This window comes from Denticeps clupeoides, unplaced genomic scaffold, assembly GCF_900700375.1.
Source record: "Denticeps clupeoides unplaced genomic scaffold, fDenClu1.1, whole genome shotgun sequence".
Taxonomy (NCBI): Eukaryota; Metazoa; Chordata; class Actinopteri; order Clupeiformes; family Denticipitidae; genus Denticeps; species Denticeps clupeoides.
In genome coordinates this window covers 11,188-83,276 of record NW_021630125.1, presented here as the reverse complement: position 1 = coordinate 83,276, position 72,089 = coordinate 11,188, and the positions used below count along the sequence as shown (strand labels likewise).

At 42.3% G+C, this 72,089-nt stretch overlaps 3 protein-coding genes across 5 annotated transcripts; all 3 read left to right on the top strand.

Moving 5' to 3' along the window:
* Positions 1-150: 150 nt before the first annotated feature.
* Positions 151-9,293, top strand: LOC114784206 (putative protein MSS51 homolog, mitochondrial). The gene is given in 8 exon segments (XM_028969428.1): positions 151-343; positions 1,371-1,537; positions 1,688-1,837; positions 3,917-4,041; positions 4,177-4,559; positions 4,561-4,741; positions 7,681-7,774; positions 8,806-9,293. Coding segments are annotated over 7 exon segments (1,323 nt in total). The 5' UTR covers positions 151-343; positions 1,371-1,379; the 3' UTR covers positions 9,038-9,293.
* Positions 9,294-10,106: 813 nt separating this feature from the next.
* On the top strand, positions 10,107-13,920 carry LOC114784207 (putative protein MSS51 homolog, mitochondrial). Of its 3 annotated transcripts, XM_028969431.1 has the most exons (7): positions 10,126-10,247; positions 10,885-10,900; positions 12,220-12,366; positions 12,443-12,567; positions 12,710-13,273; positions 13,370-13,466; positions 13,647-13,920. In XM_028969431.1, the coding sequence occupies exons 3-7, from the start codon at positions 12,221-12,223 to the stop codon at positions 13,852-13,854; spliced, it is 1,140 nt and encodes a 379-aa protein (XP_028825264.1). In that variant the 5' UTR covers positions 10,126-10,247; positions 10,885-10,900; position 12,220; the 3' UTR covers positions 13,855-13,920. The 3 variants fall into 3 exon arrangements, with proteins under 3 accessions (XP_028825263.1, XP_028825262.1, XP_028825264.1); XM_028969430.1 differs by lacking the exon at positions 10,885-10,900 and having other exon boundaries at positions 10,107-10,247; positions 13,373-13,466; XM_028969429.1 differs by lacking the exon at positions 10,885-10,900 and having other exon boundaries at positions 10,107-10,247.
* Positions 13,921-30,942: 17,022 nt separating this feature from the next.
* LOC114784205 (ankyrin repeat and fibronectin type-III domain-containing protein 1-like) lies at positions 30,943-68,857 on the top strand. The gene is made up of 20 exons (XM_028969427.1): positions 30,943-31,009; positions 44,163-44,203; positions 56,439-56,631; positions 56,767-56,974; positions 58,148-58,327; positions 59,173-59,286; positions 59,493-59,590; positions 60,567-60,657; positions 62,359-62,466; positions 62,757-62,856; positions 62,948-63,077; positions 63,717-63,836; positions 63,985-64,200; positions 64,925-65,091; positions 65,254-65,404; positions 65,485-65,653; positions 65,791-65,957; positions 66,089-66,293; positions 67,242-67,378; positions 68,543-68,857. Exons 3-20 carry the CDS (start codon positions 56,455-56,457, stop codon positions 68,855-68,857), a joined length of 2,853 nt encoding a protein of 950 aa, XP_028825260.1. The 5' UTR covers positions 30,943-31,009; positions 44,163-44,203; positions 56,439-56,454.
* The last annotated feature ends 3,232 nt before the right edge of the window (positions 68,858-72,089 follow it).

Below are 72,089 nucleotides of genomic sequence, written 5' to 3'. Positions count from 1 at the left end.
TTTAACCTTTTATAATGTTCTCTCGCTCTCTTTGTGCCTTATTAACAAGACTCTAAAACAGTGTTGATTTGTGCACAATTCTGTCTACCTTCTTTCAGTCAACATGTTCACTTTCTCGTTCAGCTGCTTATATCTGTGGAGCTGCATCTTGTGACCCAATATGACTTCCAGACTTTACAACCAGCAGCCCTTACTGGGCAAACCATCAATCATCCTCCCAGAGAGAGAGAGACAGGGAGGGAGGGGGCAGATGGTGATGTTCAGGATCAGGAGGAGGGCACACAGCTGAATTTGGTGGTTCAGAATTCAATGTGCTTCTGTTCCTCCCGACCACGAATGAAAGGTACAGCATTTCTCTGTTTAAATGTTTTTAAGCATCTTCTTGCTAGATTTATCATGAGAAAGTGTGCGCTATCATGACTGTATTTCAGAACAAATGTTTCAGTCTGGAATGGAATATGTTAAAAGTTTTTAGTTTGCATAAATGTCTAAGAACACTCTTCTATTTTAAATTCAGGATGATTGACATCATCATTAGAACAAAAAAGGTTATTTGACATAATTCACTGCAGTTCAAATTGCGATCTTTCTGGATTGAACTTGTAGATTTCTAAAGGTCTGTGAGTGTGTGTGTGTGTGTGTGATGGTATTTAAATCTTAACGACACCAGATGTCCCACTAAAGGGGGCAGGAAAAGATGAAATGATCTGTAAAGTTGTAGATATTTTTTTTCTGGTCTTAGCCACTAAAACTCCTCCAGTCAGATTTAATTAAATTAATATATAAATAAAATTTCAGAAGTTGGAGTCAAGGTTAGAACCATCTTGTTACGTGGAGAGATTTACGTATTTATTGTAGACAATTGACCTATTTATTATACAAAACAAGTATAGAAAAGTAAGTGTTTTATGTGTGTATGTGAGTGTTTAGCTATTACATTCTCTTGTATCCTCTTCCTGCTCTCCGTGGGGTCTCTTTCAGCCAGTCCACATGTGTTCCAAGTAAACACTCAACACCAAGGGCCCGGTTTTCATGGCACTAAAACAGACATAGCACATGGGTAGTGTTCACTAATGCTCGTCTTCTGGATTTACACAAATTAACAGATACAGCCAAGAAAGCATCACATTTCTGTACTTTGGAGAGGGGGAACCAACACAGCTCTTTGGACTTCATCTGCAGCCACACCAAACATGCTGACAGACTGTCAACATTCGAATTCGAGAATCTGAACATTGCAAGCATTCACAATGTGCTACAAAAATATTCCAGCCACTTTTTATGGCATAGTATAAAATTACCCAGAGCAGAGACATGAAATGTTTAAGTAATAATTATAATAATGATAATTTCTTTTATTGTATGATCAGATTGTCAGCATGGCCAGTACTATTCAAGTTCTCCCACAGTCCGTGACTCCCACCATGGACAGTGTTTACTCTGACCAATTGGGCTTCTTTTCTTTGGACTCCAATGTTCCTGGCCTATCAAAGGTCATCTTGGACAAACTCAACATGAAAGACTATGGAGAATACAGGTGAACAGTTTAAATCAGCCATAAACCTAGTACAAGTGCCTTATATTCTAAAGTACTAAAGGTTTGATAATGGATACCGTAGATTTTTATCGTTCCTCAGAATAAGAATAAATTCTTCCTAAACCATTTAATTCTATCTTTCCAACACAGGGCAGCACTGGAAGGGAAGAAAAATGGAACGGGGTTCAGCTCTCTCAAGGAAATGTTCCAGAAGATGGAGGACACCTTTAAATTCTGTACTGCCTGCAAGAAGCTTCCTGCACATTTGTCTCCCCCAAAGAGTCTCAAACGCTGCATAAAGTGAGTAACACACACAAAAAAAAAAAAAAAAACACACACACACACACGGTTTGTGCCATAGCTTAACTGAGTGAGTTCTTGGGGCCAAAGGGGCTTAAACTGTATTAAAGTGTTGTGAATCTGTCGGGGATGAGAGCTGGATTGGTGGTCAGAGAGATTAAGATCAAACAAAATAGCTGTTCTTGATCACCTGACTAACAACTCTAACCACGGATTGGCTCTTTAATGTGAGAGCTCTCAGTGTTGGTGCCATATTTGGCTGTGGTGTAGTGGATGAGTCTGCCTCTCTGGTATCCGAGTGATCAGCTTTAAATTCCCACCAACGTTCCATGGTGCCACCATTCTATTCTTGCTCCAGATGTAATTAAAAACTGCCACCCAGTAGCCAACCAAAACCTCCCCATTAGACAGGCAAAGGTCACTGTTTACAATGTGCACACCAATAACATTTCACAATATTCCAATAAAACAATAAAGGGTACCATGCAGCCAAGGTCAGAGTATGATGCAGCCAGTCCAAAAGTTTTGATGATGTCACCCCTCTGGTTCATGCTACTGTTTCTAATAAAGTATGTCATGTGACATACTTTATTAGAAAGTCCACCTGTCTTATGAAAAGGAAAAACTTACACTTGTACACCAGTGTCATTACAAAGCATTATATGAATTATTTTATGTTTTTGGGGTGGGAAATTATACGATATTTCACCATCATACTTATATGCATTATATTATGGAGTTCTGAATGTCAGTGTTGTTCCACACGTGTTGCATGTGTGTGTGTGTTGGCCTTGAGAGTGTGTGACTACTGCAGAGACAAAATGGCAATAAACTGTATGTGCATAATGTCCTTGAAGACATTTAAATACTGGATCATACCAGGCATGGAACTGTCATAAGATGACACGGTCAGGTCATGTCAGTTATGCCACAGTCAGTGTTGGGAAGTAATGGAATACATGTTATCTTGTTACAAAATTAGAATACAAAACACGAGTGACTGAATTTGTTGGATCGGATGGTGGTGTGGCGGTTAGCAACATGGCCTCACACCGCCATGGTTGTGAGGTTGAATTTGCAGGGTGTATGTAGGAATGGGTTTCCTCCCACAAACCAAAGGCATGCACACTGTGTGAATTGGCAACTCAGAATTGTCTGTAGCTTTGAGCGTGCGAGTGAATAGTGTGTGGCTAACACCCGGCTCTAAGTGAGTCTCTGCCTTGCGCCCAGTGTCTGCAGCAACCGTGAGTGGGTCTAAGTGGTTGTGGAGAGTGAGTGTGGACATTTTGTTACGGTTAACATTGGTGACAATAAGAATACCTTAATTCTTAAGATCAATAGATTATTGAAAACATATTCAAGGATCTGCATTCATAAAGAACAAAGGCGACTGCAACACTGTGAGATCAGGCAGCCAATGGGGTAGCTTTTTTAGAGGTTAGACTCACTGCTTGATCAGGAACAAGAATTTCAATTTTTTTTTTATTCCAACTTTGTGGAATGGTTTAGGACAGGCCCTTTTCTGTTACAACATGAATGTTTCAAATACCTTTGGGATGAACTGGATCAGAGCCAGATTTTCTTGGCCTGGATCAGTACCAGACCTTACAAATGCTCACCAATTCCCACAGACACACTCCAGAATGAGAGTTCAAGTTCATGTAACTCCATATTTGTGCCCATGTATTTGGCAATACGTTTGTCCATACAGAGTAAGATCACTGGCCATTTTTACTTACTCATTGACCCACCCATTCACTTTCACTAACCACCTAATCCACAGTAACATTAAGCAGTGACAGATACTAGAAAAAATGCACTTTAAGGTTTTTTTTTTTAAACATAAACATCAAATGTTCATGTGCAATGTCAGTGCCATCTGGTTACGTCATTTCTGACCATAAACAATGTAAGGGAAAAAAAGAAATTTAAAGCATTAATGTAGGTTTCCTCTCAGCTAATCATAATGCCAGGGCAGAACCCACTGTAACACAACATCATCATCAAATACTGGACCTTTTTGCAAAATACTGTATCATATCACATCCCACCATATGCTGATTTCACCCTCTGTTTTAGATGCCTGAATGTGTATTACTGCAGTAAAGACTGTCAAAAGAGCGACTGGCCGATCCACAAGACCTTCTGTAAGAACCTTCGTCTTATAGCTATGGACAGACTGGTAGAGTGGCTGGTTTCCACAGGTCAGTCTGCAGTGTATAGTTTTGCTATTGGGTATAAATTACATATTGTAGATCAGTGTTCCATTGATAATATTTGCTATATTGCAGTGTTTATTATATTTATAAAATTTACAGATTCATGCTGCTGCTTTTTAGGTGACTTACCCTTCCAGACAGAGGAATGGACTCTCTGTGCATCAGAGGTCAGAAGCTGGGATGACTGGCTTTCCATGCAGGGTGATCTGAGCCCTCGACTGGATGCCATCTTATTAGGAAAAAATATGAGTGACCTGTGGACCAATGCCGGTCGACAGCGGCCAGAAAGCAGGGATCTGAGGGAATCATTGTGGCGCGTTTGCAGTGAGTTCTTCTCAAAGCCTTTAACCCTTGGTCTGGGCATCAAAATATTCAAGCTGGACCCCTACTCTCATCCCCTCACCATCCATCTGGTGGGAGCTGCCAACAGTGAGACTCTGGGGGCTCGAACCACTGACATGGATGAGCTCAGCCACATGTTCCCCGGTCACCAGGGGCTGGAGGGTGGTGATGGTTGGGCCAGAGGTGGTGGAGGGACCCATCCTGAGACCCCCTCTTAGAGCATTTGGGCCCAGAGGAAGGGTCTACATCAGCGGCTACAAGGGTCTCTACCACCAGTTCTGGGAGGAGGTTGTGGAGAAGGAGGCGGCAGCAAAACCAGACCTGGTGGTCGGCTTTCATCCAGGTAAAGACATGTGTGCACACACTCACATCCAGCCCTGGATTGACTTTAAATTCCAACAGGTTAAGGAAAATATTGTTTTGCAAGATTTTTTGCCTTCTATCTAGATTGAAATATAGGAGGTACACAGGCCTGTAGATCTGGTTCTAGCCTGCATCCAGGGGTGGAATGAATGAAAATGTAGTTTCACTTTTTATTGGCCCATGACGAGTGGCGATATATGTGTTTTGAGAACGATATTAGAGTTTTAGGTTTTCCAAAAAATTATCAGCTGTGGGTGTGTGTGTGTGTGTGTATGTGGGTGTGTGTGGGTGTGTGTGTGTGTGTGTGTGTGTGGGGGGGGGGGGGGGTAGTTTGACTTTTATTGCCAAAGGACCTGATTTATGAGGACAGGTGGGCCAAACTGATTTTAGAATTAAGAAGCTTCTCTTAAACAACACACACACACTGGCCAGATATATCCTCTCACTTACATACCAACTCAGAGATCTCTTTACTGAATCACAACAGCTCCAGATCACACATTTCACTACCTGCTACAGACTCCCCGGAACTCAGTCATCTGCACCCCAACCAATGCATTTTCCTCATTAATGTGTATGCTGATCACAGCACTCCCTCGCTCTTAACTCACTTAACTTCTCACTTCTCTTCCTTTCCCTTAGTTTACTTTTTCTTACTTCCACACTTTCTCTACAGGGGCTGGCAAGACTGAATGAGAACGTTCATGCTATTAAAAATATGCTTTGGTATTGTAACAATTACATGTAACTAGTATATGTAACTGTTACATAAAATGTAGTAGTTGCAATTTATTAATTAAATCACTTGAATAGATCTATGTTTCAGTGTTTATGATCAAAGAAGATTTAAGTCTTTAATGTGCATTTAATTATACAACTTTTTGCCAGGGCTGCTAGAATTGTGTTAGTTCGCTCAACGTGAAACCTCGTTTGAGCGAGATGGAGCATACGTACAACACAAATACGCTGTATCGTACACGCAGAAAACTGGTTTTAACATTCTGTGCTTATTTCATTGGCTCTAACCTAAAACCATCAGTCTGAATTTGCAGTACATGTATGCTACTCTGACAAAGTATGCCTGATCGTTGTATGCTGGCATCTGCTTTGCTGTTTTTCTGCGTTGTGCGAACTCTTCTCTAGTTGTCATTAGAAAGGGCCAGTTGTTTGTTTTGCATTTTAAACCAGTAGGTAAACGTACACATTTCCCAGCTAAAGGCGGTTTATTGGTCTTCCAGCTGAGAGCAGCTGTACCTCACCTTTTTTTTTTTCATTATTGTATATTTTAACTTTTTCATCTGTAAATCATCTAAATCAATGTAAGATCATGTTAGAAATGTGAATCAACTGACACTTTCTCTCGTTTCAAAATGCAATTGCGCTTCCTTCAAAAGCACTAAACTGAAAAGTACATAACTTCTTATTAAAAATGGTTACCACCCCAAACCCCATAAACCAATGCCTAAAGGGGGCATCCTCCACTAAATAGATGAAAGTGAAATTGAAGTGATTGTCATTGTGAAAGACTGCAGCACAGCACATGGTGACACAACGAAATGTGTCCTCTGCTTTTAACCATCACCCTTGGTGAGTAGTGGGCAGCCATGAAATGCGCGCGGGGAGCAGTGTGTGGGGATGGTACCTTTCTCAGTGGCACCTGGATTTGAACCCACAACTTTTCTATTACGGGTCTTACCCGCTAGGCCACCACATAAACCCTGATGCTTTTTCATAAATATACATGTATGTAATAATTAATAATAATTAAATAATGAACCATATATTATGTTTAGCATTATAATGTTACAACATCTAATACAAGTTATATCTCCCCAGTGGTGGCCTGGTGGATAAGGAAGCAGACCCGTAATCGGAAGGTTGCCAAGGTACCGCTGAGGTGCCACTGAGCAAAGCACTAGGGGTGGGAAAAGAACTCCATATTGCAATATATTGTTGTGCTCTCTGTCGCAATAAATAATCGAGACACTAATGGCCAATATCGATATTTTATTACAACACAAAATGATTAATTTACCCGTTATCAGTGTCGGTGTCACTACCCAATATCTACCATTCTGTTTGCGGGGGGGGGGGCAAAGTGGCGCAAACAGCCTAACTCAAGTGAACTAACAACAACAGAGAAGAAGCGCAGAGAAAGGAGGAAAATAATAAAAAACAAATCGAATGCCCACCCGCTAGTTTAATAAATGAGATTTCCTCATTATTTCCTTATTCCTTATTTTTCTTTTTCAGTCCCAAATACTGTGATATATATCGTTGATTAAATTTCTTCCAATATATTGAATATCGTAGATATCGCAAATTGTGATATTATCATTATCATGGCCCACATATCGCCACAGAATTGAATCGTGAGTTACCTGTATTGTCCCACCCCTACAAAGCACCGTCCCCACATACTGCTCCCCGGGTGCCTGTCATGGCTGCCCACTGGCCACCAAGGGTGATGGTTAAAAGCAGAGGACACATTTTGTTGTGTTTACATTTACAGCATTTATCAGACACCCTTATCCAGAGCGACTTACAATCAGTAGTTAAGGGGACAGTCTCCCTGGAGCAATTTTAGGGTTAAGTGTCTTGCTCAGGGACACAATGGTAGTAAGTGGGATTCGAACCCGGGTCTTCTGGTTCATAGGCGAGTGTCTTACCCACTAGGCTACTACCACGCTGGTGTTACGCACAAGGTGTTACCTTGTGCTGTGCTGTATCACTTCATTTTCAGTGTTTAGAGAAATGTTAGAGGAGTTCTACAAATTCTTTGATATTATCACATGATTTTTGACTGTGATCTGATGTATTGTTTGACCCCCTAATAAACAGATATTATCAGACAGAATGAGATAACTGAACAATAGCAGGGCAGGATTCACTATTTCTGTGTTCGCCTCTGATTCCCAGGATTCCACGCTACACAGAGTCTGGGAGAGGGCTGGCTGCCCACATTACTGCTGCTGCGAGACTTCAACATCCCTGCAATGTTTACCTTGTTTAAGTAAGTACAATTCTAAAGAGATCTTTGCAGAATGTGTGAGTAACATGCTTACGTTTTTTATGGCCAGTGCAGCTCCACGGGTTCCAGTTCAGCGCCTCAGTTTCCAATAAAACTCCAGTTTACTGGTCAGATACATTACAGTGCAGTTCCATGGTTTCTGTTACAGAGCTGTAGTTTCTAGTCCAGTCCTGCAGTTGGCAAATCGGCGCTTGAACGGTGATTGATGTTCATCAGTTGAGATGGGTCAAAGACAGTCGCCAACTCATTGCTGACTGTGGCCAAATATCTAGCACACGAAATATCTGGTTGTGTCGCCAACAAGCTACAGCCAATGGGAGCAGAGGGACCTCCAATGCTGTAACTGTGATGCAGTACAGCTGTAGTTCTCCATTTCCTGGCCCATAGTCATTTATTTATTTCTTTTTTGCATGTTCATAGAGCATGTTTATGTTGGTCATTTCCCAGGTCACTTCTTGGATTTCCACCAGGAATTTAATACAAAATCTTATCACAAGTCACAAAGCTGTGTTGTGTAAACTGTACAGTGATCCAACTTTGGAAATAATGCACTCTGAACTTCATGTCCATGTCAGGGGGGAACAATTTGAGCTAGGTCAGGATTTATATGACATGACCTGATGGCTTCATGCTTTTCCATTTGGGGCAGTGGCAGTGGTGGCCAAGTGGCCCTGTAATCAGAGGTTCGAATCCAGATCCGCCAATGTGACACTGAGGTGCCACTAAGCAAAGCACTGCCCCCCAACACTGCTCCCCGGGCGCCTGTCATGTCTGCCCACTGCTCACCAAGGGTGATGGTTAAAAGAAGAGGACACATTTCATTGTGTCACTGTGTGCTATGCTGCAGTGTTTCACAATCACTTCACTTTCATTTCTCTAAAAGTCTTTAAATCAAGGAAACAACCCAGTCAAAGCAAACTGATATGCACAAGATGGCCACCCCAGTACATACCCACATTTTATTATCCAATTGTGTAGAGTATAATGTTCTTGCTTCTGTTCCTCTGCCTCAGCGAGTCCGAGTTCGAACTATCCCTGCAGATCATGCTGGAGCTGGAGATGCACATCAGGACCAGTGGACCAAACCCATTCAGGTCTCTGAAGCCGGAGCAGGTGCAGTCCTGCCCCAACAAGCCTGCCGTCTACTGCAACGCCCACTACATCTGCTTCCAGGGGTTACTGGAGAGGGAAGAGGAAGAGGAGGAGCAGGAGAATACGGAGGAAGAGTTGGCTTCTGTGGGTTAGGGATGAGGTTTTAAAGTCTATAGTTATTAACACAAGTTTTTTTATTAATTCCAAACTAACCCTACCGTACTGATAAATCATCTTATTGCTGGTAGCAGGTTTTAGCTGGTATAACCACGATTAAAGTACAGATTACGCTGGTCAAGCATGCAGGTCAAAGCTGGTCTTAGCTGGTATGAGCAAAGGGAAAACGTAACTTAAGATGGTCAAAGTATCTGTTTTCTTTTGTTAAAAATAAACTCCATTGTGAACACAATGCAGTGTGCTTCATTGACCAGAAAGAATGAAAACTGTGTGAGATCATTGTCACACTGGCTACCAGAAAAAATTGGCATTCGAATAGGCAAAATTCCAAATTTTGAATTTTAATTTAGGTTAATTTTTACGGCCTATGAAGTCAAATAAATCCATTTTATGAAAATTTCACTTAGTGAGATTATTTAACATTAATTCTGTTCCCCTAGAATTGGTGACAGGTGTAAAGAGTGCTTTGGCTGTTTGTGAGCAGCATCTTAGATCTGGAGTGTGTCCCCTTACGTCATCATAAGGAGAAAGGTTACCTCCCCTTTCTCATGCTTTTTCTGCCCAGAAAATTTCCAGCCCCTCCCCTAAAAAAGTATCTCCACTGACCATCATGGCTGGAAAACGCGTGAAGCATTGCAGTTGCGGAACCAGTGGGTTAATACATTTTTTTCTGGAATGCCTCCTCACTTCTATTGGCCCCTCTCGTCCTGCCTCCCTCCTCATTTGCATTTAATGCTACAGACACCGAAACGGCAGGTCCAGGGAGAAATTTTGGAAAGAGCCTACAGATGTAGTATTAGGGGACCACTAAGACAAGTATAAAAGCAAAAAAAAATGTCATGGGGCATTTAATCTGGTTGTTCGCTTAAGTGATTTGGCAAGTTTTAGGCCTGTTACCCATCCTGTCGCAATCCTCTCCATCCTCTCCTGTGTCTGGGACCGGCACCAAGAAACGCATGGTCACATGCGTCTCAGTGGCTGGGTTTCAGATCAGCTACAATACAAACAGAAAATCAATATCCACGAACAAGCAAGTTCCAGTTTGCTGAGAGCACTGAAGCCCCCGTGACTGTGACAGGAGGCCGGACCACCGACAGCTGTCCACGGCTATAAATGCCACCCGGCACGAGTGTCGCTTTACACACGGATGTATTCTCCTGTCCCGCATGACGCAGCAGATAGGCAGGTAAGAAGTGTGTGCGTGCGTACGTGTGTGCACAGCCACGCTGCTGCAATAGAACAGAAGGAAAATCTGCTTTTAAAAACAAGAAAAAAACCAGACGGCAAGTCGAACCCTCCACTCCGACCGCCGCCCTACATGGCAGCCGCACAGCGACCTAAAGATAGAACAAAAAGCAGACACTACATATCAACAGCCAGACATAATCAAATATTTTATAAATGTAATTCAGGCATTACTTCAAACAATTCAATTATAAGATCCAATGTTGTATTGCAAATATAAAATAAAACACACACACACACACACACACACACACACACATATATATATATATATATATATATATGTTTTATGTGTTTTATGTGTTAATATATATTTACTGCCGTGGTTTATTATGCAATTTAATGTCGATTTTTTTACATTTAGTGTTGTTGTGTAATTGACTGTGGTTTTAGAGTTAGCGTAAAATACACTGCCTTTCATCGAGGTGGAGACATGTGCATAAACACACACACACACACACACACTATACAATGAAATAATTCCAGTTGTTATTACAAAATATGTGGTATAAGCAGACCACCCTGCAATTCATGACATGTAATACAATAAAAATGTAACTGTTCTTTTTTCCCATAAGTTATTTTTGGTGAGAGGTAAGTATGGTTAAAAATGATAATTTTTCATTTTTTTCATTTATTTCAATTAAGAATCACTCATACACATACATTACAACATACACTCATCGGCCACTTTATTAGGCACACCTATCCAAATGCAAATTACTGATCAGCCAATCACATGGCGGCAACTCAGTGCATTTTGACATGGTCAAGAGAAGCCGCTGAAATTTGAACCGAGCTTCAGAATGGGGAAGAAAGGTGATTCAAGTGACTTTGAACGTGGCATGGTTGTTGGTGCCAGACGGGCTGGTCTGAGTATTTCAGAAACTGCTGAGCTTCTGGGGTTGTCATGCACAACCATCTCTGAGGTTTACAGAAAATGGTCCAAAAAAGGGAAACATCCAGTGAGCAGCGGTTCTGTGGGCGAAAATGCCTTGTTGATGCCAGAGGTCAGAGGAGAATGGCCAGAGTGGTCCGAGCTGATAGAAAGGCAACAGTAACTCACATAACCACTTGTTACAACCATCGTATGCAGAAGACCACAGAAGAGAAGCAGTAGACCACACCGGGTGCCACTCCTGTCAGCTAAGAACAGGCTACAAGTCACGCAGGCTCACCGAAATTAGATTGGAAAAATGTTGCCTGGTCTGATGAGTCTTGATTTGTGCTGCAACATTCAGATGGTATGCTCAGAATTTGGCATCATCATCATGAAGCATGGATCCATCCTGCCTTGTACCAATGGTTCAGGCTGGTGAGGGTGGTGTAATGGTGTGGTGGACATTTTCTTGGCACAATTTGGGCCTTTTAGTACTACTTGATCATCGTTGCAATGACACAGTTTACCACAGTCTATTGTTGCTGACCATTTCCATCCCTTTATGACCACAGTGTACCCATCTTCTGATGGCTACTTCCAGCTGGATAATGAATAAAACTTGAATCATCTCAGGCTGGTTTCTTGAACATGACAATGAGTTCACTGTAAACTTCACTCAAATAGCCTCCACAGTCACCATATCTCAATCTAAGAGAGCACCATTGGGATGTGGTGGAATGGGAGGTTTGCATCATGGATGTGCAGCCAACAAATCTGCAGGAACTGCATGATGCTATCATGTCAATATGGACCAATATCTCTGAGGAATGTTTCCAGTACCTTGTTGAATCCATGCCACAAAGGATTAAGGCAGTTCCGAAAACAAAAGGGGGTCCCTGTACTAGCAAGGTATGCCTAATAAAGTGGCCAGAGAGTGTACATCAAAATCTTGAGAAATTGGAAATTAATAAAAACAAGACTATTAGAATAACTATCACTATCCAGTGCTTTTTTAAATATTTTTTTCCTGTAGGATGTCAGATGCAGGGTCTCAGTCCCTCAAGTTTCACTCACAAAAAGAAATGTTTGCAAAAATGGAGGAAACATTCAGGTTCTGTTGTTGCTGTGAGGAGCGTCCATCTCAGCTGGACCAAGCTCGGACTCTGAAGCGCTGCATGAAGTGAGGAGCTTGTACCTGTTCCTACTGGCAGATGAACTGGATGGCCAGTTTTACAGTGTATTTCTGTGTGTTGCAGGTGTCTGAATGTTTATTACTGCAGTAAGGAGTGCCAGAAGAAGGACTGGCCACAGCATAAAAAGCTGTGCACCATCCTTCACTGTGCAGCCATTGACAGACGCACAGAGTGGCTGATTTATAAGGGTAAGAGGAGTGGTGTGGTGTGGAAGATGACTATATTGTTTGAATGATAAATAGTCTTCATTTTAGTCACACAGTTTCAGGAGCATCAACAGGTCGACAAATTTTGATTAAGGATCAGTTGCTGTCTGTTTTACTCCGTCAGGTGACCTTCCATTCCAGACAGAGGAATGGACGCGTTGTGCATCAGAGGTCAGAAGCTGGGATGACTGGCTTTCCATGCAGGGTGATCTGAGCCCTCGACTGGATGCCATTTTATTAGGAAAAAATATGAGTGACCTGTGGACCAATGCCGGTCGACAGCGGCCAGAAAGCAGGGATCTGAGGGAATCATTGTGGCGCGTTTGCAGTGAGTTCTTCTCAAAGCCTTTAACCCTTGGTCTGGGCATCAAAATATTCAAGCTGGACCCCTACTCTCATCCCCTCACCATCCATCTGGTGGGAGCTGCCAACAGTGAGACTCTGGGGGCTCGAACCACTGACATGGATGAGCTCAGCCACATGTTCCCCGGTCACCAGGGGCTGGAGGTGGTGATGGTTGGGCCAGAGGTGGTGGAGGGACCCATCCTGAGACCCCCTCTTAGAGCATTTGGGCCCAGAGGAAGGGTCTACATCAGCGGCTACAAGGGTCTCTACCACCAGTTCTGGGAGGAGGTTGTGGAGAAGGAGGCGGCAGCAAAACCAGACCTGGTGGTCGGCTTTCATCCAGGTAAAGACATGTGTGCACACCCTCTCTCTCTCTCACACACACACACACACACACACACATACACACACTGCTCTGATTTTGATTCCTTCTTGTCAGCAGGGTTTGATGCTACAATGTCTGTGGATGGCGGTTGGCTGCCGACCCTCCTGCTGCTACGGGATTACAATATACCCACTCTCATTACTGCAGCTGAGTACGAGTCTTTCATTACTTAAGAGTTGAATATCCAGCTTTAACCTGCTCTGTTGAGCACTGTACTGTTGTGCAGCCACTGATGTCCCTACTCACATCATAGAAGTCCTACATCATTGTGTAATCTATAATCCTCTCCCTCTTTTCCTGTGTGTGTGTGTGCGTGTTTGTGTGTGCAAAGTGACTCAGAGTGTGAGCAGTCCATGCAAATCCTTCTGGAGCTGGAGATGCACATCAGGTCCAGTGGACCAAACCCGTTCAGGTCTCTGAAGCCGGAGCAGGTGCAGTCCTGTTCCAACAAGGCTCCAGTCTACTGCAACGCCCACTACATCTGCTTCCAAGGGCTACTGGAGAGGGAAGAGGATGAAGCAGAAGAAGATGAACACTGACATGAGTGGAAAATTCAAATTAGATAACAGCTTTTGGGTTATACAATAAATACAGTAATTACCAAACAAGTGTAATCAGAAAACTCACTCACTATAAACACTTGAAACACTCGTTCATGGCTGTCGGAGCCCATTCTGGTACGTTGGATGCAGGATGTGCTCACCCAGGACAAGGTGCGCACACACACACCAACCATTTCACACACTCAGATCTATTGACCGTTTAGATTTGCCAGTTCACCTAGTGTGCATGCCTTTGAACGGTGAGAGGAAAACCGAGAAATCCGCCGCCAGCACAGGGAGATATGCTCCACAACACACACACACACACACACACCACACACACACACACACACACCCACAAAGCCGGAGTGAGTATTAGAACTCATGACCTTGGAGGTGTGAGGCTACTTGTTAACTGCAGGGCCACCTTCAGGGTTTTATTTATTTCTCATCACATTGGGTTTTTCTGTATTGGAACGGTGATGGTTTTTTTCCTGATTGTAAGATTCTGTTGTGTTTGATTCAGCTTTTCTGACAGTTGATCGATGATTAAATGCATGTTTGCAATTGACCTCAGTTGATTGCAAAAGCATGTTATTAGCATGTTCAGAAATCGCACAGTCCTTCAAGTTCTGAGATGACAAGCATTTGAGCCCAGTTTTAGAAAACATTGCTTACACAATGCGTACTGCTCCCACCATGTCATTGTGTGCTGTGCGGCAGTGTTTCACAATCCTTTTACCTTCTCTGCATTTTTACTGACACAGTGAAGGAAAGAAAAGTGTCAATTCACCAGTTTAACTAGATACATAACCAGTCTAGACCTCATCCATTAACTTTTCAATATTCAGCCAGAAAACCAGCGGGTCACCCAATATCCCAAAACAATTCCCGGAATGTCATTAATAAGGAATCGGGGCTGCCCTGGTCACTGGGTTTGTTCCGCTATGACGTGTATGACGAAGGAAGGCACCACTCCCACTTAAAAAAAAGTAGTTTTTTCCCCTCATTACGGTGCTTAAAAAAACTAAGCTGTCTAGTTTATGCTTATAAGCAAATTGGTATTTTGACTTTCCAGGTTAATCAGTCAAATGGAAAAGTGAACCCAATTAATGTATAAAATATAAGCTTCTGATACTGTCAATGGAATTGATTTGAAACAAGAAAGAAATTATAGCTAAAATGCATCATTGTTGTGGATCGTTCTGCCATTTGAAGATTGATTCTGTCTGGGAGCATGAGAACTGTTCTGGTAGTGTGTCACTGAGCAAGACACTTAACCCTGAGTGTCTCCAGGGGGACTGTCCCTGTAACTACTTGTTGTAAGTCTTTCTGGTTGAGGGCATACGATAAAGGCTATAAATGTAAATGTATTTTAAGTATAGTCCTCAGGTTAATAAAACTTTCTATACAAACTATTTTCAGTCAGTTGCGCCTTTTTATCTAAAATAGATAAACAAAGACTGCCCACAACATGATAACCACATTGTGGGTAGGTAGTGATATTATGGACATTTTTTAGGCTAACAAGATATCTTATATTTAATGAGGATAGTCAAAACAGACCTTCTGGTCAACAGAACATTTAAGGCATCGTTTTAGAAATGGTGCAAAGTGCAGTGCAAAGGGATCCTCAGGATGTGCATTAAAAATAAGAAAGAATCGTCTGGTAGTTATTCGTATCTAGAGGAAGAGAAACTACCCTGTTTGTTGCGATGTATTTATTCCTGTGTTCAGACAACAACCGATATGATATAATAATATTTTAGGGCTCTCCATGTTTTGAATTCCACTAAACCCCACCACCACCAACCCCATTTTGTTGTTGTTGTTATTAATTGCTCAGAATCGTGGAAGACTTATATAGGACTATATGGAGAGAGATGATTATAATGTGAGAATGTCAGTCATCCTGTGGGTAACGAAATATGACCTAGACTATTGGCTTTGAACAGGTGTTGCAAGTGAACAGGCTGTAAAAGTTTAGGCTACAGACACTCAGCATTGAAAAACTGATGCTAATTATCCAGGCAACATTCTTTAACAGCAGTCAAGATGTCAAAGGTGAATCAACAAAGTATGATTTTTATTTTTAATACATTTGCCAAAACCTCAAGCAGTCAGGACTGTAGAATGCTGAGGAAAAAATGAACTTAATCAATTTTGGAATAAGGCTGTAACATTACAAAATGTGGAAAAAATCATGGACTGGTTATACTTTCCGGATGCACTGTAAGTGGATTGCATTTTGTCAGGCCTCTAGCCTAAGGACAACTTTGGTGTCCCACCTGAAGGCTGAGCTTAGGGTCCCTGATTCACAACAAACCCCCTGTACACAATAAGGTGGCAATACCTCATGGGGGGAAACAAAAAAAAAATATTCCTCAACACATTGTAACTGAAAACATAACATTAACTTTAAATTGGATGCCCACATGTCAACATATTCAAACTCAACAATAACTCTTGCCACTATTGCCAATATGAACAAAACTAAAGAAGGGTTGGCATAGTTGAAAAAAGGATGCATTTCACAGCATTAACTTTCCATTTGTGAGCTGTTGGGGTGGAATAAGCTTTCTGGATCCTCCAGTCAGTTCTATGCAGATAGCTTGTGGGGCCTAGAAAGTGCTCTGCCATTTCTAGGCTCTGCACAAAACCAGAGCTACTGTACTTAATCTTGACCAGATTCAATTTGGTGGTAACATGATTTTCTTCTAAAAGTTGGATTTAAGGGGCCAGGACGTTTGTATAAGGGGACATTGCTCCCTCTTGTCCCAGCATAGCGCCGGCCCCGATTGTGAGGGTGAGTGAATAATGTGTGTGTGTGCAGGCCTTGTGGTGGGCTGGCATCCCAACCTTGGTGAATCCCCTCCTGTACCCAAAATTCTTTTAAGTTACAGTCACAGTATCATAGCTAGAAAATGGGAGTCTGTGCAAACCTTCCAGGATATGCCTTAACAGACCATCACTGATCCACTGCCAATCCCATCATGCATGGTGAACACTATGATGTTGCTGGCAGGATAAGGTTCACCACGGCATCTCAGCCTCTTTCATGTCTGTCGCATGTTCTCAGCATGAAGCTGCTCTCATCTGTGAAGAGGACGGGGCACCAACATAAGACCTGCCAGTTCCGGTGTTCTTTGGCAAATACCATCAAGCTGCATTATTTGTGACTGTGGAATCACAAGCTTGGTGATTTACTTAATTTTAAGATTTAATATTATTCTGTGTACATGGTTAATGTTTACTATTTTGTCTGTTTTGTATGTCATTGTATACGTTTTTGCCTATATTTAAATATATTTGTGGCATCATACCGTCACTCTTCAACAAGGGCACAAGGCACAGCTGGAAAATAACATTAAAGTTTTAGAGAACTCAAACAGACAACATGTTCAACATGATTCTGAAAATTTGTTGCCAGACAAAACTGGTCTGAATATTTGTTTAATTGGCTGCCAGAAAACTGTACACTAGCAGCTTCAGATATGAAATACAACAGTGATTTAAAAAAATTCTGACTGCTAAAAACAAAAAGAAATTCAGAAATGCAAATCATGTGCTTTATCCAGCCATCAAAGTGGTGGCTGGATGCATGTGTGTGTGTGTGTGGTGTGTGTGTGTGTGTAGAGGCCCCTTCAAAGGAACAACTGAATTAATAAATGCACATATTGTAAACTGTGCAGAATTGTTGTTGTAAAAGTGTTGTAAATAGTTGTAAATCTTTTGCTTATAATAATAAAGCTCCCTAAAACCTTTAAGATAAAAGCGCAAACAAGCATTCCAATAAATGACCACAGTGACGCTCTGCTCTGTGTTTTAAACTCGACCTATCATGGGCCAGCGCTGCCGAGGCGCCACTAGATGTCGCTGCTGAGCAAAAACTCAATCAGTAATTCAGTCTCCTTATTTTTTCTTATCAGAAGTAACTGCTGTTTTGTCCATATATTAAATATGACAAGTTAACATCGTAATGTATTCCGAATTTCTTCCATGTTACCTCGGCTTCATGAAGGAGATGGGTGATCCTGGATGACATTTCCCAGCTTGGTCTTAATCACCGGGCCTGTGGACAAGATGGCGTCGGTGAGGTCGGCTGCCGTCGTGACTGCTCCGACCGAGTTTACTTTGTTTTTGTGTTTTAAACTTTTTTTCAACAATGCTACACCGCCAAATCCACCACCATGAGCGCATTAAATACAGTAGAGACACTCTTGTTTCTATTAGTATACAATGCACTTACAACTTCTACTCCTGCACCATAGAGAGCATCCTGATGGGAAATAGCACCATCCTGGACAGGCGAGCCCTACAGAGGATGGTTAGATCAGCCAAATGCATCATCCGTACCAAGATCTCTGACCTTCAATCCATCTACAGCAAATGGTGCTGTACCAGGGCCAGGAAGATAGTGAAGGACCTCAGCCACCCCAACAATGGACTCTTTTCTCTGCTGCGATTAGGGAAGCACTTCCGCTCCCTGAAGTCCAACACAGAGAGAATGAGGAGGAGCTTCTTCCCGCAGGCTGTCCGAGCTCTCAACAACAACAGTACCTAGAACTCCAATACACTCCAGCACTTTCACTTTCAATCACTCTGGACTCTCTGCTCTTCTTTTTTTCTTCTTCTTTTTAATCTTATACATTGTCTTTCACTCATTTGCACACCTTCACCCTACCTGTTACACATATTTTATGTTAAAGATGTAAAAGTGTAATATTTGGTTATGTTTGCAATATTTGCATATACATTTGCAATACTGTGATCTGTAGCAGTCGCAAAAAGCGTTTTACTGCATATCATACCATGTATGACTGTGTATGTGACAAATAAAATTTGAATTTGAATTGATTTACATGTATTCAACCCACCGTTGTATTATCATTTGGTAAGAGTTAAGAACTTGGAGAGGAAGAAAAAGAGGAATAGTTACGTTACATATAGTGAAAAAGAACTTTGAGACAAAAACTCTAATGCATCATTAACCTCAGTAAGATAAACTTTTCTTCGTTATATTTGTATGTCTCGTGTACATATGTATATGTATGTACAAATGTGTGGGAAATCTCAACAAATGTTTGTGCGTGGAAAAAAAAAATCATTTCTGTATATTTCATTAATTTTTGCCATAGCTGTGAATTGCTGCAATATGCAGCATGGCTTCAAGCAGAGATGGGCACATTCACGGCCAATAATAACTGGCCAGTAAACATTAAAATAATATGTTTTCGGATGTTCCGGATAATAGACATATACACACAAATACCAATGTAAAAACTACCGTGAAATACTGAATATTGGTTTGATTCCTTAATTAACCTTCAACGTGAACTCCAGATAGCGACCCTCGTGGTGACTGCGGTGGGGGCGTGGCCTGAGGTCATGGGGGCGGGGAGGTGGAGATGCGGGACGGTCTCCGATGAATGAGTTGAGGCGGGGCGGACATTAACAGACACTTTTCACTCAGTTTGTACGCTTTGCTCACGAAATAACAAGCAGACACACGGGGGGGCGAGACTGGGTCCACAAACACGACCGTCCCGGACCGGAGCTGGGCTGAGTTCGCGGCCCATTTCGCCACAGGACGCGCGCCGCGCGGACTCTTTTGTGAAGAAGGTAGGAGCGGCGCGGCGTCTTTTTTTTTTGGTTTTAGTGTTTTTACGTGAACGTTTTGTAAACGTTTCCCCTGCGTTCGCCCGCCGTATCCCGTTACTCGGCGGGAATCCGTGCGCGTCGAGAAGTTTTCACTTCCGCGGTTGCCATGACGACACCGCACCTGAGGAGACCTGACGCACACACAGCAGCGGGGATGTGGGCCGCGTAGCGAGCGTGTGTGCGGAAGTGCGGCGCGTCCTGTGGTCAGGAAAAGGATGCTTATGCACACACACACACACACCACACACACACACAGGAAAAGGAAAAGTGAGGATGTTGTGGGTGAACAGGAAAGAACAGGAGAAGTGAGGAGGGTACACTAAATTTGTCGACTATGATGTATGTAATTGATATGTTTAAATTTCGCTGGTTTCTCTCCATGGGTTGAAACTATTATGTTCGAGTTCAGTGTCGGACGCTAATTATGCATAATTTGTATTTATTTCAGTGTACACAGTTTTGTCACTTTTTGTATGGTTATTGCTGCAGGAATCTGAAAAGTACCACCGGAAGTAAAAAGGTTTGCTGGTTGTTTGTTTATAGTTTATTTCTTTTCTTTTTTTTTTTTGGCCAAACTGTAATTGATCAAATAGTGCTCTAGTTGATTAGCATGGCGGCCTTGAATCATGCAGCGAATCGTGAAGTGCACGCTGGATGTGGCAGGCTGCAACGTGTCCACCGGGCCCTCTTCGTCCGGACTTGTACTGATGCTTTGCCGTAGCCATCAGGGCCACGTTGGTGCTACGCTTGCGTTTGCAACAACATTAATATTCACATTCATTCCTGGAATGATGTTCAGGGGAGACGAGTGAAAAGAAAGAGAAAAGGCTGCATCAGCACAGGACTGAAGATAAATGATCCAGCAGGACCTAACTGGCTCAGTTAATTAACTCCTCATTTTTCTGCCTTGATCCAAAGTAGAGAGTGTTTCGATGAAAGATGGGAACTCTCTGTGTAACCCGGTTCGTTTCTCACCACCTCTTGTCTCAGGATCTGCTGGAGATCCTGCATGATCTGATGGAGGAACTCTTGGGGTAAGATCTGCATGTGGCTAGTAATCAATATAATGATTCTACTGATCTGACTTGTGGAATTATTAGAAAATATTATCATTATTCAATCACAATAAAAGAATGTAGGTTTATCAATATATTACTCAAATACTCAATGGGCTAGTGGGGGGCTTAGCAGGTAAGGAAGAGGAGACCGTAATTGGAAGGTTGCCTGGTTCGAATCCCGAACCGCAAGGTGCCACTGAGCAAAGCACCGTCACCACACACTGCTCCCGGGCGCCTGTCATGGCTGCCCACTGCTCACCAAGGGTGATGGTTAAAAGCAGACGACACATTTAGTTGTGTCACCACGTGCTGTGCTGCAGTGTTTCACAATTACAATCACTTTCACTTTTTAATTAAATACTTAATTAAAAACAGTAACATTAACTCTTGATTATTTCCTTACATTTTTTACTTTTAATAGCCCAAGAATGCCTCTGTGCTGTCCTGTGCTGATTAAATGTACTAAAAGAAATAGCAAATGTTTCCCCCAGGACATTGACTTTAGGCTCACAATTACTTTTAATTTAAATAATTATATTGCGCTGTCAGGGACTGACTCCGGGTAAGGAGGGGGGCATCCGCGATCTTTGTTGTGTTTGTGTTCCCTATTATCCGTGATTGTGTGCAGCTGCTTATCCTTTATAAATGGCACGACCTTTTGTGCCTTGTACTTGTTGGGTGTCCTCGTGTGTCCTGTACCAAAATGTGTCCATCTGTTCACCCCCGATGCCGATGTGTGTATTTTTTCCCTAAAAATGTATATATTTATTTATCGGTATGACCTTATCTATATAGCACATAGGAATCTCTGGTTGCCTCAGTTTCGCTTGTAGCTTTGTTGGCACTCTATTGAAAAAGAGTTGTCATGGTGATGAGAGCAAGCTGTGCTCTCTCTTCCCCCACCAGGAGGGAGGAACCTGTGTTCCGAGGACCTACTCCAGAGAGGCGAGCACAGCTCTTCCAGGATCTGACCGTTATTGATGTCTTTTTTATTGTTGAGGTGTGATGTGACGCAATGAATCAGAGCCAAGTGGAAACTGTGCGTTGGTTTTGGTAGTTTAAATGTCATTGAACTGCCTCATTTGTGTTACGGACCAGCTGCATGTTTGGGCCACCCTCACAGTTTACCAAGAGCTACAAGAAAATGGGTGTCATTACCACTAGACCTTTCCTGCTTCTTTACACTGACACACAAAAACAGGCAATACCTGGCTCAACATGGCTCCTGGTACAGGTTGTGGTTATCTAATATGGCTACTCAGGGCTTTTGTTGCACTGGTTCGCCTTTTTTTTCTAGGTGCACCAGCCCAAAAGTTAGGTTCACCAAATATTCAACTGTATTGTACTTTTTTCTTTTTAACTTACTGTGCATATAGGCAATATATGGTGTGGTAGTAGCCTAGTGGGTAATACACGGCTATGAACCAGGTTCAAATCCCACTTACTACCATTGTGTCCCTGAGCAAGACACTTAACCCTATGTTGCTCCAGAGAGGACTGTCCCTGTAACTACTGATTGTAAGTCGCTCTGGATTAAGGGCTTCTGATAAATGCTGTAATATAAATGTAAATGTAATATTGACCTTGTAAATGATCTAATATCAATCTGGTTAACATAAATTTTCTGTATTTGAAGCACAATTCTACAAGAGCGGTAACTTACTGAAAACGTGTAGGTGTTTAAAGTGCTTCGCTGAGCTGAAATTAAAGCCGAAGACTAAAATAAAACAAAAATTATAAATTTAAAGTGCAAGTGTTTTAAGTAAAGTAAAAAGTGCAAAGATTTTGTTCAAAGTGATTTTGTGCAAAGTGATTTGTGCAAAGATTCCTGAGTGATTGAAGGTGAAAGTGAAAGTGCTGGAGTTCTATGTACTGTTGTTGTTGAGAGCTTGGACAGCCTGCGGGAAGAAGCTCCTCCTCATTCTCTCTGTGTTGGACTTCAGGGAGCGGAAGTGCTTCCCTGATCGCAGCAGAGAGAAGAGTCCATTGTTGGGGTGGTTGAGGTCCTTCACTATCATCCTGGCCCTGGTGCAGCACCATTTGCTGTAGATAGATTGAAGGTCAGGGAGCTTGGTACGGATGATGCGTTTGGCTGATCGAACCATCCTCTGTAGGGCTCGCCTGTCCTGCATGGTGCTGTTCCCGAACCAGGTTGAGATATTTCCCATCAGGATGCTCTCTATGGTGCAGGAGTAGAAGTTCACGAGCACCTTGGAGGGCAGCCTGAAGTCTCTCAGGCGTCTGAGGTGGTAGAGACGCTGCCGATGTTGATGTGACAGGACCATGACAGGTCCTGCATGATGTTAACACCAAGGTAACGGAAGCTGTCCACTCTCTCCACTGGGCTCCTGTTGATGACAGGGGTCTGATAGTTCCTCTCCTGCTTTGTACTGAAGTGCACTATTAACTCCTTTGTCTTGCTGACATTCAGGTGGAGATTGGTCAGGTCAAATGTATGCTGAGGTAGTGAAACGGAGTCTGAGATGTGGAAAAAACTTTGACCATGAAAATTATGCTAAAAAAATTATATAAAAGACAACTTGGCTGACCTGGTAATCATATTGAAGTTCCCGATGTTTGCTAATTCTGGGTCCTGAACTCAATCATAAAGGCTTACACTACTTTGGAATGTTTCCTGAGATTGTCAGCGCTACATACAAGTCTAAGCAGCTCTGGTCTGCCATTCCCTAACAGTGGAATTAGCTTCTAAGTGCTATCTGAGCAGCTCCATCCCTCTCAGTCTTGTAAAATCTCCTGAAGAGAATGTCCTCTCCTAATTCCTAATGCCCCAACTTACATCTCCTCATTCTTAATATGCATACTGTTCATTAAGGGCTATCCACTTTGAAAAGGGTTGCACCTTTATGTCTCCTACCATTCTGGAGTTTTTACTCATTTGTAAGTCTATGGATAAAAGCATCTGCTGTGAAATGTGATTTATGTATTTCATGTTCTTCTGCTCCCCCCCCTCTCATTCTGCTACTGTATTTCCAGTTTCCCATACTTTATGAAATATAGACAGACTGATTTTGTTCTCGTGTCAGAAGTATTTTTTTTTATTCTCTTTTATTTTTGTTTGAACACCAGCAACAAACTGTCCCATGTGTGAGTGTGTGTGTGTATGCCAGGGTTTCTGCGCATCCACAGGGCCATAAATAGAATTACTAGTAATCCTTAAACACAGAGTTTAAAGGTCTTAAAAATATTGCAGACCCAATAAGTCAAATGAAACAAGCCTTCAATCTGTCAGAAGGTCTTAACAAGTCTTAAATCTGGCTTCCTTAATGTATGAACACTGGTTCTAGCAAATACTTCAACTAGCATGGTGGGAACCGATACACAAGAGTGTGAGTGGAAGAGAATGAATGTGTAGAATGCCCATGAATGGCAAATGTTTCATTAGTTCAAAAATTCTAAAAAAATCTGGTCTAGATTTCCAGGTCTCGAAAAGAGGACATGTTCGTTGAAAAAAGGACATATCTGGGGAAAAGAGGACATCTAGTCACTCTACTTTTGTGGCCATTGTCCCTGTTATGTTGTTTCTGTTTAAATTTGTGCTTTTTCATTCTCTCAATTGCACTTGCAGTGTATGTAATAAAGACAATGTAACACTAGAGGGCACTGATTTATCACTTAATATTTTTATACGTCTTGAGTGATTTTAATTTCTAACCATTTTAAACATTATGTTTGAGCCTATTTATCTTAATGTTAATATGTTAATTTAATGTTTATACATATTTTTTTATACACGCATATGTTTTTGTATGACTTGTGTATGTGTGCGTGTGTGCACACACACATTTTGGTGATGTATGGTCACCTCAATACATTCTACTTCTCTGATCATTTTTTTTTTTATTCTAGATTTTATGCAGCTTACTGACCTGCTTTAAACCCTTTTTGTATTGGTATTGCAATGGTGACCTTGTGGACTAGCTTTTTACACTTGTCTGACAGGAAAGGAATATTCAGAACTCTTCACTTAACACTAAATCTTTGATTGGATCTGAGAAACCTTCTAGCTTCAGCATTTCACAGGTGTCCTTTTCTAGAGCAACTTAGAGCAACTTACAAACAGTAGTTACAGGGCTAGTCCCCTTGGATACACTCAGGGTTAAGTGTCTTGCTCAGGGATTAAGTGCTCAATGGTATTACGTGTACCTCTGACTTGTGGTCTTCTGGTTCCTAGGCGACCAACCAACACAGTTGGTTTGGAATGTTTGAGTGACCCTCTGGTATTTCTGGTCTGTTTCAGCAAGACAGAATGTTATTTAAGGTATTTTGAGCTGAATAGCTACATTTGAATGGTGGCCGTGCAAGTGAAGGCTAGATTTTGTTTACAGACTGTGTATAGTATGCCACAGGGAGCAAAGTAAATAAATATGCATTTAGGATATACTTATAAATACTACCAGTAAAATAATAAACTGATGTTGATTAACACCACCCAATTGAGTGGTGACGTTCCATTGGCCTACTGTAGGATTGATCGCTCAATAGGGGCCTATTGAAACTTAGCAGCAGGAGAAATCCGATGGAGGAGCTTTAGAGGCATGTTTATCATTTATTCATTTAGACAAACACAGAAAATCATTAAGAGAGAGCTATTCATTAATCTAGTGCCTTAATGAGAACCAACATGGCTGGGTTTTGGTGTATGGTTGGGTTTAGGATTACTGACACACTTATAATACACATGTACACACGTTATAGACCTATTACAACGTATTTGTGTGTTTGCTATAATCAGACGTAATGATGAACTACTACTGTAAGTGAAAATATCCGCATCTGCTCTCTCTGACATGCAAAGATATGAGTCATGCAGCCAACAGCGATGTTCTTCATTTACGCACTCCTTCATAACAGCAACCATAATTCACTGTGCACTGGGAATATAAGCATCACATTATTTATTTTGCGAGACTGTACCACTTTTCAAAATCACAATATTTATTTATAATGACTAGTTTACTGGCTTAATAAAAAGAGCAGAATCCCAAATAAATACGCTCTTATAGAGACTGATTCATACGTGCTTAAATCTGTCTCACATTGTGGTTTATTTTCTTATTATTATAAAAACAGAAATGATTGTGAGCAAATGATTGTCTTGCATACAGTACCACTTTGTGTTAAGACCTATTGAATTATAACCCATACATTGCGATGTGTATCATATTGTCAGATCCTTGCCAGTACGCTGTAATGCTACACACTCTCGCTCTGTATCATTCACACCGTTCACATAGTGACCTGCTGTGACAATTGCAGCAGTGTGTAGTTGATGCAGATGGTTAATCTGAGGCAGGAGGTCAAAGAGCCTCTCACTTTGACAGATATTAGCTGGGCGCTTCCACGTTCTGGTCACCCTCCTTCCTCCCCCTTACTCTTGCGCTCTCACTTTCATTCCGCCGCCTGACTCCATTGATCTCTGCAGCGTCTACACTTTAAGATGAATGGGGATTCTCCACTGAGAGGATCTAGCAACCCACGCTGTCCACATTCATTATTGATGTGAGCCGAGTTGAAGGCTATTCTCACGGACGCTGCCTGCCAGTGTGTGTGTGTGTGTGTGTGTGAGTTTGTTTGTTTGTCTGAGAGGAAGTGCTGTTAAAAATGGTTAATGAATGAGTGATGAATGAGATGAACTGACACACACACACACACTCACACTTCACTATCCACGTTTTAGTGTCTAGAATCCCATTAGAATACAGAGTGAGGCAGTGAGTGTGTGCGCGTGTGCATACACATGAACTGGTGCCTTTATATTTGTGCAAAAAATGTAATCCCACCCTTCCTGTGCTCGATTTCTTCCTCTCTTCTCGGCTCCCTCTCCCTGTCTTCCTCCTCCCCCTTCTCTTGTCCTGTCTCTCTGTCTGTCTGTCTCTCTCTCTCTGCCTTTCCTGCTGCTGCTCGGCAGAGAGAGGAAGTAGGGGTAGAGGGGTAGGCTATTGTGCTCCCGCCGTGTCAGTTGGTTGACATATGCAGTGCAATGTTGTTCCTGCGCGTGTGCCCGTGTGTGCATGCGCAGGCACTACAGAACAGAGGAAGGGGAGGGGAGGGGGGGCACTGCGTCTTCTCTGATTGTGTTCTGACTGTCACCAGGCAGGTGTATGGATGGATAGCTTCTTCCGAGACTCTGGAGGAGACTACGTATGACAGGGAGAGCCAGGGATAGTCGGGACGCGTCAGGACGCGTGGCCGCTCGACAGGAATGAGTCCTTATACACGCGCCCGCGCATACACAAACAGACCGCGGCAGGATGGCCAGTTTTGGTAAACTTACGGACTACTTCACCCGCGGGCGCTCTCGGGAGGAGATCCAGGGTGGCCGGGAATCTCGCCGGAGTGGCAGCTACTGTTATACTGCAGCGGAGGCCAGGTACACGTGTGTGTATGTGTGTGTGTGTGTGTGTGTGTGTGTGTTTACTCTGTGGTTCTACAATTGATGTCAGACGTGAATGAGCCGTAGTTGGGGCTCCACTGCAGCTGACGGCACACACACATGTCATTTAGGTCTAGATGCTCTGGCTTATGTTTGTTTTATGGGAACAACATTATGTACATTGATTATGAAACCGCTAATGAGTTCACAGTTCCTGTGAGTCCATATGTGGAGGATTTTTTTTTTTTTTTTTTTTTTTGAATCTTTAAACAGACACACTCACACTGGCACTCCTTAATAATCTTGCACTGAGATTTGTTCTTCTGCATTACTTATTCTCTGGATCTAGCTCGTTCAGTCCTCCTGCTGTGTGTGTGTGTGTGTGTGTGTGTGTGTGTGTGTGTGTGTGTGTGTGTGTGTGTGTGCCTGCGCATAAGTGAATCGCATAGCGATTCTGCATCTTTCTTGTTCTGGGATCTTCTGTATATAGATTCATGATATAGATCGGAGTGTATTTCTGGCTGTGTGATGTATTGCTGTGTTAGAAAGAAGAAAATGTCCTTACAAATACAGGCCCACCACTATTAAACCACACATGTATCAATAATTTATCACAATCTGACCAATGCCGCACAATGTGGAAAATACCCGAAATAGTATTGCAATCACAATTAGTTAGGAATTAGGAGAATTAGGAGAGTTAGGAAAGAAGTAAAGGTTTAGATCAATATTTACTGAGTAATAAATGTTAAATGTGAGAGAGATTTAATGATGCAAAAATATATATTTAATGATGCCAAAAAAATATGAGCTACTGCCAATATGTGCAAAAACGATTAATTGGATTAATCAAACATAGAGATAAAACTGATAAATAAATAACAATAAAACTAAAATACAAAGTGAATACAATGGTGTATTAATAATTATTGTGCATACCCAATACAAGTATATATGTGTTTGGGCCATTTTGAGAGTGTCAAGTGCTTATTTCTGTGCACAAATGCATTCTGTTCCACCAATGACAAAATATAATGACTAAATCAACTTTCACCTTGCTGCATTTTGTCGCTAAAATGGCTTTTGTTGCCGAAATGACATTTGTCAACAAAACAAAATTTAACCTTCTAACAATACAGATTCTGTACACAAAAGGACGGGCAAATGTATTGCACTGGCACTAAAAATGTCTTTCCTTTGATCGCTTTGCTTTTGCTGTCACTAGCGTGTAAGTTTTCTGTCAGAGACTCAGACCACCATTTCTCCCAGAAAAAACTGTAAATATCTAAAGCGCACCACGTAAAGCCTTGGTTCTCCTTTTGGTACCATCAGTGGTACTCCGGGCTCCCTCTAGTGAAATGCTGGAAATTTCTGTTAATATTCATAGTAGCTGTGGAATTAAATGCAGTTTAGTTACTTTTATTAATGTTCTCAATCTTGCACAGTTCGTTTCCTCACTAGCTTGGCTTATGGTACTATTATTTAATGACAATCATAATTTTGGCATTGAGACAAATATTAGGTGGTTCTGATTGTGTAAAATGAAAACAAAGGACTTAAAGTAAAGGATTTTGCAGAAGCTCAAGGTTGATTTTTCTCTTCTTTTTCTGATGTTGCTACATTGTGGGATTGTGGGATTATCTCATTATGTCTCACCTCATGAAGCTGTAGATTTGACAAGCCATGTGTCTGTTGACAACAGATTATGCGTAGAATAGAAAAAATTTAAAAATTGTGTACCATGAGTTGGAACTCATCATAATGATTTATGATTTTAGGTCATTGGAGCGACGATTGCAAAGGCCAGTCTTGGCTAAATCGCTCACATTACCCAGCATTCCACAGTCTCCCACTGTGGCTCGGGTTATTGGTGAAAGTGTCCCATGCAGGCAACTGCCCTCTCGTCCTGACCAATCGAAAGCCTGCACACTGCCCCTGCAGGTTTGTAAATGCTTCATTGTATTAAATCATTTTGAATGTGTGTTTGTGTGCTGAATTAGTGTTCCTCTCCTCTAATATCTTCTCACCTCTTGTCTTCATTTCTATAAAAGATCTAGAACTCTAGTGAATAGAATTGCAAATGAATTTGTCATTCTATGTATCTGTCTAACCAGTTAATATGGGTAACAAATTTCAAAGCATGATATTTACATTTACTTTATTTATGAGACGCCCTTATCCAGAGTGACTTACAATCAGTAGTTACAGCGACAGTCCCCCCTGGAGCAACTTAGGGTTACAGTGTCTTGCTCAGGGAGACAATGGTAGTAAGTGGGATTTGAACCTGGGTCTTCTGGTTCATAGGCAGTATTTTACCCTCTAGGCTACTGCAACCCATACTGCAGTCACAATACATGCAAGGAGTCACTCCCCATTTGGTGTTAGTGAGGCAAGTGAACATATTGAGGGCTGCTGCCCACACCCCCACCATCGGCCATGAACTGTACTAATCTGTACTGATTAATCTGTTATCTCTTTACTCATAGCCTCTTTTAAAAAACCAACAGGGGTCAGAGGTTAAGCAATGGACTTATTTGGTGGTAGACCTCACAAATATGATGCATAAACAAAGACATTCTGAACTCTTAACACTGCGACAAGTGCGTTAAAGGCTGGACAGCCAAGAGGAAGAACTGGTCCCAGTCTTAATGGAAATAAAATTCTGTGCCCCTTCCCCCGTCTCACACAAATATCAACCAAACGACTCCAGCCTTTTTTGCCATGTTAGTTGCTTAGCAACAACTGTCATCACTGGTAGAGCAGGTCCTTTCTTGTTTTCCTTTTGCTCTGGTTCGTATTAACCAGCCACACACAACACACACACTATTCTCTCTGGCTACATCAGCACTTCTGTCCAATCCTCACAAACTGGAGCCACCTGCCTCCTCTTCTGACTGGGGTAACTGGTGTGCAAAGTGTTGTTCAAACCTCACCAATCTGGATTCTCAGTCAAATGTTTTATGAGATAGTGGAGTGTTGATTCACAAAAGTTTAAACTTGTGGGATATGAGGACCAGAGTAGCAAAACCCATTTTCTTGTCCTTTTATTTGGATTATAGGCAAAACATCTTTGTCTTAAACTAGATCTCAGAATTATTACAGATTTAAATATTTCAATAATAGGCTGAAGAACAGACTTTAGTGAGAATCTGAATGTTACCAATTCAAAAAACCAAACCACCTCTAATAAACATTGAAACCTTAAACATCAGGAATGTCAATCTCTCTGGTTAGAAAGTGACAGTGAATCACCTGCTTTTTAGTGCAAATAAAAGTAAAAGCTATAGCAGCAAGCCACAATGGTGCATCCTCCCACCTTTTTTACAAATTGAGGAAAGAGACCAAAACAAAATATTTGTAGGCTGCCTAGGAAATGTGGTAGCCAGTAATATTTCTTTCAGCAATTTGCTATGTTCTCTTTTTACGTTTGATGCAACAGTAATCTGTCTTGTATACTGACATTGTTTTGCAGATTACAACTTTGTAGTGTGTGTCAAGGTGTCAGGGAGGGATGAAGAAGAATGAAAGGAACTGAAGAAATGAAAGGAACATTCAAGGTTCAGATCAGGATCACATCTACAATACAGGCAGCATGGCATTTCATGGCCTTTCACTGACATAATCACATGACGGAATGCTCAACCCATGTCCTGAGTCCAGTGATACACAGATCCAGTCATCCAGTCATAATCCGCCAGGGAGAAGGCGAGAGCATAATTCAGAAAAAAAAATGGACCTAGTGTGGCTGAATCTACATTTTTAAAATGAAATAAAGTCGTTGTTTAGATGAACCCTTCCTCTCCTCTCCCAGGTGACCTGTGGCGTTTAGAGGATGAGGAAGATGACACCGAGTGGAATCACGGCGTGGGTGCGAGACTCGCCTGCGCTCACACTCTCCGTTCTCACACTTTCGATCACGCACATCTTATCTGCGCAAGAGTGTCTCCGTCGACGACCAGTTGGCACGACCAATTGTGGCCCCGCCCATGCTGAAGGGCGGGGCCTGCACGGTGGAAAGAGCAAACTGAAGAGGAAATTTGTGAGTTCACTCTCATATCTCTGTCCTGTGGTCTTGTTTGTCTCTAGATGAAGCCAGTGTGGATGTGTTAAGTGTGTATTCATGCTAGCTGCTCACCAGTGTCTCAACAGGTGTGTATCTGAACACACAGCTCCATTAGCCATTAATGTTTTAAGTGGTGTGTATTGTTGTTGGTCAAGTAAGATGAGCCCTCATTACCTGCAGAATGCGTGTAATAGATTCTCAGGTGAAGTAGTGTAACCCGACACACACACATGCACATACACTTCTCATACACAGGGCATAAGCAGAGACAGATAGAGATGTGCGTATGTGTATTGATGTCTGTGGATTGAAATATGGGATCCACTCTCTACTTGATGAGTCGTCTTTGTTTTGGGGTAAGAGTACTGTGTGTGTGTGTGTGTGTGTGTGTGCCCACTCATGGACATCCTATATAAACTATTTGCCTTTCTTTTGTCTATGTCAGATGCTCTCTGTGCATGTGTGTGTATATGTAATTGTGTGTGCTTTTTATTAAGACCTCCATCATCTCCTAGTTATGTAGTCTTTTTTTCTAGAATTGAGTGTGAGTGTTAATGTGTGAATTGTGTTGGAACTTTGTCTGTATGCATTTGTGTTTGCATGTAGTTGACAGTAGATGGCACTGAAAGACAAGGTTGGTTCTGTAAGTTTGGAACTCAAGTCCTACAGCCCTACAGGCCCACAGACTTTAGTTACAGCTTTAGAAATTAACTATTTGTACCAACAAGGACAATGAAGCCTGCCGGAGCTAAAAGAGACAACACACATGCACAACCCACACACACAAACACGTACACCCAAGCACTAAAATACATACTCAGAAAGAAAAGTTGGCCTGCCCTAAAACACACAGTGTAAACCTGGAGAGAAAAAAGGGCCTGGGAATTCTGTGTGTTGCTGTGTGGTTGCCAGGGTAACAGAGTGAATGCTGCTCATTAAGTATTTAGGTGCAGGTCTCCTCTCGCTCTCATACTCCTCCTCTCGCGCATCCCTTTGTCCTCTTTGGTGACATTAGAAAAAAAAGAGGGAAGGGAGAACAGAAAGAATAGATGGAGGATGAGGGAAGGGAAGAGAAATGATGAGTGCAAAAGTAATTGTAGAATTGATCAGGAGAAAAGGAGGAGGAGGAGACTCTTCTGTTTTCCCAGGGTGCATAGCTGACATTCCCGAGCCTGGGCATTCCCTCTTTCAGTCTACTGCATCCAGCCACTTCACACACGGACAGAGAGGAATACGGCACATAAACGCACTCATTCACTCCTCCATGCACATACTCGCTTACTCAACCACTCAAAAAACAAATAAGCGATGAGACAAATAAGAGACAACTCTCTGCATGCAAACACACACATTTATAATAATTATTTCATATTCAATAATAGTAATGTTAATGTTTATAAATGTGATTCCAGTCATTTAAATGAACTCGGAAGAAAAGTGCAGACATGAATGAATGAATTTGTTCTTGAGGGTGCGCAGCATATTTTGCCATTCTTAAGTTCATTTAATAGCAATTAAGCATTAGCCAATACTTCCTCTTCATGCATGATCACCTCGACTTTCAAACTTACCCAGACACTGGAACATTTCCTGTGCATCGCCAAAATTGGCCTAAACTCACTGTCCTGTTAAACCAACAACAGGGAACAATGCATAAATGATGATGGGGTGTCTTATATTAGTTTCATTACAGAAAACTGATTTTCATTTAAACAAACAAACATTAAAATGTAAATTGTACAACATAATCCTTTTAACACTGTCTGAGTGCTAGTCCTCCTTCTGTGCAATGACTTTAATCCAGTGATTTGATCAAATGCAATAAAAAAAAAGTCATCTTATTCCCACACTGTAGACAACCATCAGTCACCTTGACCTTTTGACCCAGTTCATCTTTGAGTTCAAGTGACCATTTGTAGCAAATTTTAGAAATCACTCTCCAAAGAAAGGAGTGATTAAAATGTGACAGCGGGGGTTCCGTGTGTAAGTTAAGGTTTCCACGTTTTGTTCTTTGTTGCCTTTGTTGAGCGTTTATTGGTGTGTCAGTGAGGAGTTTTTAGGAGAGGTGTGTTTTTGAGGAGGTTGAGTAGGTGGTGCGTCTGTGTGTGTGTGTGTGTGTGTGTGTGTGTGTGTGTGTGTGTGTGTGTGTGTGTGTGTGTGTGAGTTGTTTATGAAGTGAAGCTCAGAGTCCCAGGGACTGGCAGGCACCCAGCCGGCAGCCTGAAGAATGCAGCCCTTCAGCTGTGTGTGTGTGCGCGTGCGTGTGTGTGTGTGTGTGTGTGTGTGTGTGTGTGTGTGTGTGTGTGAGAGAGAGAGAGACAGACAGAGAGACAAGGATGCATGTTGAGTAAGACCTCCTCAACATGCATCTTAATGGTGACTCTGTTTCTGACTTGGAGGGTCTTGCTTTGGCTGGTTTGCTCTTCACTGAAAAACTTGTTGATCATTTTGAACTCCTCAGCATTGGGCAACTCTGGACCTTCTCTTTGCTTCTCGTCGCTACTGCCTTGTAATAAACCACATGCGACAACACACAAATACAGATGAAAACACACCAACTCTGTTTCATCATACGCCATCATTACAGCTGCTTCTGACTGGGGGTCTTCCCTCTTGTCAGATTCAAAGTCATGGAATTGGATGGTTTGCCCGTGACATCACTGTGTGGAATGCCACAGGGTTGGTATGGAGACCAGTCATGTGCTGTGTGTGTGTGTGTGTGTGTGTGTGTGTGTGTGTGTGTGAAAGACATGGTCTGTAGATGGTCTGGCTGGATGCTGACAGGCGCTAATGAATAGGACAGCAGGTGGAGGGAGATATAGAGAAAGAGAGTTTTTACATCTCTCCATCCTGGTTCGGGAGAGGCAGGCCTGTTGTTGTGTATGGTGAATGGTGCGAGCTTTCAGATCTGCTGCCTTCCGCGCTGTTCAAGTTGCACTGAAAAACAACAGACCATGATTTCCGGATGCAAAGTTCAAATTGAGCCGGAAGCCATGTATGCACATGTTGCTTCAGAACTTGGGATATTTAGTTTGTGTTATAAATTTTATTTCATATTAAAAAGCCTGCTGTTAACAGAAAAAACACATGGTGGCACAAACTTGGCCTTACACCTCCAGGGTTGGGAGTTTGAATCCTGACTCAGCCCGTGTGTGGACTTGCATGTTCTCCCATGTTGGCATGGGTTTCCTCCAGGTTCTCCAGTTTTCCTCCATCGCTTAAAGGCATGTACGCTAGGTGCCTGCAGTGGTGGCCTAGCGGTTAAGGAAGCGCCCCCCCGTAATCAGAAGGTTGCTGGTTCGAATCAAGGTACGACTGAGGTTGCCACTGAGCAAAGCACCGTCCCCACACACTGCTCCACGGGCGCTGGTCATGGCTGCCCACTGCTCACTCAGGGTGATGTGTTAAATGCAGAGGACAAATTTCACTGTGTGCACCGTGTGCTGTGCTGCTGTGTATCAAATGTGACAATCACTACACACTTTTTTTTTTTTTAGGTGGTTTGGCAACTCTGTATTTTCTGTAGGTTTCTGTAGTGTGTGAGCGTATTGGTGTGTATGCGCCCTTGGGTTGGCTGGTGTCCAGCTCTGGGCAACCGAGACATTGAATAGGACTAAGTGGTTATAGAAAGTCAGTGAGTTAAATATCATGCCTTGCCAAAAAGTCTCCATCTGGAATTAAATGATCAAATAGTTTGGTTAATTACTATAGCAATTAATATGTTTTCAGTTGCTTATTTAATCTAAACTGATGCCGTGTAGACCTTTGTAAATTCTTGAACAACCATGTTGGAAGACATGGATGATGGTTGTGGAAAAGATGTATTTTTTCCTGACTGCTTCTTAATAAAATTTCAAAATGTTAGTTTGAACATTCTTAGGATACAAAGACACATTAATTTAGAGTAGTTTAATGTTGTTATTTAATTAACAATAGCAAAACTCTTTTGTTTTAAATGATGGTCTTGTGCACTTTTGTACATTTTAAGGATAAACGTTTTCAGGACATTAATTGAAATTGCATCCTTTGCTAAACTGAATATGAGAAAAAAAGAACTCTCAGTCACAGTATAAAAATATGAACAGCTTTTCAGATGTCCTGATCAAATAATAATGATGTATTGAAAAGTAAATCACTGGAGTTTCAGTTCTTTCTCTATTAAGCTGCTCACTATCTTTAGCTTTTTAGCTTACATTTGCATCATATCTGAGTTGGTTTGATATGTCTAAATCAGTTTAGTTTCATAACAAAGTTCTTTGATGTTTTACACAAAAATTAAATTACTTTTTTGTCATTGAGCAGACTTTTGTGAGCCTGCTTCACAAAATATTTAACATTGTCTGTTTCATGTATTTTCTAAACTTTTAAGCACAATTAGCTCTGAATGTTAAGTGGGGGCATGGTAGTTGCAGTGGTCCATGAGGTCACAGTCCCCCAGACTGACATGGGCGGAGGGCAACACACATACTATGTAGAGCTTTTCATGAAGCACAGACAGCACAACACCCAGGAAAATTCTTTCTCTAATCCCAGTTTAGCTATGGCACAAGCATACACACACATTCACTCCAACCTTGGCTAGTGCTTAAATATTCCACTATAAAATCTGTGATAATGAACAGGACACTCCGGATCATCTATAACCAGCCTTGGAAACACACACTTATACATACACACCGGAGCATCTATAACCATGCATGGAAATAGACTGAGGTTAAATAAAGTAGCAAAGATCATTTTTAAAACAACCGGAATTAGATGGATTTACAGGAACACTGTTACAGTGTGTGATGTGTGTGTGTGTGTGTGTGTGTGTGTGTGTGTGTGTGTGGTGTGTGTGTGTGTGTGTGTGTGCATGCAAAGTGTATGTATATGTGTTGTGCTTGTGTATTTTGGGGGTCTGTTTCAGACACAAGAGGCTCAGTTTTTTGGTGAAGCCCATCGGCCCACCCAGGAGTGGTTGAACAAAGGTCCATTTGAGTGTGTGTGAACTCACACATACACACCATGTCTTGCTGGCACCCAGATAAATCACTTGTGATATTCAGTCACACTCACATTACTCATTAGTGATGTACAGTGTGTGACGGATGTGGTGATCAGAAGCCAATTCAGGGTTAGTCTTGTAACCTGTATGTGCATTTATGATGAAGTGATGCCGACACATTAAAATAAGTGACACACCCATATTGCTCACGGAGCCCTATCATGAATCATGGGCAGTTCAGTCATCTGTGTGATGCTAGGGTCATTTCAAGGTCTCAGAGAGGCAGGTTCACTTTAAATCAATACAGAAGATGTGCAGTATAACACTCAAGTACTCACTATAACACTCATGTACATTGTGTGTTGTAGCGTGCTGTGATGTGTAATAATGTGCTTTTGTTGTGCATTATGTAGAGTGCTACATGCCATTGTTATGGCCTGTATTCTCTGTTCTGTTATGCTGTGCTGTAGTTTGCTTCACTGTGTGGTAACAAGTGTATTGTAACATACTGTTTGTGTGCTGTTGCATTGTTGCTTTATTTCCATACATGACAACACGCAACTTCAATAACATATTACCACACTGCTCACAGTTAAAATGAAAAGTGAAAGTAATTACTTTTGTCACTGTGATATACAGCAAAGCACAGCGCAGCACACAGTGCACACAATGAAATGCGTCTGCATTTAACAATCATCCTTAGTAAGCAGTGGGTGGCCATGGAAGGCACCCGGAGAGCAGTGTGGATGGCACCTTGCACAAGGGGACCTCAGTGGCACCTTGATGGTTTCAATTTCAACCGCTGCCTTAGATTTCCTCCTTTTTAAACACTCTGTGTATCTAAGGGATTGTCCAGCACAACCATTCATCTCTGTGTATGTGCTGGTCTCAACATGCAACAATACTGTTAGTATACACTGGTACTGTAACTGTTTTAATTAGTTGTGAGTTAAGTGTAACATGCAGATGATTTGAAAAAGATGTGCAGGAACAAATTTCCATTTTTGGCATAATAAGATCACTCGGAAGATCTGTATATTCATTTTAAACATACTTTCAATTCATTATCTTTTTATATCTCAAACAAGCGTATGAAGATCTCACTACCACAACAGTCTTCAATGTCATTTGGAAAGCTAATATTTGTCAAAATTGATTATGAACAGTCAAACACAGGATGAAAAAATCAGTCATGGACACCAATTGTTTTTTTTATGAATGTTTTTCTATAGTTTGACATCTAGCATATTTTCTTACAGAAAATATTAATTAGCACATTATCACAGAGCTCAATATGTTGAGGGAACGAATACATTTCTATGAATTCACATTTTTTGAAAGGTAGAGAGTCCAATTATCCTCACAATTTTCTCTAGATATGCTTTAGTCATATTAATTAAAGGCACAATCTTTTCTGGGTTTTCCTGGCGAATGACCAAAGCTGTATTGTTCTTCACAGTGCTACAGTTTGCTGTTCAGATTTTACACACTTTTTAAAACTGTGACCCTTCCAGCATTGAAGAGAAGACTGTGCTGTTGATTTGTACTGGTACAGACTATATATATAATATTGTGTGTGTGTGTCTAATGCATATTGGCAATATACTGAAGTTCATTGTCTCTGCACTTCATACAGACACATATCACAACCCAATTCCGGACATAAATCCAGAGATTCCAGTGCCTGATCCTGGTCTCAGAGGGTCTTTAAAGTTTTTCCCCTCTGGAATTTTGGGTAAATGATATTCATGGTTTGTGGCGACTCTGAGAGCAAATGACGATATCTGATTGGCGAAGAGGGTGTGTGTGTTGTTGGCGTGGGGATAGTGGAAAGTTAGCATTAGCACCAGGCTAGAGATGAAAGTGTGTGGTGGGGAGGGGGGGCGACTTTCATCTCTTTATCCCTGGCGTCTGGCAAGCCCCCCTCTGTCTGTCGCTAGGCGTGTGTGTGTGTGTGTGTGTGTTGTGTGGTGTGTGTGTGGTGTGTGTGTGTGTGTGTGTGAATGCCCATGGGCAGCTGTCCCCTCAGTGTGCCATTGGGTTGGCTCAAAGCTAGCTGTCTGCTTACGGATTACCTGCTTCCCCATCACCTGAGCCTGCAGACACACACACCATTACACACGTCACACATGCATCCCTGTCCTGCACATTCTATAAAAATCATAAGTGAGGTATACATATGTGTGTGTGTGTGTGTGTGTGTGTGTACCAGTTTTTATAGCCTCGTATGGTGAGTCCCTGTATTGTGTTCCTATTTATGTTCACATTTGCACGTGTGCAGCATAGACAAACAAACTACAAGACTGGTCAACTGTCAACAGTGCCTCAGCCAGTGGCAGTTTACCTAATCTCTGTGAGTGTGTGTGTGTGTTTGTCTCCTAATCCTTGCGCTCAGAACAGGAATAGCCTTTAACGGGAGAGGAGACATGTGGAATGCTGGAATGTTGGAATGCCACTGAGGATGGACTTATCAGAACTGATTCTGCTGTCCTGGGAACACTGGGACACACAGACACTGCCCACTGGAGTCTGTGGTGTTGAAATGGAAGGGCAGGGCACTTTACGTGTGTGACAGCTCGAAAGAGCTCTGATTACCTCTGATAGTTTAAAATAAGTGACACTGATTTAGCGAGCTGTGACCACTAGAGGCTGACAGACATTTACAATCAGACCTGAGATGGACATTATGAAGCCCGTAGACAAATTGACTTTGGATTTTGATCTGGGTATTCAGGTTACCAAGAGTTATGTCAACTACTGAATAAACATTATGGCATGAGACTATTCATTCAACTAATACATTATGTCTCATATCTACATACAGATAATTACATTTAATTACTTTTTGTGTGTGTTTTAGGGTTAGGTTTTTTTGGTTTGTCCCCACAACCCACCAGTCATGTACAACCCTAACCTCGATCCCCAGAAAGATCTAGCTTTACTGTGGAAAGTGAAAGTGGAGAGGAATGATAGATTTTTATCAGAAGAGAAAGCATAATTAACATTTTAATTAAACCTCATTCGCCCAAATATTTGTAAAATTTTAACCAGTTCATTGAAGGTCGTCAGGTTTTACACTTAAATGCCACCCCGTGACCTATAGAGGGCACACATACTCACAAAGGATAAAATGTCCAAACCATAATTTAATGGAACAAATACATGAGAAATAACAATGCCACTGAAACATATGTACGATAGTTGTAAAACTCTCAGGACGATAGGAGTGCTCTTTTACTCTTTTTTGCAATAACATCATTGCATTGCATATACCAACTGGGGTTGTTTATTAATGTCTAAATGTGTTAATTATGTTCTGTCGAACTTTGTGTACCCATCTTAACTCACCAGCTTCACACACCTCCCTTAAAAAAGATTTTTTTGTCCACTGAGCTGGCCTGGTAGGTTCCAACAATAGCGGCAATGTTCCTAAACTTTCTAGCTGACACTGCTCTGCTGCCCTTAAAATAAAATTAATACATTTGAAATATTCAATATAAAGTAGATTTTATATCACAAAATGACAAACTCCCGAACCGCCATTGTCCCTGCACACTGCTGCCCGGGCGCCTTTCATGGCTGCCCACTGCTCACTAAGGGTGATGGATTAACTGCAGAGGACTTAATTGATTCTGCAGTGCTGCAGTGTATCACAATGGCAATCACATAACTTCACTTTCAGAAATGAATATATATATATATTCTTTAATGGTTCTCCTACAGTTTCCATGGAAATCATGCAATTCTATTTATCTATTTATTTATTGCCTTCTAGCCTTTATTTCTCCTTTTTTCTTCCTTGGCACACACATAGCCCCAAACACCCTCATTAGTGTAGTCAACTCTGATGTTGGTGTATGAAGTCAGCTGCGCTCATTAGAGCTGAGTAGAATGTACTTGTTAACTTTTAATGTTTGATCTTTTACATATTTCTGTGTGTGTGTGTGTCCAAGTTCTTGTTGTTTGGATGATTACAAAAAACATCTTTCTATATAGAGGTACAATTTTGTGGAGGTGGTTGTGCACAGGACATTTGTGACTATTGTTGATTTGTTTGCAAAGGTTAGCGGGTTAGTGTGTGGGAAAAGTGTAACCTGCCTAACTGGACCTGGGCCTGTGGAGCTGTGTCTTTTGTCATGTGTACACAAGACATGGTAGCTACGACAAGACAAAGCACTGATACAAGGGACAAGACTCATTCATATAAGCAGGGGAGGACAGGAAACAAGGATCAGAAACTGTTCTCTGAATCTGGAGGGGGCAGGAGGCATCATCTAAATAGGGTTTGTGTCAAATATTTGTTGATGGTCTGATTATAGCACAATATCAGGATAAATACTATACATCCTTCATCTCCCCTCGAAACCCCTGTTTTAATGTTGGAGTACGGTCCAACAGTCAACACTTACCGGAAGGTTTTTCAAATAATTTAATGCAGTTAGGGCTGCAAGGTATAAACGGTATGTAATACAAATTTATCCAACAGTGGGGATTTTGATTTATACCGGCCTGCCGCAGAAATATCCGCTCCTCGCGAAAACGACAAAGTCGCATCACCTGTGCGAAACCACGCCTACTTGCGAGCCATTATTTTTGGGGTGAGAGCACAGAGCGCACGGCAGGGTTTAATGCCTTTTCCCCCACTGTCTAGTAATCCTTAAATCTGGAGTTTAAAGGTCTTAAAAATACTGCAGACCCAATAAATAAAATGAAACAAGCCTTCAATCTTAAAGTAATCCGCCAGTCGCTGCGCATTTCCGGGTTTACTAAATCCAGCGTGCGTGTCTGCACCCAATCCGGACCACTGCAGGCACGGACCCGATCGGGCAAGTGTGCTGAACTACAACCTCTATCACAATATGAATTTTATGCCATATTGCACAGCCTTAAATGCAGTCCTCATTCACGTCCCCCTCATCCTCTGATACAATGATATTGTTGCTGTCATGTCAGCATTCATTTTGATTCATATTGCGATAAAGCTCTGTCTGTTGCAGAGTTCTTCTGCCACTTACTCCATAATTATCATGAGAACACAGACCGCTTGCTGAGCCTGCTGCTGAAATTCACAGAATGGCTCACGTGGTAATAAACGTTGTTAGAGTGTATAGCCTAGCCCATGGTGAGAACAGCATGAAGCCACATGCTGGGACGTAAGAACGAGGACAGGTTCCCCCCACTGTCTATTTGTGTGCGCGTGTGTGACTGTAAGAGTTTGAAAACGTGGCATGTTGAGAAAAGTTGTGAAGAAATTCAATATGGAATCACACATTGACATGAAGCCAACAGAAACCACAGGCACATGCGCACACACACACGCACACACCCACAGACGCACATGATGAACAGACAGATACTCAAAATTGCAATCACTCTTTTTATAGAAAGTGGTACACAAACACTAGCACCACTGCTGGCCGTTGCTGCCTTGTGTGGTGATGACATCATTCTTTGGATGACAGCATGTCTTATTTCCCCATTATCCTTATTGGACATGGCTCCGCCGCTAGGATTTATGGGTAATATTTCCGTCTCTCACTCATGAAACCACAGCCTATGGGAGGGTCTTTAACCAGCGATAGTCTCACACAGACACACACACACACACAGAGAAACACATATACACACCAAGAGACACCCTGAGGATTGCTTAAATGACGTAGAACAAAACAATAATTAAGCTGCCGAAACACTCATAGATGCCTTGTGTGTGTATGCATACGTGTGCATGTGTGTGAGTGCGTGACTCTGTGTATGACTTGTTAAAGGCCTTGTTAACTGTGTCTGTCTCGCAGAGCTGGAAAAAGAATCAGTGCCATGTTCATGGCCCAGGTCCCTCCTCCTCTCCCAGTTAAAAACGTGGAGACGTGGAGACGTGGCGACTCGCAGATATGGACATCAAGCTAGCAGGCCACTTGCCTTTCCGTGGGGATCTGGAGAATCTGACAATGCAAAACTATTGACCTTCCAAGTTCTCATTGCTTACTGTGTGTGGACATTACTTTTTTATTAAACAGAGCAATTTGACTTCACTAAATGTTTAAATATTTTTTTTGGACAAGATGTACCTTTCTAGGTTTTAACATATTGAGATATTTTCTTCAACTTTAGGTGTGTTCTTTAATATCAGTTAAGATTAAATTACATACTACTAGCTGAACTTAGTGATCACTGCAGTAATTAAATAATTACAAGCTATTTAAATCAAGAAATGTACAAACATTTGATTTGTCATAATGTCTCACAGTTTTGAACTGTGTTGAGCTGGTTTTTGATAAGCAGGTCCTTTGATTTGCTGTAGATTCTGCTTCCATGGTGATGGTACTTAGTCCATCTCGGATTGGTCCACCTATCACATTGGGGCAATTTTTCAGTTTCTCTTAGGAGTTGTTTCTGATGTTACAAAACTGCTCAGTCATTTCAATCTGAGTGTCTGCAGGGAACTCAGAGGAGGGCATTAAGTGACCGATGAGCGTGTGTGTGTGTGTGTGTGAGAGAGAGAGAGAGAGAGAGAGAGAGAGAGAGAGACAAGAGTGAGCCAGGAAGAGTGAATTCTGCTCAAAAGTAATAACATTTACATTTAAATTTGGCAGATATAGGTATATATGTGGACTCAGTTTAGCAGCAGTTTAGAAGTAGTTTAATCTTCTAATGAAACCCCCCCAAAAAGCTTTTGTAGTTGTTGATTAGTGATCATTACCCACCCATCTCTCACTCCTCCTCCCCCCCCTACCACTCTATGTGTATACAGTACCAGTCTATGGCTATGGAGACTGTGAGTTTGAAGAATGTTTTGTATGATTTAGTCTTCATGACATACTCTTGTCATCATTATAATCTGCTTTATAAGGTGATGAGATGGTTCTCAACATAGAAATTCCCGATGTCCATCTTAGAGTGGCTGAGAGGAGCCAATAGTTTGAAATGCTGTCATCACAGCAAAAGGTAACTGTTTTGAAGGACTTAAAATATGAAATATTTAGCTTTTTGTTTCTAATAACCTCACATGTATTATTCCATAGTTTCACATCTTCCGTTTTGTTCTACAGTATAGAAATTAGTATGTATGTCCAGACATTTGATCAGTCATTGCATACACATCCTCTATTTCCCAGAGTCTTTCTTTTTTACAGACTTGCACTCTCACTGACCTCATGAACACTTAAAAAAACTATCATACATGTTAGTTAGTATCAGTGCAGATAAAGTGTATTGCATCTGTAATATTTGTATTAGACATGGGTAACAAGTACAAGTGCTCACACACCTGTTTGTACACCAACACCTTGTGTTTGTTCGTTCATTTCACTACACTGTGACAGTAATTAGCATTCAACAAGAGCCCCCATATCCCCCTCCTCCTCCCGCTCTGTTAGAGAAGCTTATCGCCTGGCAACCACTGTTAAAGTCCAGCAGCTCGGCACTGCCGTTTGAGCCACCAGCTCAGGTCCAGAGCTGGAGAGCATGAAGAAAGCGAGAGGAAGGGCGAGAAGGTGAGGGGCTTCAGAGCGACAGGTGAAGCTTGAGGGGAACAGAACAGGTGTTCTTTGGGGATCAGACAGAGAGAAACAGGCACAAACACACACACAGCTCTGGACTCTCCAGCTCCTCTGCAGGTATGTAACTCGTAGAATCTTGTAACATTTAAGAGCATCACGGTGTCTGAAATTGTGTGTGTTGTAGTATTATTGTTGTGGTACAGCAGAATTTTACCTGAACTGACCTGAGTCCAGATGGGGGACTGATGAGCCGGTGTGAGGATGATGAAGTGAAAGAATTGAAACAAATCACTCAACACCCTGAGATTTAATCGCTGGGCTGTGGAGAGTTTACACCTGCTGAACCGGACATCATACCACACACACACACAGATACACACACACCTGACTGTATGACATTTTGATGTGTGTGTGGAAGCTGAGAGCCTTTTATCATGAAGGCTCAGCAGCAGGAGACGAAGAACCTGCAGTGTTATGCCCTTTACACACACACAAATGCACTCACACTTTATCTCTGAGTTGGTCTGTTTGGTGTTGTTCAGGTGTTCGGTATGTACGTTTTTGATGGGTTGTCTATTTATAGCCATTGTTGCTGTCTGGTTTGTCTGCCGTTAATGGTTCCTTTGTTTTTTGCTCTTTTCAGAGTCTTGGTTCGGCGGACAGAAGAGATTCCAGCCAAGCAAGGTGAGTCCACCTGGTCTCTGAAACATAATTCTCGTGTTGAGCTGCAGACTAGACTGGTAGCAGTTTTCTTTACCAGTTAAGGTTACTGTACACTCAAGACTACAGTATTGGTGCAGATTGAAGTAGATTGTGTAAAATTAAAGTCTATAAGGCTTCAGATCAAGCTGTCATTCAGACAACATCACAGTTCCTAATAGGTAGGAAATAGGTTATATATGTAATATTTTTATACTTGGGTCAGAGAATGTGTGCTCTGACCCCATTTCTCTGTGTTCAGGAAATCAACCTAATCCCATTTGCGATTTTTGTGAAATCCATCTAATCCATACGGTGTCACCCAGTTCACAATTACTGTGTGGTGAGGTTTCCCATGTTGCAAGTGCATATGTGCGCATGTGTTTATAAATCGAATTTTATGGAGACGAAAATGGTAAATCGCAATGCTGCTCATGTGTTTTATATGCAAATGATAATATTTAAACCATTGATTTCTAACACTAGAGCCATGCATGTGTGTTTTGTGTCTGTGTAAGACTCTGTTGATGATCAGTGTGTTTCCGTAGTAACAACCGTCTCTCTAGACAAACTCTGTACAGTATTTTGTATACACATACACACTTTTGTACTTGTTCATGTGCCTTAGGTTAAGTTTATGGGTAGGTTCTAGTTTAGGAATAGATGAGTGTTGTTACTTAAGAGGTACTTACACATTTATAACACATATGTTACACACCTACTAGGCTCTCACTATAATACAGCTAATACATTGTGTGTATTTGTGTGTTTTTGTGTGAGAACTCCTTTGGTTAGTTGTGTTTTTACACAGTCTTCTGTCCAGCACCAGTTACCAAGCAACAAACCAACTGCAACAGTCACACTGACACACACAGTGCAATGTGAGCAGCAAGTGAGTCAGTGTAGATACATGTACAGAGGAACAGGCCGGGTCAGTGCCAAGCGAGATAGGTAGGGGACAACACACTCAGTTTTAACTCATCTTTTTCTCTAGAGCTGCTGAAGCTGACGGCGGATTCACATGTAATGAGTGTTACCATAGAGACTGTAGACATACTGGTGGTGCTGGTGACTGTGGGAGACAGTCACTCAGTTCCTTTGTAGAATTACATTTAAAGCTAGTTTATGGAATTATGTGCACTACCAGTCAAATGTTTGGACATGCCTTCTCATTTATGAGTCTTGAACAAAACTGAACTTTTGTTGTAGAACAAAACTGAAGACACACTGCTTTGAAATATTACACGTGAGGTTAAGTCTATGGGTAGGTTCTGGTTTAGGAATAGATGGGTGTTGTTTGTAGAAAACAGATTCATCAAACATACTTCACTTTCTCCTGCTACAAAAATACTAAATCTATTTCTTTCATTGAATTTCTCCAGGTGTAGTTACATCCAAACTTTTGACAGGTAGTGTATGTTCAACTTTACTACGACAGGTATTCAGAATGTTAGTTTTGCATTTTTGACCTTTGACATCTTGGACTGCTTTTGTTAAATGAACACTGCACATTGATTACATGTAACAAATGACACTGTGCATACTATTCAGTGTTAAATTACATGTGATGTGCAGTTTTCGTGTAAATGTAATAGTTAATGTCTACACTATGTGTTTCCCTCTCCTCAGTCTTACTTTCTTTCCATGGCTGTTTAAAAAAATGAACTGGAAAAACAGGAGGACAGTGAGGTCCTGTCATGTGCCAACCATGGTCCCCCTTGTTAGAAAGTCAACAGCCACATCAGCTGGAGTAGGGCTAGCATCATGCTCAGTGTGTGTGTGTGTGTGTGTGTGTGTGTATATGCTGGAGCAGTAATAGTTCTTTGATGTGGTTTGGCCACAGTGAGATTCTGATGGTTCAGAACTTGTGCATGGCTCACCCACACACAAAGTAACACACTCACATGTGCTCTCTCTCTCACACACACACACACACACACACTACCTCTCTACTCTACACATGCCTGTGTGTGTGTATTATTATGAAGTAAACTATTTTCCATCTTGGCTTTCTATGAAACAAAGAATTTGCCGTATGGAGGGCCTCTGTGTTCTGGCCTGTACCCCATTCTGCTAATGAAACATTGCTTAGGAACATAAACAGGGCCGCACACAGATTTGTAAATATTTCCATCTTATACATTTATACCTCTTTACATAATATGTATTAAAACTTTAGATTAAGAAATGTTTTTTCTTTTCTTACATAAAGAAATATAATAACGGAATGCTTGATACAGCTGCCTGCTGTGTTAAGGCGCCTGGAAAGAACAGAGGAGTTGAGCTGGAGTGGAATCACGTGATTCCCGACCAAACACACCACCATGTGTACTGCGTACGCTGCAGATCCCCGCCGCTGCTGTTTGTAAATAAACCACCATGGTCCAGCTTCCAGGAGAACCTCTGCAGGCTCAGGTCTGGCATCTTTCTTAATGGGAGTGAAGTCACGTTTCCCATTTTCCAATGTTTCTCCATCAGTCCCTTTTGTCGTTGATACAATTTCTGCACAGAGAAGCTGTGCTGTCATCTGTATTCTGACCCTTACTGACCTCTATCCCTATACAGCTGCCACCAAGTCCACTCTTGTGCCACTTGGAATTTTTAGGGGACTGACATGCTGTGAGTTCATATGGTCTGAAAAAGATTCTAATGAATGGCCTGAGGCTACAGATTGATCATTTAAATTTTTATTTTTTCTTAGAATGATTTATTGTCTTGGAAGAATGGCCCATTCCAAGAAGATCCAGGGAGTTCCTTAACCTTGGAATGGCTTTTTAACTTTTTCCAGATTTATACAAATTATCTCCTTTCCCCCAGGCGTGATTGGAAATAGACTTTTCTGGAACCATCTCTCTGGTAGCAGGGCTATCTCATTCCTGACTGTTTATCCTGCAGAACCTTCTCTGATTTCTCAACCGGTAGCCGGAGAACTGAATGGAACCACTGATACCAAACAGGAACCAAATATAAATATATAACCCAAATATTGCAGATGCAGTGTGTTCATGTGCAGAGCATTTATCCGTTGACTAAACAGGCACAGTTCTTTTAATGAGGCTTCGATCCAGTTCGGAGAGTGTTGATCACAAGAGCGACAGAGGGAGGGAAAGTTTGGATGACATTCTTGGATCCCTCTTAAAATATTGAGAGTCAAATTAAGTGTAAGTGGAATGAGCAAAAGTGTGTGTGTGTGTGTGTGTGTGTGTGTGTGTGTGTGTGTGTGTGATTCCTTCAACTTCTGGCATTTCTTCACTGGGTCTGCTCCAGTCTCTACTCCAGCATAAATAAGGTCGCGTCTGCAGGCGGAGTTCTGATTGGAATCTTGACGCCGGCCTCAATTGTGGGAAAGAAGGGAGCCCCGTCTGACGGGGAGAGACACACACCAACCATAAACAACATTCCAGCTGCCCGCAGCCCACCCTCTGTCACACACACAGTCTCTCCCACACTTCTGCTTTCCCTTTCTGCTGCTCTGTGAGGGTGGGCTGCGTAAGTGTTTTGCACAGCGGTCAGGACATGTATGACAGAGATGCTATACACGTATACATCAGCAGAGATCGAGTCTGCTGAACATATTCCACATTTTATCAAACGTTCACATGGTCCAGCCTGATCTTCCATTCACTGCTGTGACTGACCTCTAATCAATGCACTCCTCCCACAGAAGGTTTGTACACATTTATTGTTTAATGATGATAAAGTCCAATGATGATTTAATTCCAGTTCATGACATGTAGCCACCGAGTGGTTTTAGAAGGGCAAAGGTAAAGCAACGGAACATTCATAACTCTCAATTACACATCAGACTCTCACTTACAAAACAAACATGCACACCACTTCCAGAATTCACTCTCAGTTACAGCAGATACAGTGATACTGTATGCACACAGTGCATGTGCTGATACACAGCAGAACACTGTGTACACTGAGGGAAATAACTGGTATCAGATCAAAGCAGAAGAAAGAATCACACAGCTATGTCTCACCCAAAGTGCATCATTAAAGAGGTAATATAAGAATCATCTGGGATTGAGGAAGGATCAGTCCACGAGTCAGTCCAGTCCCTCCAACTCTAAAATCAACGGAGCAATGAGAACATGTCGAAGGACAGATTAACAGGTTAACATCTATTCTGCTTGCTGCATGTTTTCCAATTCCTGCATATGGGGTGAATGCAAGAGTGGCCACACTCCAACAGTCATCAAACTCATCACCACATTACAGTTGTTTGGCATTTGGATAATTTAGCTATGTGGTGCTTTAATGCACTGCACAAGATTCACATTTTGGGTGGCCCCCCCGAAACATTTGCATGATATATTTCATCCGGACATGATTGTAACGTATGTATATACGTATTAATTCATGATTGTTTCAGTCATTATGTTTTGTGTAGTTTTGGTGATGATATTGTTGAAAAACTGCACAAATCACACTGTATACTGAATGCTGTTATCCGCCCTCCACCCCCCAAGCTACACAACCCTTGCAAATAAGATTATCACTTTTGTCAATCAAGCTAAATGCGTAGACTGATGTTTTCTGAGGAGGCTGCCAATAAAAGTTGGATAATGACGATGATGATTGCAAACTGATACAGTAGATCATTTAAATTAAATAAATTAGTCAGCAGGTCTATACCCATCCAGTGTAGAATCCAAAGGTAGCCATGTAGCTACCTTTTTTATAACATACTTTATAGTTACATAATAACTTTAAAACATGAGAAGAATTAATTAAATACATCAGCCCCTTTTAGACTTTCACAGAGATACAATCACACACACATGACAGCAGCATATGTTCTATGTTGCGGGACTGTGTTTGTGTGTTTTTGTGTCCGGGGTCATTGCCCTTCTCTGTGGCATATGGCAGACTGGGTTGAGGCTTAAGGGTTCTGGTTGTTCTGGGCTACATGAGGCTGTGTGTCCCCAGGCTGGAGCCACCCTGACTGGTCCAGCAGAGGGTTCAGCCCCCCTGGTGATGGGACCCTCCAGTCTTCACAGCCCCAGAGACACACTGTCACCACTGCCTGGGACATTCTGACTACTGCTGAGTGAGTGTGTGTGTGTGTCCGGGACACTCTGTCTACGTCTGGGTGTCTGCCGCCATGACGACTCAGGCACACACATCAGCAGCCGAAACCTAGACCTTCGGCCCAGCCGCCCCACACCCTCCCCATGAGAACATCCCCATGGCGACGCACTTCTGTCTCTGCTCATCAAAATTAGAGAGATTTACCCCCCCTACCCATACAGATACACATACACACTCCCTCCCTCCCGGAACAGGTGGCTGGCCTTCCTCCTCCCGGCAGGACCCACCCCTCCCACACTCTCGCTCTCGCTCTCTCTCTCTCTCTCTCTCTCTCTCTCTCTCTCTCACACACACACACACACACACAAGCACACACACACTAGAGCTAAATCCGTGAGGGATTCTCACCCAGAGGCTGAAAGATGGCAGCTTTGCAGGGGAACAGTGGTTTGGATAAAGACTATGTGTGTGAGAGTTGGGGGATAGTGGGGCACTCAAGTTGAGTGTGGAGCATCATCACTGAGTGTGAGAGTTAGCATCAATAATGAGAGGTCAGGGTTCACATAGTACTGAGGCATATGAGATGTGTGAGCATGGGGGCTATTGCAATGATTGTGATGGGGTGAGTGTTAGAGAAAAGTATTAGAGTTTCTCTTTCTGTCAGTTGAGAGAGAACGTGCCTTCAATTGTTGTAAGTGTTGTCCTGTTCTCGAACTCGTAATTGAGAACTTTCACACATGTGTTTCACCAATTAGCACAGATGTTCTCCCAGGTCTCAGCACTAGATCCACTTATTTCCTCCTTTACAGTCCACACCTGTCTGGAGGCTTAGTATTTTAAGACTACGTTCAGGCTACACAACTTTTAAAGTTGTCAAATCACTGTACAGTTTACACTTGTGTTTGGTTCATAAAGGTTCCTTGCTACAAGACTGATCAGTGATGGGGCCTGTTTGGTGGGGTCCTCAAACAATGTTGTGGAGACCTCTGGTGTCACTGGTGTGTTCTAAAAAAAAAGTTCTAAAAAAATTAGTTTTTAACCTTCTAGGTTTCTACATATTAACCAACAGTTTCCCACCAATTGGGCAAGCTTGGCGACCATTGGTGACCTAAACCTGGTCTTAAATTCAGGCAGTTTAACATTCCCACCAGTGAGTTACTAGAGTTGCAGGGAGTTCTTAGATACATCTCAATGAGACAAATTTGTGTCATATGTTGGGTAGAACATCAGCACAAAGGATAGAATTCGGAAGTCCACCACATAACAAGAAATCAGATCAACTTCTCTGCTAACTGGCAGATATTTAATCTCAATCTAAAATTTCTTCTACATATTCATGGTTTGTTTGCCAAAAGGGTGATCAAGTATGACAATGTATTTTATGGGTCAAACACAACATCTTATTAGAAACATGGACCCTTAAGGTATCTGAACAAGAACAACAACATAATTCCAAAGTGCAACATCTATTATTCCATTCACCGTAAACATGCATTGCTAAATGTTGCATTGTGTTGCCTTCTTTCTTTTGGTCATCAATTCTAATCCATTAGGGATTTTATGGGTTTTTTTTAAATAGATATGTTGTTAGTTATTCAGAATATGTTGAAAATATGTTGAAGTCCGCAAAGCGCTATTTTGTATGAGAGTTGCTGGTTCAGAATTCTGCTTTTGAAAGCTGTTTGGTTTTGGTCTGTTGGATTATGTTGCTCATTGCTCTCAAGACGAGGATGCGGGATAGAGTTCTATTATTTTTATGTTACTGATTCAGAATATTTTTGGATAATGATACATAAGTCTGTATTAGATTACTACAAAATATGCTGCTACATGCACACTTTGCTGGAATATATACAGACAAACGTTGCCTTTTCACGTCGCTCCCATTTGTTTTATTAACGAAAGAAATAGGAAATAACTCAACAACGAATCATTAGAAATACTTAGCTTTTAAAATGACTATTGCCCACAATGAGAAACAAGATGCATTGGTAATCATTTTATCATCACATTGCAGCCCTCTGAATCGTAATCAAATCGAGTAATGAGGTGCCAAGAAATTCCCACCCCTACTAGTCACCCATACCACAGGAGATCTCAGTCTCCACCAACATAACCTCATCATGTTCTGCCAAAGACCTGTGGGTGATTACTGACAACCAGCCCTCATTTTCAGACCACACTGCTGCTGCCTCACGTTCCTGCAGGCTCTCCCTCTATATCATCTAGTCTAGTCTAGTCCGCAACGCACTCCTGGCCAGCCTCCCAGCTTCTGCCATCAGACCACTACAGAGGATAGCGTGCAACATCCTCACGTGTTCTCACATCACCCCACACTTCATTTCCTCACTCCACTGGCTCCCAGGAGCAGCAGCAGAATCCGGCCCGTGCAAGTGATCTCACTCCTGAGTATTCACACAGCACCAGCAAGGGGCAATGAGCTACCATCTGTCACTTGGTCACCATCTTTAAGAGTCACCTTAATGCTATAAAACACTCACCAGTTGTTGACTCATTTTGACTCCCACTCAACTCTTTATTCTTTGGGAAATACTAGAGCTTTTAATTGATTTAAAAATGTGAAATTATTGATTTAATGTAAACTAATTACTCCTTAATACTAAAGCGAGCTACAATGCATATTTCTAAACTTTGACAGAGACAAGTTTGACAAGATGCAGCATGTCACATGGTATTGTGTGCAGTTAAACTTTTTATCTGGTCCCGTCTATTTTCCACTCTCAGTGAGCCTGAAAAAGGCGCGTCCAAAAGCATCACAAACACACCGCAATCGACAGCCGGGTGTCCCTGAAAATAATGTAACTGTGCACCCAAAGGCAAAAGACGAGTCTCCTGAAAGGACCCTTAAACTCTGTCATTCTCCGTCCCCATCTTTATTTTGGCAAGGATGAATTTTTCCCACACTGCAAGAAAAAAAACACAGGCTTAATAATAACATAAATAGATTTTTTTGACATGAAATATTTAAAAATTAAGCACAGCGATGAACAGCAGAAAAAAGTTTGAGAAATGAATAAATGCGAAGCTCATGACAGAACCTCTTTTAGTTTGTAGAAAACTGAGAGGTAGTACTTCAGCGGCTTGCAGTTGTGTGGCGGCGCAGATCTCTACGTGATCTGTGTAAAGGGGTGGGGCCTGATGAGGGCGGCTGTCTGTGTGTTATCGGTGATCTGGGACTCGATGCTGACATTCTAAAACAGATGTTCCAGGCAGCGAAGCGCTCCATAGTGTTGAGGAGGACTTGAGAGGTCCTACAAAGATGCTGCACCTGCAGTAAAATATACGCTCAATTCCACACAGCGCAGTGAATGTGGGCACCTCTGTACTCGTTTTTACCTACAAACACACAAACCGCGGTGGGAAGTGGTTGCTTTGGTGTGTATTTGAAGCTTTGTGGCGGCATGCAAAGCGGTCAACATTGATTTGAAATAGCAATGCCATCATATTAATCCTAATCTCCGTGTTTGTGTGTGGTGTGTATATATGTGTGTGTGTGTGAGAGTGAGAGAGGAGAGAGAGAAAGAAAAGAGCAATTTTCTCCGATCAGTCGAGTGGGGTCATCTGGTGTCTAAATGAGACCATCTCACTTGATCCTTTTATCCATTGTTGTTCATAGTGAACTTCTGTAAGAGTGTGTGTGGACTGGGAAGTGAATGGTAGGTTTGTGTGTGTGTGTGTGTGTGTGTGTGTGTCTTCCTCTCTAGGAAGTATGTTTTTCTGATATATGATTGTTTTATTTAAGAATTGATTAAATCTATTAATAGGTATTTATGTCTATGTGTGTGTGCATGTGAAAGGAAAGAGAGATGTGTGTGTCCCTGCTTTTTAGAGAGGGTGTGTAGTTTCCATTGCATATTACTGTAATCCCATTCATACTCTGATTTACGGTGTTCATAATGTGATTCCTATTCCTGGATGTGGGAAAGGTTATCGCCAATTGTGTGTGTGTGCATGTGCAGGAGATAATGTCTGTGTGTATCTGTGTGTGTGTGTGGTTCTGCAAGAGATACTGACAGTACATAACAATATGTGTATTTTTTTGTGGATATTTTGTGTATATGTTTGCATGTGTGATGTGAGACAGAATGTGTGTGAGTGTGTGTGTGTGTGTGTGTGTGTGTGTGTGTGTGAGACTAATGGAGTGCTGAGAGGGGCTGCTAGCATGTGGCACTCCTCGTCCCTTTGTCTTTCTTTCTCCCTCCCTCTTTCCATCTCCTCTTCTCTCCGTCTTTCCTTCTATCCCTGCTTTCTCTTTCATCTCCCTCTATATATACATCTCTCCGCTCTCTCTCATGCTACTTTTGTGTGTGTGTAAGAGGCGTAATCCTACAGGATTGCTGTTCTCTTTGAAACTGATCTGTAGGGAACAAATATATCCCACTTTTATCTGCTGCTGGGAAAGCTTTTCCACATACCTGCTGCAGCAGCCCACCAGGAAGACCAAAATAAGAGCACTATTATGAGAACTCTGAGAAGTGTCCAAGCTCTGTTTGTAAGTGATGCACTGTAGTGACCACATGCTGTTTGGATCATATGTCCATTTTGATCACCAGCAAATAATGTTGAACTCTGTTTCCTTTTGTCTCGTGTCTTTAATTTGTTAACAATATTAAACATCCATTTAGCCAATGTACTGCATAGTGTGCTACCCTTTCAGCAGGTTACTATGGTTACTGAGGTCAGTACATGTGACAAGCACTACCTGTACCATCCAGTCAATTTAATATTCAGCCAGATCTACATTGGATCTACACATGATGATGTTGTAAAAAATGTAAAAATTATAAATGCATTATGATGTGAACCACATTGCCCATCATATTTAAAATGCTGATGTGACGAGGTACATTATCATGCATATGATGAGATTGTCACATCTGTCCCGCTGGGATTTTGTGACAATAATTCACAACACAAATTCAACAAGAAACCCTATGAATTGTCAGCAACCTTGAGCAACCTTACAGTACAGCAATTCTTGCTATTTTGTCAGACCATTGTAGTCTTTCTGCAAATTTGATCAATCATCATTTCTCATCTCTCGTTGTGCTCAGAATGTGTCTCCCACAAACTTATTGGCCAGATAGCACAGATCAGGCAACCACATGTGTCACAAATATCTCACAGTGACATTCTAAAGTTACTATTAAATTAATGTTCATATACTGTATCTATATGAATATTTACCTTCTAAAGTTGTTTCCATGGTTCCAGCCCTTTCTATATGGGGCAGTGGTTGATATATAAATATTTTAAATATATTTATAATATATAATTTCTCCCTCATCTACTTTTGTGTATCTTTTATCACCTTCTTTTAATCAATTGTCTGTAGTTTGTTCCCCTCCTAAGGGAGGTTTGTACTTTGCCCAGATCTCCACCTCTCTACATCCCCTGTCTCTTTCATTTTTTCTTCTCAGCCGCTACTGACACCCCTGTCTGCAGCACAGCAGGTGTGTTTGTCACTGAGCAGACTCATACCCACTACAAATGGCTCAGTCCAACACACACATGCACACACACACACATACTCCCACACTCTTCTAAGGCATTCCATTAGGATCAGTCCAGAAGGCAGTGCCTACATGCCACAGATGCCAAGATAGGAAGCTCCGAGTGTCCCTGATCCCACGGCCCGCGTGTCCCTTCCTCATTCAGCTTCATTTCATAAATAATAAAATCAGAAGGAGCCTCTTAAACCACAGCAGTTTGTCCTGACCTTCAGTAACATGATTCAGAACTAAATTCAGTATGAAGTCTTGCAGTCCCAATTGCCTGTTTCTTTGTTCATGTCTTATGTATCCCATTGCAGGGAGTTTTATATAATCCCAATCCAACATCAATGACAATATGTGTCCAAAATGCATTAGTCTGACATAGTTGTTATTATTAATAATATTCATTATTATTCCAGTTTGCAATAATGTATAAAATCTGCATATTTCATGTGTACAGGTACAAACAAAACTAAATTATGGTGCTGCACACATAGATGAAAAACACACAAAGTATAGCCAGAACACAAAGTAAACACTTATTGCATAGGCTAAAGGAAAAGTTTTTTTGTGAGCATACATCTACATTTACGGCATTCATCGGACGCCTTTCGTCCAGAGCGACTTACAATCATTAGTTACAGGGACAGTCCCCCTGGAGACACTCAGGGTTAAGTGTATGAACCTGTGTTTTCTGGTTCATAGACGAGTGTCTTACCCACTAGGCACCCACCACTCTACATGGAGTCAAACGCGCTTTAATAATTTGAGGAAAAAGTGTACGTGTAATAGGATAAAAATATAATAAATCAATTAAGTCTCCTACAGCAGCATCTTTAACTTTCATTATTTGACATTTGTAATTACATTATTTTTCAATTTCATTATATGTTATTCAGTTTTGTGCAGTTATGTATTTAAATCATCTTTCTTTTAATAAAATTATTTTGTAAACTGTGTTTTAAAATGCAGGTAAATTGGAAAATGTAAAGTCTTTCGCTGATGAGCCATGCATCTGTACAGACGTTGTGATTATCACCAGCAATTGATCATATTGACAACTTTGTGTCTTTCTGTGTGTAACATCAATATATATGTCCACATTTACACAGACACTGAAATACCTTTCTCACAGAAAAATGTCACATTTTTAAAAATCTTGATCAGTGTGAGGTGGAAGGATCACCATGACAGGTGAGCAATTATTGTGGAGCAGGTCTCCTGATTCAGTCACATGACACTCAGCTACAGTAACGTGATTTGGCAAAGTAGAGCAACAGTCACATGATCACTGCACTACCATGCTCTGGGGAAGAGTGTCAGCTTTGAACCAGAATCATCTTAAATTCACCAAGTTAAAGGAATGTTTGAGGAATTTGTTCAGCAGGGCTTGAAACCACGACCCTGAGAATGGCATGTTCAGCATGTTCCATGTCGTTATCTTATTTAACTGTGTGTTTTGTTATTATTTTATTTGATCCTTATTTGTATTTAAATGTTGTGTAAACGTTATTGATTTGTTAGCATAGCACAATTTTATTACTATTTTCTTTGCAATAAGCACTTTGCGCTGCATTATTTATGAATTATTTAATGTATATGTAATTTGTTTATTCATGTTTATGAATTTCATAAAAGTCAATATCTTATGTCTTGCTGTTATTTAGGGCAGAGTCAGTAAGGATGACACAGGCTCCTGAGCCCCTCCCCTCTCAACGCAAGACCTCCAGTGTTTCATCACCAAGTGCAGCACGTCGCCTGTACCGGAATCTCTCTGGAAAGTTCCGTGTGGGAACAACAGGGCTGGAGGACAATGCGCTTTCTGGACGAGATAAGGACCGTCTATGCAAGTCCAGTGTGGTGGGGAAAGCAAGCAGATGCACACACACCTATGCACGCACATATAAAGACTCACATATACTCATAATACATCCTGCTGTTACATTTTAATTCATCTTTGTTATGTGTGTGTTAACACTGATGTCTGTGGCACAGTTCCAGGGAGCAGAGGCCCTATTTGAGGCGGTGGAACATCAGGACCTGGACATGGTTCAAAGCCTCCTGTCCCATTTCAGCCCAGAGGAGCTGGACCTGAACACTCCCAATAGCGAGGGCCTGCTTCCACTCGACATTGCCATCATGACCAACAACACGCCGATGGCAAAGCTGCTATTGTGCGCTGGCGCCAAGGAAAGCCCACACTGTCAGTTTCTGCCATAACTGAAGCAAAACACACACTTTTGTCCTTCTTCTTACATTTACATTTACAGCATTTATCAGACACCCTTATCCAGAGCACCTTACAATCAGTAGTGACAGGGACAGTCCCCTCCTGGTGCAACTTAGGGTTAAGTGTCTTGCTCAGGGGCACAATGGTAGTAAGTGGGATTTGAACCTGGGTCTAGGCTACTACCACCCTCTTCTTCCTTTGTCAGTGATTCTGAATTTTGCTCCTGGGCGGGTGGGGGTGGGGGTCCTCAGGACTGGAGTCGAGAATTGCTGAAGAATTTCAAAGGAAAATACAATTACATGTGTAGTTTATTATTATCATGATATTACCAAATGTAAGGCCAAAGTTTTGTGGTTTAGTGAGAACGATGCATTTGCTCATACATGTTCCATTGTTCATAATGAAGACAATAAATAAGAATCGAGCACAGAGCACACGCAAACACCACAAACACCACGCCATTTTAAAAGATCTAATCAAACACCATCTGATCAGAACTGACATCACAGATGAAAGCAGACACACACAATGATTCACACACACGCCTGAAGAGGAAATCATTCGCAAACCTTTTCTTAGAACAGAAGTCTAACTGTTCCAAAGTGTGTGTTTTCATATATGTGTGTATGTGATGTCGTCTTTGCCAAAATCTCAATCTCTTCATCAAAGCAAAATCAACTGTATCTGATGTCTTGGGTAACAGTCAACCATATTGGGACCATATTGTGGGAGCACTAATGCTGAAGTGCTGGCAGACACACACAAATGAATGAACGAATGATAGACACACAGTAAAGGACTGTACAAATACACTCCTTATGTTTCTAGACGGCATCAGCGCATATTATTCTCAGTACTCATAAATGAATCTTGTTAACGAATTTAAGTATCTGTGTCTATGGATCTCTGTCTGGGGTTCTTTTTTTTTGTCTGCTCTGTCTGATATTTTGTGTCTGTGGTTATTCATTTTGTTTTGCGGTTCTCCATCTTTCTGTTGTTTTTACTGTGGTTCTCTGTGCGCCTTAGCTCCTCCTGGTGCTGTCAGCTGTTGTTCTTTGAGGGTGGGGATGACAGCCAGGGATCACAACGGGTTGAGTAATTATTGTCTGAGTGTGATGTTAAATCAAGCTGTTGTTTTCTGCGCAGTTGTGAGTTTGGAAGGTCGGGCCATACACCTAGAAACGTTGGTCCGGGAGGCAGAGCAACGCGTCGCCGAGCTCGTTTCTCGTGTGACAGGGGAGGGGCCAGATGAGAGAGAGGAGCTCAAAGCCTGGGAATGGAAACTTCGCCTCTATAGGCGAATGGAAACAGGATTCCATCACTCAAGTGAGCCAAATGTAGATTCAATTGCATGACTCTTTATATGTTTGTATGTACACACACGCCAATGCACACCATTAGAAATGAAGTAACAGTCGCTAACCTTTCTCATCAGCCACTGTCATTGTTCAAAAAGTGGTGCAAGTAAAAAAACAACAATTCAGACCCAAGGCATCATTACTTAGGTAGAGCCTTAAGGAATATATAATTGATATATTATTCCTATAATATATTGTTATTATCTCTAATGTAGGCACTTGGGGCAGTGGTGGCCTAGTGGTTAAGTAAGCAGCCCCGTAATCAGAAGGTTGCCGGTTCGAGCAAAACACCGTCCCCTCACACTGCTCCCCAGGCTCCCCAAGGGTGATGGTTAAAAGCAGAGGACACATTTCGTTGTGTCACCATGTGCTGTGCTGCAGTGTTTCACAATGACAATCGTTTCACTTTCACTAATGTATAAACATAACCCCACACCTTGTTCACCCCTGCCTTCACCTGCACAACACAGTGACGAATGTTAAATATAATGTCCATATTTAACTGTTTCTATATGTGCATTTAAGTGCATCTATTGTGAAATTAATAAATATTTTTGTCATGAAATTCTAAATAGTTATGAATAACAAAGGATTCACCTAAGAATAATATGGTACAGACTCATTTCGGTAGTCTATAAAACCATGTGGTCTACATGCAGTTTTGAAGAGGCAAACCTGCAGGTCAGGTGTATGCAGAGGCAGTTTGTTGGCTACTCCAATGCACCTTACAGTAGATACTACAAATGCTTCAGTTTGTGTATTTCTTATTTCCATCTTGGGCTAATAAATACACATGGTCATGCATTGTTTCAGGTCCTCCTGATGCCCCAAGTAAAGTCTGTCTGTCAGTCAGCAGCAGCAGCAGCCTCAGAGTGCAGTTCCAGGAGCCGCTGTGTGTCAACTCAGCCACGGTCACCAAGTACAAAGGTCTGCCTCACACTCATAATTGATTTTTTATCATATAAATATATGTAATAGGCACTTTATATCACAGATTTTTATCATGTAGGGTCATTTTGCTTGAGCCCACTAGGACAATTGTTCATTTGCAAAACATCTAGTAGTTACACATCATTGTAGATGTTAGTTATTACTGTGGTCCTCATGATGTGTGTTTGTGTGCTTGTATTTAGTTGGATGGAGTTTGTCTCCTTCCTTCAGTCCACTTCTAGGAGAGATGCTGATTGAGGACATCACACAACATCAGTGTGACATCATCAGTTTGGTGGCTGTGAGTATTATATCGTGTGTGTGTGTGTGTGTGTGTGTGTGTTACAGGTTAGAGTTACAGTAAACATTGAACCTACCATAAAATGTTAGAGATTCATAAACTGAAATATCAAGGTAATTTCTTATAATATACATTTTAGGTATTGTAAAATATCTTTACTAAGTAAAACAAAAATTATAATGGAATTTCTTAGAGAATGTTTGATTCAAATGAACTGCTGCAGTCAGGAAAATATTTGCTGTCTATAAGAAGTGTCAAATATCTGACAAATTGGGGATCATTTCTCAGCATCCACTCAATTCTGTAACAGGAGTTTAGTGGTGCCACCTATAATGAAGCTGCTGAGGCCACCATTCTCTTCATAAAGACAGAGGGCTTTTGTGAAAGTAAAGTGATTGTCATTATGATACACTACACACGGTGACACAACAAAGTGTGTCATCTGCTTTTAACCATCACCCTTGGTGATCAGTGGGTCACCATGACAGGCGCCCGGGGAGCAGTGTGTGGTGACGGTACTTTGCTTAACCACTAGGCCACCACTGCTCGCCTGACTCGCCTGTCCTCAGCCTGTCCTCAGCCTGTCCTTGTGTTTTCAGGAAGGCAATGTGAGAAAACAGAAGTCCTCCCTCTACGCAAGCAGCTATTTACTGTTGAGAAAATGACACTTACTCTAGCCAGGCAGGATGCTGCTCTTTACAACTGTGTTTTATCTGTGAGCATGTGTGTTTGTGGGTGGGGGGGTGCATATTTATAGATGTGGTTTGTATTATTTGTGTCAGCTCAGATGTGGGCAGTATTTTGCCATGGGAAAGCTTATGGCCGCAATTTAATGTGTTAATGCAGAAATTTAGAGAATCAACATTTAACTTTGTCTTTGTGCGTGTGTGTATGTGTGTGTGTGTGTGTGTGTGTGTGTGTGTGTGTGTGTGTGTGTGTGTGTGTGTGTGTATGTGTGTGTGTGTGTGTGTTTCAGGGTACATATTACTACGTGCAGGTATCAGCACATAACATGAAGGGTTGGGGTCCTGTTCAGATGGCTGTACCTGCCTGTGCTGCTCCTTCCAGTGAGTTTTCTAACACACACACATGCTACAAGCTGTTTACTTGCATCAGAACCACCCAGTGAAAGAATCCAATCAGATAGTCAGAGTGGGAATCAGACATCTGACACCACCATAGCCAGTGTGACCAGTCAGAGGAGAACAGACACATAGTGACCACGCCACACTGTAGACCTTTCATAGCTTTTCACCTTCAGTGTTTTTCCACATAGAGCCTAATACTGAAATGTGTACTGAGCGACCCGTGGCACTGTCTTCCTAAAGGCAAACCACAGTCCTGTACCATGGACACTCCGATTACAGTACAGCCTGATGTCCGCCTCTCCAGAAATTCACACCCGTCTCAGGACAGACCAGGATTTACTTTGGAATTCTTTTTTTTTTTTTATTATTGATGTCAGAAGTTTCTGTTTCCTTCACTGATGCGTACAGGTCATTCCAGTTCACATTGAGCATGGGCTTCTGGGAAATGTAGTCAGACTTTGAGATTGACCTCATTATGTTGTCAAGTGGCATTTACACAGTGGCTGTTCTGTGTGTCTCTGTATGTGTGTGTGTGTGTTTACCCAGCCTGATTTTGCAATAAATATGTAGCTATGAATGCACTGTGTGTGTGTGTGTGTGTGTGTGTGTGTGAGAGAGAGAGAGAGAGAGAGAGAGAGAGAGAGGAGGCTAGCTCTTGTTTGTGACAAAGAACTTACCCAAAATTCTAATTTTGTTAGTAAGTGTTTGTGTTTCCATTTGAGTGTGTGTGTGTGTGTGTGTGTGTGTGTGAGAGAGAGAGTGATTATTGCTTGCTAATTTAGCTGTGTGTGTTTGTGTTTTCCATTTCTGTTCCAACTGGAAATATTTGCATGTCTGTGAGAAGCTATAAAGAAGCAGACACTGCAGCTTTTATGAACACACACACACACACAAATACACTCTCATAGCTTCAGTGACTTTCACACACACACTTATTCACTCATTCACACAAACAGATGCTCATTTAAATACACACACACCCTCTCTCCCTTGCTCCCTCTTTAATGTTTTGCTCAGGCTGAAGGCTGTGGTTGTGCCCCTCTCCTCTCATGGGAACACAGGGAACCAAGACACTCCTGTGTCTTATCACCACCACATCATCTTGCTCTGTTTACCCCCCCATGCCGTCTGTGTGTATGTGTGTGTGAGTACTTGTTGTTTCGGTTCTTGAGGTTTGGTGGTGTAAGTTAGGATTTGCCCTAGAAAAGTCTTGTTCCGCAGAAGTATGTAGGCATTTTTAATAAACATGTTAGACACCGCCAGCTGTGTGTGTTTGCATGTGTGTATGTTCGTGTGTTGGTTCACTCTGTTTATCCCTAAGAGTTGGGTGGGGCCAGATGTGTGGCATGTTTCTCTAAATGTAAACACAGAGGTCTCTTACTGAGCTGTGTGTTAGTGTGTCTGAAATATCTGAAATAATGAATGTTCTCATACAGAATCCCTGCGACTACTGCATTTCAGCTCAGCCACACACACACACACACACACACACACACAAACCTTTCCTCTGCTCATTTGGTGGGAGCAGTGCAGCAGGAGCTGTGACACTGAGAAAGGTCTGAAATTTCCAAACAGGGTGGTTTATAAAAACCAATTCAGACAGCAGATTAAGCACTAAATCTTCTCTGTAGCCCCTCCTTCTCACTTCATTAGTCTGTGTGTGTGTGTGCATGTGTGTAGGTTGGAGAGACGTGGATGGACGTTTGCCACGCCAGAGAGGTCAAAAGGGGGCACTTGAGAAACTTTTCTCCCAGATCAGAGATGGTCACCGCCAGTGTGCTTGCCATGGTAAAAGATACACACACATTTATTGATTATCACAGGCTAATTGTTTTTGGTGGGAGTGGTTAAAATTAATATGTGTGTGTGTGTGTGTGTGTTAGTGTACGCATGTGTGTTTTAGATTAACCAGTAGTTTTAGATATAAAGTCCCACACACATGCAGTTTGAAATAGTAAAAATGGTGTTGAGTTGGACAGCGGCATGTTGAGTTGGACATGCATTTTTGTGTTTGTGGGATGTCACAATTGCTCCAGCTAAGAATGACTGTTGCAGTCTGACTGCTCTGCTGTTCCCAGATCAGTTTAAGTCAGCACCTCATGTCCGTAAACACTCTGTGTCCAAGAGTCTGCGGCACCTTTTCCAGCCCAGCAGCAAGTTCGTCAAGAGCCTGAAGAGGTGAAGGAGCTACAGAGTGTGTGTTCTGGTCATAACTTCACACTCCAGGCATCTACACAACTCACTCCACCTCTCATCTTTCACTCTGTAGGGGCTTATATCTGACCTGCATTCTGTATCGAGATGATAACGTTCTGGTGACTCCAGAGGATCAGATTCCCATAGTAGAAGTCGACGACTCCTACAGTTCCCTTACACAAGATTTCCTGTGGTTCACCAAGGTCTTTTTTTTATTACCAAGGTTTATTATTATTCTGCTGAGTAAGCCCTGTGACCCGATGATGCTAGTGGTGTTCTACCTCCCCAGATGGCACCTTTGCAGGGCTCTCGGGGGTCCCAAACAAAGGGACTTGGAGGGCCCTACACGGATCCAGGGCTTGCTACTTGAGGAATATTAATGTGAATATTTCTGTTGGTTTAACACCACCTGAGTGGACTTCTTAGGCAGAAAAAAATGCATAAACATATTCGAGAAATAATACATGTCCATATTTCATAGTTAAAAAGATTAATAGAATTTTTTCATTTTTAAACAAAAACCTTTTTTTCAGTGCATCAGAATGTAAAGTATATTCTGTGACACTGTTGACAAGTTTCCTTATCTGTTGGCATGTGTCACACAGCTTGCCGTAGTTTGTAGATGGTCCCTTTTTCCAATACAAATATATAATATGCATTTTACTGCAGGGTAATAGTAGTAGTGTAAGTACATAATGGGCTGTTCTCGGGGGGCCTTTCAGCTCGGGAGCCTTGGCAATTGCCCAAGTACGACAGGCCTGCACATTAGGGAAAGACTGGGAGTTTGTCTGTGCGTCTGTGAATGTGATAATATTTACAACTGTGGCCCCTGTGGTTTCAAGATGTCATATCTGTGGGAGGAAGTTTCCTGGCTGCAGCAGTGTGTCAGCTCTGCCCAGTCGTCCTGCTCCTGCACCCTACAGACACGCCTAAAAATGCTGCAGGCTGTAGAACATCTGCAGGTACTCTTCACCGTAACACACCCGATATGATTAAATAAATAAATATTACGTTATATGCATATATTTAATATGCTCTATTAAACATTCTATGATTCTATTGTCCCGCCTCCACCGCCTCGGCAAATCTTGTGTGGTATTTATGTTTCAGAGCCTTCTGGGAACTCAAGACATGGGTCAGGTGTATTTTGAGCCAATCAGAGACAAGCATGGGAATGCTCTGCTGGTGTTGCTAAGAGACATGGGCTTGTGTGGAGGGGTTGAGAGCTTGCGCTGGACACCCCTCGGCAAGCTGCAGTTTCTGCGTAAAAGTCTGTCTTCTCCAGAGGAACCGACGGCTCTTGACATACTCCTCATCACACTGCATGTGAGTCAAACACACACACACACTCACATTTCACTCAAACCGCACATAGTATAAACACCATGATGAGAGTGTTTAGACACTTTATATCACTGAGAGGGGGATTAAAACTATTTGAAACTTATTTTAGTCTTTTCACAGAACAGACTGATGAATTCTGACATATGATCCGTCATCTCCCTACTGAAACACACACAAAATAAACACAAGAAAGCTTGTGCAGGAAAAAAAATTACATCCAGTGGCTCCAATTAATTGAGATAAATAAACATTAGATAGCGGTATGGAAGTCTAGACACACACACACAGATTGGTGGGATGTCCTGACCTGGTGTCATTTGTGGTCTAATTGTCTATCTTTGAGGGAAAATTGTTTAGTTTGTGGTTGAGCTCTAAATGCTTCTGTGTGAGTAATGGAACACAGCCTGGTTAGGGTTTCTGTGTGTGTGTGTGTGTGTGTGTGTGTGTGTGTGTGTGCGCGCACGCGTGCATATATGTCTGTGTCCATTTGTGTGTGTTTGGTCAGGTCCAGGTTGCTCTGGTTTTGGTTGGAATCTGATCTGTAGTATATAGATGTTGTTTTATCTAAAGTTGCTGTCGGCTCATTATTCTGCTCTGGGAAATATTCTGTGGTTTCATCTTCACAACCCCAACTCTGAAAATCTGCACCGTCAGTCACAAACAGAAATGTATGCTTGTGTGCAACTCTGTGTATGTGTGTGACCAGGAGAAGCTGGCATACCATCAGTGCAGCAGAACGCTCCTGTCTCCTGGTCTGTATCTAGGCTACCTTAAGTTCTTCAGCACAGTGGAGCAGATCAGAGTGCTGGTGCCACAGAAACTGCCAAATGTGCTCTGCCACGCCAAAATACGTGACAATGGCCACGTATCCAGGTCAGCAAGCTTGTTTTTTTCTACCTTGATCAGAAACGAATACATCTATAAAACACATTTATTACATTAGGTCCTCACTAAGCTCTGTGTGTGTGTGTGTGTGTGTGTGTGTGTGTGTGTGTGTGTGTGTGTGTGTGTGTGTGTGTGTGTGTGTGTGTGTAGAGAAGAGTGGCAGTCGTTGCAGGCTGTGCGATCGTTAGAAGAAGTCCAGAAGATGAGTACTGATGAGCAGAGTGCTGCACACAACTTCATGCAGGAGCTGCACTGGGCTGCACAAGGGCTGCTTAGCCAGACCAATGTCCCCAAACAGCAGGTGCATACACACACACACACACACACACTGTAACAACACACAAAACAAACTGAAGCAAACACTGTCTGTCTATCTGCCAGGCTCAGGAGTTTCGTATCTCCACCCAAGAGGTCTGTGAGTTCGGGGAGGGGGTCTCCTTCCTGTTGCTGTTGCCCCCGTGTGAGGATGTCTGCTCGGCTCCTGGACAGAACCAGCCATACTCCCCCCGAGCCGGCCTCATCACGCTACCTCTGCAGATATTCGAGCTTGGTGTGTACCCATGCACAGACACACACCACATAGACATAGTTCTGCATTTCTTTACACACACACACACACACACACACACACACACACACACACACACATACCAGATTATCCTCACTTGTCTATCCTGTCTTGTGCAGTTCACTTTAAAGCGTACAACTCAGCCTACATTACTCAGTTCTGCCGCGTCTCAGGCTTGTTGGGTCTGGAGTCCCTGATGTCCCAGCAAGCTTTGCGTGAAGCGTTCTCTGAGTCAGAGCTGTTTGCTGCCAAAAACAAACAGCAGCAGGTTCAGGAATACATACAGGTACAGAAATCTTTTTATATGTCTGATTACTCCGGATTCCCACAGCTAATGCCGCTATGACCAGACAGCGTGAATCCCGGCACATTTCTTCTCTGTGATGTGTGTGTGTGTGTGTTCGTGTGTGTTTACAGCAAATGGAGGAGTTGTGGCGGGATTCCCGCTGGATCATGGACGCTCTGCAGAACGCTCGTTACAAGCAGCCGGTGGGCGGGATCTCTCTGTCGTGCATCATCGATTTCTCGCAGGAGGCATCGGAAGTGCAACGTTCCACCTCCTCTGCACCGGAGTATCTCCCCTCCCCACCGCCATCCCCCGATGCCCACCGAAAGCACTTGGGTGAATTCCCGTGAATTTTTCTATATGCGGTACACACACACACTCATTTAAACAACCTTGGCGGCGATTTTAGAGTAAACCAAAACCTGTGGACACAGGTTGTTTCGTTTCTTTTCTTCCTGAGCAGTTTGCAGAAAAAAAACATCCACAAACTTAAATCTGATCAGTATTTCTTTATGCCGCATACTTTCCTTAACCAGTTCTAATCCTGAGCCGCCGAGGTGCCACTGAGCAAGGTACCGTCCCCGCCTGTCACGGCTGCCCACTGCTCACCCAGGGTGACACATTTTGTTGTGTGCACCGTGTGTTGTGCTGCTGTCAAAACCATGGTGGCATGACGAGATGACGAGGAAGAAGGACACATTCGCACGACGTCACGTTACATGGGTTTAATCGGTGATAAACAGGACAGGGAAGACATCCGGTAACTGGTGAACATGTAACATAACAAAGACCCGCCCGCAAACAGAAACGAACAGGGCAGCTTTATACAATAAAGGTGACTAATGTGAAACTCCGGTCCGCCACCCCTTCCGGACCGGATCATGACAGCTGCAGTGTTCCACAATGACAATAACTTCACTTTTAGTTCATGAGAAATGGCTTCTTTAAAACACATTTGCAACTATTTTTCCCAAAATCTGAAGTTCATTCAGGATAATTACTAGAATGGCTTACTGAAGAAATAAAATATTCTGTCTATGCAGACAATCACAAATGCACATTCTGAGTCAGAATTTGACATATGCGGAACTGAATCAAGGAGGCTTTTATATTGTGGGTTGTATGAGTGCTGTGACAGATCTCCGGGGTGATTATTATTACAGTGATATAGCACTGGTCTGCTGTGTCTGAGGTGAAATGAATGGTGATTGAAACATCTCAATTCTTGTTACATCTGAGAACAGAACTGAAAGCGAACTCTTCCATTTCTCCTGGCCCTCTCAGATGTTGCTGGCTTGTCAGATGAGGAGGGCTCCTCAGAATGTGTTCCTCACCACGGACAGCGATTACGATTTCCAGTCGAGCTCAGAGCCCACGGGAGCTGGACCTGCTGCCCTCGTCTCCAGGGGTGTGTGGCGGAGGTTGGGTGGCGCCAGGCTCACGGCCAGATGTGGTGCACGACGGGAGCATGTTCGGGCGCGAAGTGTCTGCAACGAAGCGTTCGACAGCGACTTCATCCTGCCCAGCCGCCAGATTGAGCTGCTAAGGATCACGGAGAAGCGGCAGGCCACTCTGCGTTAGAAACCAGCAGCCTCGAGCAACCCGGTGCCTGTTACCATCCATACATCATCACCCTGGCCCCTCCCCTCAACACCTCTGCCTGCCCACAAGCCCCGCCCCCGTCCCCCCTTCGTGCGCAGTCGGCGGACAGTGGTGTACAGCGACTTTCTGCTCGTTCTTCAGCCCTTCCAACTCAAGCTGGCAAACCACATTACGCATTTACCCACAATACCCCACTGGCCTGCCCAAAGAAACCAGCGTCAAGGTGGCTGTTTTTAATCATTTTTCCATTTGAAAGGTCCAACTATGATTAAAAAACAATTGAACATAATGTTGCTTTGAAACATGTAACTGACAGTTTTTCTGATCAGAACATTATTTATTCACAAAGTCTGTAACTTTTAGTTATTTGACTAGAATTTTTTGTATTGATTAAGATTTATTTGCTTGTTATCTCAGCATAAGTTGATATTTTGTGATCTCAAGATAATAACAAACTTTTCTAGCATTTGATGTCATGATTTGATGCAAGATCTTTGTTTCTGACAATTGCAGAATGCACAGATGGATGCTAATATGAAAATCGTCTATCACTGACAGATGTACCGCTAGCTGCTAAAAAAGTAACATTGCATCTAGCAACAGAATAAATCCATTCAAAAAAGTTATATTAAATAACAGTTATATTAAATAAAATGAAAACTTCTAAACCTAGTAAAGAAACATCTCAAGAAAATGAAGTTGTGAGACTGAAACAAAAAAAGATCAAATTGCATGTCCTGAAACTCATGAATAACCTTTCATATCCATTAACTTGCACTTAATGCGTTTTCTACGTTAGATCAGTCAGTAACATTTATTTTAAACATTTATGTTATTTTGGCATGTAATGCACCTGCCATATATCACCGAAATATATGGAGAGAACCCGCACGGAGGGACCATGCGAAGTCTCACTGCTGGTTTCTGATGTGTGTCTCCGTTCATGCAGCTGCGAGTGACCTGTGACAACTCTGCGCGGAGAGGTCCAGCTGGTCGTCCAGGAGATGAATGCTGTCTCCCAGCAGCTGCTGGGTGCCGGCGAGTGTTGTGGCTATGGGCCCGAGGGCTGTGAGTGCAGGCCTGGCGCGTGTGCGTGCAGCCCCGTGGCGCGCGTGTATGGCCCGGAGCACCTGGAGCACTTCGGCCTGGTGCTGGTGCTGGAGGAGCAGGTGAAGTGGCTGCGAGACGACTTTCGCCCGCTGCTGCTGCAGAACCCCTGGAGCCGCGGGCGGCTGTGTGTGCGCATCAAAGAGTACTCGCCGCTTGCCATGCAGCACAGCAGAGCCACCACCGTCTAACACATGCTCGCAGTCACACATCTTTTGTCGGTGTTTAACACCATCCACAGACTCTGCCGTCTCTGACTGATGTCACTCAGTCTGTTCGGTTGTCTGTGTGTGAGATTCTCTCTCGCTCTCGCACACACGCACACCAACACACACACACACACTGACAATCCTTGACTCATCATTGCTATTCATTCTTCTTCTCCATGCATATATGTATGTTTCACCAAACTAATGCACTGCACACAGCATCCCAGTATTCCTGCATCCCGTTATCCTTCCCTCATTTTCCATCAGGAGCCTTCCGAAGCTGCAAACGTTGAAGAGAAATGAAGGTATAGTGATTGAAGCTGATTTCGGAGTGAAGCAAATATTGCTGCACTGTCTGTCTGGCCATAGATAACCTGTGTTCAGGATTACACAACACACACAAACAATGGAGGCTGTACACTTCTGTCCTTCTCTCTCCAGCTCCTTCTTTCATTTAGTAGTTTTTACACCCCTGAGTTGTGTGTAGTGTGCTGCACTGGGTTAGTTTTATTTTAAGCGTTTCTTAGTATAGGAGGCTGAAACAAAGTGAAAAATTGAACAGGAAATGCTGAAAATGCTCACAAACATACGCGCGCAAACAACACATGGAAGGACCCAACCTTCTGGTTACATTAAGCACAACCTTCTGACATTCAGAGTGAGAGAAGTACGTTGCTCTTGTTATTTTAGAGGAGATGGGTGTGTGGGTTGTGTGTGGTTGGGACCATGGCAATGAACTCTTGTTTAAATGAAGTAAAATGGGTAATGTGTGTGACTGATTGTGGTTATGGTTGTGTGCAGTAACATATCTAATAAATAGCCTAAATGTCAGATTTCTGACCCACAGCGATGGAACAGGGGCAAATTACAAAAAAGTAGCGATGGCTGAATACTGCATACATTGTCATAAATGTATTCTGTGATTACAATACATAATGTATTCAGAATGCTAATCTAAATAAAATACTTCTTTGCATGTGTGTAACAGCTGTGCTGTGTCTTTATTTGTTTATTGTTATTTTTGTAATACTTCTGGGTGGTAAATTTGTCAATTACTTTTTGCATACTGGTATCAATAAGAATAAAAAAATTCAACATGAACATTATTTATGACTGATTTGTTGTTTGAGTGCACGAAAACAGAACCACGCCCTTTGTTTGGTCACGTCACCTTCACACACATGGGTTTTATGACTAATTCAATGAAAGTAGTAGAGTCAGTAGGAGGTGAAAATACACAACAGCCACCCATTTTATGCCATAAATATGAGGCAGCATCAACTGTGAAAATGATTTATTCTGACTGTCATCCATGTATATTCTAAAGAACTCTCTATTTTTAACTAATTGTCTGCATTGTAATTGTAAAGTTGACTGCATGCATCCCGACCCCATTGACGAAACAGGAAGTGCATGGCCATGTTAGGGAATCGGTAGGCGAATGAGCAGTAGCTCCCACGGTATCCACAGCGACCAAAATCCCCGGACTGAAAATGTACCCTCTGCAAAACCACCCCATGTTCTCGATAAGCTCCTCCCACTCTTTCTCCTCTCCTTTCTTCATCTTCTGCTGCCTGCGCAGTGGCCTGCTTCTGGTTTCTCCTGTTGGTTGTTTTTTTGCTGAGCAGAGCTGGAGTATCACACACACACTGGCACCAAGAGGAAATCAAACACTGCATGTCTGCCTGTCAACGGATACTTTCCTCCTAAGCACACACACATATACACACTCCCTCACCGCTACATTACACATGCAACAACTTACACACACATACAGGCATACTTGTAGAGTAACATTCAAGTTGTCGCACGAAGCCCTGAAGTGTGTAAACCTGGTGACTTTCTCACACATACACACTCGCACACACACACACACACAAAACAAATAAAACTACACACCAACGTGTAACTAGACCACACACATACACAAACAAACCCGAGTGTGCGCCGCCATGCAGAAGGACCACACACACACACACACACACACATACACACACACACACACACAGTCTGCACTCTGTGTGCTTCTGTACTGTTTAACGACAGTAACCTAAGAATTGTCCCGGCATTTTCACACCTCCTAATTATATGCCCCAAGACTCCGGGAAGACCTGTGCTAAATTTAGCGGCTGGCATATCTGGAAATACTTTAAGGAAACATTCCCAAATCATTCCCAAAAGGCCATGCAGGAGTGATTGACACTGAAAGGAAACTCAAACTGACTTTTTCATCTTTCCACCTTCTCCCTCCGCCCCCTGTTCCCCCCTTCATTTTGTCTGTCCGCCTGTCCGCGCCTCCTCCACAAGCCGCGCGTCTCATCGGATTTCGTAGTGACGCAGCAAATCTCCTATCCTGGTATAATTTAATATTTTATCAAACGTCACAGACACTGGGGGAGGGGCAAGGATGAAAGCTGATCCAGAATTTTTCCTTCTGTACGTGTGTGCGCCACTACACATGACACTGAAAACTGGATTGGGAGGTCACTGCAGGCTTCAACAGTAATCTGCAACCGCATCATCATCATCATCATCAGATAGATAGATAGATAGATAGATAGATAGATAGATAGATAGATAGATAGATAGATAGATAGATAGATAGATAGATAGATAGATAGATAGAAATCACCTGTTTTATGCTGGTGGTGGGCATTGTGTGTGTGTGTGTGTGTGTGTGTGTGTGTGTGTGTGTGTGTGTGCCTGCTGGAGCTTACTCCATCAGTAGAGTCCCTCCCGCTGCCCCCCCCTCCCTCGTAAACCTTTAAAGCACCTATAAAGGGGGGTGGGGGGCTTGGCCTGTTTGAAGTTTTTATGAAGCACTGCTTTATTGTTCCCCAGGGAGCAGAGGCTCACTGCACTGGCGCCTCACTGCCTCAGCGCTGTGCCAGCACCGTCAGGGGGAAAGAGGGGGAGCGCAAGATCGCATTGACGGAGGGAGGAGGGGGGGAGAAGACCGGGGACAGAGCAAAGAATGTGTTATTTACAATAACACATACCGGGTCATAAAACACACACCGGGCCATACCTTACACAAGGTCATAACACACGGCAGGTTATAACACACCACAGGTCATAATACACAACAAGCCATAACAAACACACCAGGCCACAACATACACAAGGTCATAACACACACCAGGTCATAAAAGAAGCTGGCTCATAACACTCACCAGGGTATAACACTCACAAAGGAGGATATTTTGGAGGTGTT

What these genes read in the sequence shown, in the direction of transcription:
- LOC114784207 (XM_028969429.1), top strand. Translation starts at nt 10,228, where the DNA reads ATGACGCAGCAGATAGGCAG. An exon ending in ATGACGCAGCAGATAGGCAG is followed by an intron (nt 10,248 to 12,219) that starts GTAAGAAGTGTG and finishes TTTTTCCTGTAG; the next exon opens with GATGTCAGATGCAGGGTCTC. An exon ending in GGTGGTCGGCTTTCATCCAG is followed by an intron (nt 13,274 to 13,369) that starts GTAAAGACATGT and finishes CCTTCTTGTCAG; the next exon opens with CAGGGTTTGATGCTACAATG.
- LOC114784205 (XM_028969427.1), top strand. Translation starts at nt 56,455, where the DNA reads ATGACACAGGCTCCTGAGCCCCTCCCCTCTCAACGCAAGACCTCCAGT. An exon ending in TGCCTGTGCTGCTCCTTCCA is followed by an intron (nt 60,658 to 62,358) that starts GTGAGTTTTCTA and finishes GCATGTGTGTAG; the next exon opens with GTTGGAGAGACGTGGATGGA. An exon ending in CCGCCAGTGTGCTTGCCATG is followed by an intron (nt 62,467 to 62,756) that starts GTAAAAGATACA and finishes TGCTGTTCCCAG; the next exon opens with ATCAGTTTAAGTCAGCACCT.